Here is a 72089-nt window from a genome sequence, read left to right as displayed (position 1 = left end):
TGAGAGCTATGGTCTTCCCCCTTAAGTCGAGGGAGATCCGCAGCACAGGATTTTTGCATCCCTTCAACGCAAACGGTTGTTTTGGATGTCCTCATCTACCACTAGTGCATGGCACAGAGCCTTGCGACCGTTTCAATAGGTTTGTCGACAGCACCGACTACAAATTCACCATGGTGGAAACCACCGACTATGTAAACGCGCTCAGTGTTACGGGTTTGGCCTGGAAGAACCTTGTTGAAATCCGTGACCACTACAGGGTCTGGGGCAGCATGAAGGACTCCCTGGTCGAACTCGCCTTGGCCTCTCGGACGCAGACTGCGGTCGCCCTCATGAAGCTTGTTAGCACGCGCCTAGCGGCTACGGTCGCTCTCTCGCCGGAGTGGGCCACCGAAGTTGCCCTCACGACATGGGTCCACATCCCCATCTTTCACCGGCGACGAATGAATAGTGAAATGATACTTGGGGAGTGAGCTAGTGTGCTTGACATGCCGGCTGTGGACTGTAGCCAGCGCACCTTCTCGCAAAAGCCATAGGCGTACTATACATCGACGGTGCTCCAAGATATTTTGTGCTACATCTCACACGGTTGGTGATAATAAACTATGTGCGATCTACTTGATTTATCATCTTGATTTGAATTATGTAATGGGGTCACACCTACAAAGGATGGTGTTTGAATTGCTAAAACTTTTATCTGCAGTGAACATGCAACTATAGGTGTGTCGTCAAAAAAGGAATTATTCAGGGTTCGTTTGGACGTTTTTATACATTAACTTGGTTTTGTAGGCATTTCAGGTGCATAATTCTAATTTGAACTACATGCACATGCTCTAGTGCATATAAACTGGTTGCAAAATCAAATATGTGTCCTTGGTTGCATGCTTAGGTCCCATGCAAGAAATGGGAATGAATGTCCACACCCTGCCACTGTCACTCGGCCGCAAACATTGAGATACCTGGTTTTTAAATTCTAGTAAATCCAAAACTCGTCTGAAATTCATGAAACTTGGCATGCTATCATGGAGCGGCATCAACATGCCATGGTAAAAAAATTGTCTCATTTGGGGCAGGTTTGGGTATAAGCTTCTCACAAACCAGAGCTTCTCACAACAAGCATGATGGTTTTGGTAGGAAATATGCTACCTTTGGGGACGAAATGATATCCGTTGCCTCTTATTATTTTCAAAATTTTCGAGTGTAAACATAGAACAACATGAGTGTTGTGTTTAATTCTGGAATTTTTCGGGGTTCATTTGGACATTTTTATACATTAACTGGGCTTCACAGGCATTTTATGCGCATAATTCAAATTTGAACTACATGCACATTCTCCAAACCATATAAATTGGTTGAAAAATCAAGTTTGTGTCCTTGGTTGCTTAGGTCCCATGCTAGAAATGGGAAGGAATTTCAAACACCCTGCCACCTTCACTCGGCCAATAACATTGAGATACCTGGTTTTTAAATTCTAGTAAATCTAAAACTCGTATGAAATTCATGAAACTTGGCATGCTATCATGGAGCGACATCAACATGTCGTGGTAAAAAATTTGTCCCATTTGGGGAAGGTTTGGGTCTAAGCTTCTCACAAACCAGAGCTTCTCACAACAAGCGTGATGGTTTTGGTAGGGAACGTGCCATCTTTGGGGACGAAACGATATACGTTGCCTCTTATTGCTTTCAAAACAAATTGAGTGTCAACATAGAACAACAGGAGTGTTGTGTTTGGAATTTTTCGGGGTTCGTTTGGACATTTTTATACATTAACTGGGTTTTCCACGCATTTTATGTGCATAATTCAAATTTGAACTACATGCACATTCTCCAATGTATATAAATGGTTGAAAAATCAAATATGTGTCCTTGGCTGCATGCTTAGGTCCCATACAAGAAATGGGAATGAATTTCAAACATCCGGGCACTATTGATTGCCGGCAAAACATTGAGATACCTAGTTTTTAAATTCTAGTGATTCCAAAACTCGTCTGAAATTCATGGTACTTGGCATGCCATCATGGAGCGGCATCAACATGTCATGGTAAAATTTGTGTCCCATTTGGGGCAGGTTTGGGTATAAGCTTCTCACAAACCTTAGCTTCTCACAACAAGTGTGATGGTTTCGGTAGGGAACGTGCCACCTTTGGGGATGAAACGATATACGTTGCCTCTTATTGCTTTCAAAAAAATTTGAGTGTCAACATAGAACAACAGGAGTGTTGTGTTTGGAATTTTAGGGGTTCGTTCGAACATTTTTATACATTAACTGGGTTTTCCAGGCATTTTATGTGCATAATTCAAATTTGAACTACGTGCACATTTTGCAGTGCATATAAACTGGTTGAAAAATCAAATATGTGTCCTTGGTTCCATGCTTAGGTCCCATGCAAGAAATGGGAACGAATTTCAAACACTAGGGCACTGTTGATTGCCGGCAAAACATTGAGATACCTGGTTTTTAAATTCTAGTAAATCGAACACCCGTCTGAAATTCATGAAACTTGGCATGCTATCATGGAGCGGCATCAACATGTCGTGGTAAAAAATTTGTCCCATTAGGGGCAGGTTTGGGTATAAGATTCTCACAAACCTTAGCTTCTCACAGCAAGCGTGATGGTTACGGTAGGTTACGTGCCACCTTTGGGGACGAAACGATATCCATTACCTCTTATTGCTTTCAAAAAATTTCTAGTGTCAACATCGAACAACAGGAGTGTCGTGTTTCTTTTGAAATTTTTTGGGGTTCGTTTGGACATTTGTATACATTAACTCGGTTTTCTAGGCATTTCATACGCATAATTCAAATTTGAATACATGCACAAGCTTCAGTGCATATAAATTGGTTGAAAAATCAAATATGTGTCCTTCGAGGCATGCTTAGGTCCCATGCAAGAAATGGGAATGAATTTCAAACACCAGGGCACTGTTGATTGCCGGCAAAACGTTGAGATACATTGGTTTTAAATTCTAGTAAATCCAAAACTCGTCTGAAATCATGAAACTTGGCATGCTATAATGGAATGGCACCCAACTTGTTGTGGTATTTTTCATGTCCATTTTGAGGGAAGGCGCACTCGAATACTAGCCAACAAAGGCATTTTGAAAAAAATAGTTGCCACTGTAACATCTCAAACGTTTTGTATAATTTAAAGTGTGTGTGTTCTGTTAACCATTCACGTGATGCCACGCCTCACTCTTTTAATGACTAGGAGGTGCCGTTCAGACAAGTGCTTGAGTGCTTCACTAAACGGAAGGCGTGCAAGTTGTACTCCAATGTGGAGGCTCACTGGGAAGCGTGCGAGCTGTATGCCGCACAGGCTCACCGGGAAGCGAGCCCTTTGACTTCCATGGCCGCCCGCCTTGCTCGCATCCTCTACATTAATGGCACCCAAGCCGCGGTTTAATACGGTTTTTAAATGTAAAACACTCATCGCAAACGTTTTAGTTAGAACACTCATATGCAAAACCGACAATTTCCGCAAGAAGCCAAGCGAAAATGTGCCTAGCAAGATTTGTGCAGCTCTTGATCGCAAACATTTTAGTTAGAACACATGTATGCAAACCGACAGCTTCCCCGAGAAGCCAAGAGAAAATGTGACGAGCAGGATTTCTGTAGCTCTTGATCGCAAACGTTTTAGATAGAACACCCATATGCAAAGTGAGAGTTGTGGTCTTCCCCCGTAAGTCGAGGGAAAATCCGCAGCGCGGGATTTGTGCATCCCTTCAACGCAAACAGTTGTTTTGGATGTCCTCATCTACCACTAATTCATGGCCACAGAGCCTTGCGACCATTTCAACAGGTTTGTCGACAGCACCGACTACAAGTTCGCCACGATGGAAACCACCGACGATGTAAACGCGCTCAGTGTTACGGTGATGAGGACATCAATACCATTGTTACACCCACAGCCCCTGCTGCTATACATACTGGACCAATTACTAGAGCTCGCGGACGCCAATTGAATTATCAGGTACTTTCGTTTCTTGGTAACGATACTAATGTTCCTGAGAATATGATGTTGCCTAAATTGGATACATTTGTTTTGCTTACAAATGAAGGGCCTAGCTTGGACAAGAAAGATGAAACTTGGAGCAAGTTCAAGCATGGAGATGATGGCATGCGCAAGGGGAACAAGAACGGCGTTACAAGTGATGATTCCAGGACTTTGAAGCCACCATAATGAGTGCATGAAGCCTTGGACGAAATATACAAGATTCCACTTCATAAATTTCGTCCAGAGGCTATTCTAGGTGCCGCGTCACCTTATTTTTGGGCGAGGCCCATGTAATTTCGAAATACTTGATTATAGGCAGTTTTAGACTCCGTATGTGTGGGGAAACAAGAGTTAGGATTGGTTTCAGACCCCTCCTCCAATGGCCACAAAATTCCCCCCTCTCTCCTCCATATATACAGTCCATAGGGCATCATTTAGACTTTAGGTTTTGTTTAGATTAAAAGTTTGTCATAGCTGCAACTTCGCGTACTTCGTTTGTGTTCAACGACCAGACCAAGACGTCACAGAACCCCAGCTTGATCAATAAAGCTTTCCTCTTATATTAACAATATCCAGATTGCAATCTTAGTTTCTTGCTTGTTCTTCATTTGCCTGCAGGAAACAGACCTTCATGATCAGGTTGATCGTGCCCCGGCGTGGTCAATAACCTCTCGGAGTTGGTTTAGCGATTGATATCGAAACATCGGGACACCTTTGCCTCTATCAAGTGGTATCAGAGTTCCATGTTGCTCGGTGAGATTTTACAGTTTTTCGTAGTTTAGATCGAGTATGTTCTTCATACCTACAGTCCACGAAAAAGCCAAAAAAAATTAGGGTTAGTTCATCATATCTGAACCAGACTGAGCCTTTGCATAGTCTTTTGTATTTTGCTTTGTTGAATTTGCGGTTGCATCATCGTGCCAATTTGCTGGTCTTAGCGTCTAGTTTCCCTTACAGTTTTGAGTTCTGTTCACAAGTTGTCACGCCGCCGCTGCACCATCGTCATCGCTGCTGCCATCTGCCACCACCGCTTATCTGCCACCAATCTGTATCCATATACCACCACCAATCTGTATCCATATACCACCACCGCTACCATATACCACCACCGCTGTCATATCTTACCATCATATATCCACCACCAATCTGAGTTCTTCTCATATTAGGTTTGTTTTCGAGATCCATCTATTTTCCGATTCGTGTTTCCTTGCTTGAGTAGGTTTCGGAAAAAAAATAAAAAAAGAGTCTGGAGACCCCCGGGCAATTTTTAGGCCAAAATTTCGGCGACCAAAAATATTTTTGCCTATCCTATTTTTAGGTCCCAGGGAGCATTTTGAGACACTCGCCATCATAGTGATTTTTTGTCGCACTTTTTCGTCGTCGCTGCCCTGATTTCCGAAAAAAAAGTCAAAAAAGAATTTGTGCCCATCCTGTCAGTTTGGCCTGGTAAGAGTTTTGAGACACTCGCCATTATAGTGATTTTTCACAAAAAAAGAGGAGCGCCAAAAAAATAGAGCGAAAAAATTCCAGAGTGTGATTTTCCCTTGTTTACGTGCACCGCCGTGATTTTGTTAGTGTTCTAGGCTCACATCTCTAGCACGGTCTAGCCTAGGACCAGCACAGTACCGTCGTTGAGCATTTATTCAACTTTGCATCTCTGAATTGATTATTGCTAATCTTTTTGCTACCATATTATAAGCCTTCCTAGCTCCACATAAATCTACGTCGTGCGTTTGACTCTCCCTAGTAATCGCTCTATCCAAGCTTTGAGAGTTTTGACTACATCGGTTGTCGATCACCGCCTGCTGCTGGGTAAGAACTGATAAGAATTTGAGATTTGCTTGACGGATTTGTGACACCCACCACCACCACTTATTAGTAGTCTATAGGATCATATTCTTGTGTGTTTCTATTGCTGCTAACCATGGCAGGATCACAAGCCGACGATATTGACTGGGAGAACTTGACGAACAAAGAGCTTCATGATAAGTTTGAGCAAATGATGAGTGGACAGGTGCAAGATGTGCTAAATAGATTTGAAGAGGCCATGGAGAAGATAGATGGCATGGAGAAGATGTTTGAAACAAAGCTCGATAACAAGTTTACTGAATTGCTTTCGCGTTTTCCACCACCACCGCCGGCTGCACCTGTCACACCTCTACAACAACAACAACAACAACAACAACAACAACAACAACGTCGCCTTCCAAATCAAGTGGGACGAGCACAGCGCGTTCTCATTGACCCTGGGCAAAATTCTGGTGCCGCTGTTGATGCTTCTATAGCTCCTGCTGCTACTGCAGAGGTGGAGGACCATTACGAGGATGAGGTTGATCAAAATCAGAACACGTGCAACCACCAGTGCCACCACCACCAGGTTGTCCTCAGGTATATCATCGCAGCGGTAGGGCTGCACCACCACCTGAGGTACAAGATCATGACCTTTTTCCTAAACTGAAATTGAATATTCCACCATTTGAGGGTAGATATGTTCCTGATATATAGCTTACTTGGTAGTTAGAAACTGGACAACGTTTTACATGTTTACAATATCCCGAGGAGAGACGTGTTCCTGCTGTTGTTTGTGCTTTCACTAGTTTTGCATGTGTTTGGTGATCTGAACATTGTAGATTGTATCCTATTCCAGCTACTTGGGCTGCTTTGAAAACTGCTATGCGTACTCGTTGGGTTCCACCATATTATCAACGTGAATTACTTCAAAAATTGCAGCGCTTAAGACAAGGAAAAAATTCTATAGAAGAATATTATCAGGAATTACAAACTGGCATGATTAGATGTGGTATTGTTGAGGAGAATGAAGCTATGCTTGCACGTTTTATGGGTGGATTAAATAGAGAGATTCAGACCATTCTAGAGTATAAGGAGTATAATAATATAACTCATTTATTCCATCTTGCTTGTAAAGCTGAACGTGAAGTGCAGGATCGACAGGCATTGGCGCGGACTAACTTTTTGCAGGTCGACCTTCATCATGGACACCACATGCATTCTCTACTTCCACACATTCTACTGCACCGACACCTCCATCAGCTGTTACCTCCAGCCGTGATACAAGGAAGCAGGCACAGCCACCATATCTTCCAAGAGCACACCTATCAGGCCTGCACAGAGTTCTTCTTCTTCCATGGCATCAACAGGGCACACAAGTGATATTATTTGTCGTCGTTGTAAGGGAAGAGGACATTTGGCGAGAGAATGCAAATCTTAGCGTGTGATGATTGCTACTGAGGATGGTGGGTATGAGTTCGCTAGTGACTATGATGATGAGACTTTGGCTCTTATTACACGTGAAGAACACGGTGGAGATGATTCTAATCATGAGACGCAATACATGGCTCCTGAAGATGCTGACAGGAATGAATGTTTAGTTGCTCAACGTGTTTTGAGTGTGCAGATCACACAAGCTGAGCAAAATCAGAGCCATAATTTGTTCCATGCAAAGGGAGTTGTGAAGGAACGTTCTGTTTGCGTCATCATAGATGGAGGGAGCTGCAACAACTTGGCTAGCATGGAGATGGTGGAGAAGCTATCTCTCACCACAAGACCACATCCACATCCTTACTACATCCAATGGTGTAGCGACCAGACCTCAAACGGTCCAATCTCTGTGCTCCGGTGTCATCCCTGGATCAGTAATGCTGACACCACACAGTACTTGAAGGGTTTATAACAGAGTAGCAATCACACACTTATTACATCGAGTGTCTCAATAGAGAACTTATTACAATAAATATGGCTTAAGGCCATCTAATAACGATAACAGCGGAAAGCTTGGAAGATAAGTGAGTCCATCAACTCCAACGGCATCATTGAGTATAGAACCACAGCCTAAAACTCCTTAATCGTCGTCTGAAAAGTCTGCAACATTAACATTGAGCCCGAAAATGGATCAGCTAATGGAATATGCTGGCAAGGTAACACATAGAGAATAATGGAAAGACACAGCTATTCTACATGCATATTTGGCTAGTGGAAAAGCTCTATGGTTACAGTTTTGCGTAAAGCCAATTTTTCCCTACTGCAAAGGAATAAATTTTATTTAACTATTATGGTGGTTGTTGAACATTGAGAATGGTTGACAGCATCCTCAATCCCAATTAAGTAACATCATTAAACAAACCCATCAAATTAAATTTTATAGTAACATGTTGAGATTCACATGATAATCCAGGTACTAGATACTCAAGATGTCCATAACCGGGGACACGACTAACCATGATTAGTTTATACACTCTGCAGAGGTTTGCACACTTTTCCCCACAAGACTCGATCGCCTACGTTTGGTTTCTCGCACTACACGATGTTTGAGAAACGGATGACCAAGACATAGTCTTTCAGAAGAACTAGCACCTTACGATGGGTAGACCGTACCACCTACATCCCCTACATCTGCTAGTCTACCACTGTAAGAGTTCGCACGACTTAGTCAACTATGCTAGAGCCCAAAATAGCTTGTGGCTCCACACGGAAGTTTCTAGCATGAAAAATCTCATGATCCCTTTGAGCCTGGGTGGCGGTCCAAAAGAAAACAGGCAATACTGGAATACCCAGGTACCTCAATCCACCCAGATGTGTGTTTAGGTTGCCTCCTTAAATAAACCATTAATTAACAAAGCTCACATCTGTCATGGATACACTCACCCAATCCACGTCTACTAGCATAGCATAGCAATAATAAGCAAACGTAGAGTAACTCCCAAAGGTTTGATAATAAACAGGTAATAGATACTACCTCAACTACTTCCCAAACCCACAATTTAATTAGATCCTAACCATGCAATGTGTAAGGGTTGATCTAATGCAATAGAACTGGGTAGTAGAAGGTATGATCAAAGTGTTACTTGCCTTGCTGATGATCCGGGAAACCTAGCGATTCGAAGTAACAAGCGGCGCACTCCGGGTACTCTATCGCAAACAAACAAGCATACAATAAGTACTCAACTAATGCACAGGTAAAACTCAAATAAGAGATCTAACCAGAAGGTTCAACTTAAGAACTTCGATTGGCAAAAAGAATCAAATCGAACGAAGCAACGAAAAACAAACGGCAAAAGAAACAGGCTTCATTTACTATTCTGGATCTAAGGCAATTTTTACAGAAGTAAAAACTTGTTTAAGTTGGTTAAACGGAAAGAGGGTTTCGAGACGAAACTCCAGGCGCTTGAATCGCCTGATTCCGATAAACGAGCGAAAAGATAAACTAAAACGAAAATCGGATCAGAAATCGCGATCAGAAAAATCGCGGATTTAATCCGAGAAAAAGAAAAACGATGAACAGTTTAACGAACGAACGTTCATTAACTGGATCTAAATGATGAACACGTTCGTTAAAACGCACGAATCAAGCGAACGCTCGCTAAATAGAATAAACCGAAATAAAACTGATCTGATAAAAAAACGAATCTAAAAAAACCGCGGCTTTAAAAAAAACGGGCGGTTTTCTAAAGAAAACCGCCGGCGACGGCGGCTACCTTGGGCGGCGGGTCCGGCAAGGCGGCGGGGCGGCTCCGGCGAGCGAGTGGGGCGGCTCCGGCGAGCGAGCGGGGCGGCGGCGGCGTGGCGAGGCGGCGGGGCGGCGGCGCGGGCGGCGGCGGCGCGGGCGGGCGGCAGCGCGGATCGAGCGCTAGGGTTTGGAGCGGCTCGGGCTGGGCTGGCTCGGGCCCCGGGCGGCGGCTTATAAGGGTTGCCCCGGGCGGAGTCCCGCTCGGGTACGGCCCGGAGTCGGTTCGCGTTTTTTTTAAATAATAACGCGCAGAAAAACAAATAAAAGAAATACTAAACGGACTCCAAAAATCCCGAAATAAATTTTCCCCGACTTCTAAAATCAAGCCGGACAAAGTGAACATTTATTTGGGGCCTAAATGCAATTTTGAAAAACGTGCATTTTCCTAAATTCAAATAAAATAGCGAAAAATTCCGGGATAAAATCTTATTTGATTTTTTTATTAAACCCTCAATTTTTCTATATTTTGGGAAAGTCATTTTATTCCCCCTCTCTCATATTTTTGTAACAGAAATTATTGAAGATAAAATAAATAAAATCAAATGATCCTATTTTCAAAATTTGAGACAACTCAATTATGAAAATAACGAAATCCCCAACTCTCTCCGAGGGTGCTTGAGTTGCGAAAAATTTCTAGGATCAACCAAAATGCAATAAATATGATATGCAATGATGATCTAGTGTATAACATTCCAAATTGAAAATTTGGGATGTTACAAACCTACCCCCCTTAAGATGAATCTCGCCCTCGAGATTCGGGTTGGCTAGAAAATAGGTGAGGGTGGTCCTTCAGCAAATCTTTCTCTCGCTCCCAGGTGGCTTCATCCTTCGTGTGGTGGCTCCACTGAACTTTGCAAAACTTGATAACCTTGCTGCGGGTTACTCGGCTGGCATACTCAAGAATCTTGACGGGTTTCTCCTCGTAGGTCAAATCACTGTCCAACTGAATCGCTTCCAATGGCACTGTATCTCTTAGTGGTATATCAGCCATCTCTGCATGGCACCTCTTCAACTGGGAAACGTGGAATACATCATGAACTCCTGACAATCCTTCGGGCAATTCCAACTTGTAGGCCACTTCTCCCATACGTTCCAAAACTCGATATGGTCCTACAAAACGTGGCACTAACTTTCCCTTAACTCCAAAACGCTTAATTCCTCGTAGTGGAGATACTCGAAGATAAACTCGGTCTCCGACTTCGTAAACTGTCTCCTTGCATTTAGAATATGCGTAGCTCTTCTGCCTGGACAGGGCTACCTTGAGCCTATCGTGAATCAACTTCGCCTTATGTTCAGACTCCTTAATCAAATCAGGTCCAAAAAACTGGAGGTCTCCAACTTCGTCCCACGACAACGGTGTCCTGCACCTCCTTCCGTACAAGGCTTCGAAAGGGGCCATCTTCAAACTGGATTGATAGCTGTTGTTGTAAGAGAATTCTGCATATAGCAAATTCTCGTCCCAACTAGATCTGTAATCTAGCGCACAAGCTCTTAGCATATCCTCCAAGATCTGGTTGACTCTCTCAGTCTGTCCATCTGTCTGCGGGTGGAAAGCTGTGCTAAACTCTAGTCTGGTTCCCAAAGTCGCATGCAACTGATTCCAGAACTTTGAAGTAAACTGGGTTCCTCTATCTGATACAATGCTCCTTGGAACTCCATGCAGACATACGATCCTGGTCATGTATATCTTTGCCAACTTTGCACTGGTATAGGTAGTCTTCATTGGAATGAAATTAGCTACTTTTGTCAAACGATCGACTACAACCCATATCGAGTCATAGCCTGAACGTGTTCTGGGCAATCTTGTAATAAAATCCATGCCTAATATCACATCCAATCCTTGGGATTCCAATACTATTAGGTCCGAGGGAAAAACATAGTTACCAATCCTTAATGGTAACCGATCACACCATAGACTAGCCATATATTTTGCTCTAGGTGAGGTTACTAACATGGGTGACCTAAGGGCTTGGGTTGGTAGTTTATACTTATCCACAAATCCCCTTGATATGTATGAATGTGATGCACCAGTATCGAAAAGAACGAGTGCAGTAAATGACTTAACCAAAAACTTACCGATTACTGCATCCGGCTGCTCTTCAACCTCCTCCATGTTAATGTGGTTCTCCTGTCCCCTGTTGAAAGGGTTCGGCTTCTTCCCAAAGCTTCCATTGCCATTTCCATTCTGTGATTCAGGACATTCATTGGCATAATGTCCAGTCTTCTGGCACGTAAAACAAGTGACTTGGCTCAGGTCTTTCTTGGCTGGGGTTGATGGGTTGGTGCGGTTCTGGCCGTTGCTTCCTCCATTCCCATTACCATTCTTGGGGCCATTGTGATTGTGCGAGCTACCTCCTCCATGGGTATGCTGAAAATGTCCTCCCGGTCTAGGGGTAAAACGTGGCTTCTGCTGAGCTCCTGAATTGTACTTTCCTTGTGCATATTTCTCTTGCGATTTTCAATTTGCTGCTGCTTCCCTTCAATCATAAGAGCACGATCTACCAACTCCTGGTAGTTGTTGAAGGTTGCTACCATCAACTGCATGCTCAACTCATCACTCAGTCCTTCCAGAAACTTCTCCTGCTTTGCTGCATCCGTAGCAACGTCATCTGGGGCATAACGTGCTAATTTACTAAAGTCCTCCACATACTGGCCAACTGTCCGTCCTTCTTGGCGCAAGTTGTGAAACTCTCGCTTCTTCATGGCCATAGCTCCTGCTGAAACATGGGCAGTTCGAAAAGCCTGCTGAAATAGGTCCCATGTGATAGTATCGACAGGGAAAGTGGTTGTGAAATTCTCCCACCATGATGTTGCGGGTCCTTCAAGCTGATGTGCGGCAAACTTCACCTTCTCCGCATCAGTGCATCCTGCTGTGGTCAACTCTCTAGCTGTCTTGCGGAGCCAATCATCTGCTACGATCGGCTCGGTGCTACTGGAAAACACCGGCGGATTTAGCCTAAGAAAACGGGCTAAGTGATCAACAGGTGGTGGTGGTGGTGGGTTGTTGTTGTTGTTCCCCTTATTCTGATTCTGGACTAGCAACTGCATCAATGTGTTCTGCTGCTGGATCAACTGGGTGAGCTCCGGTGGAAAGGTAAATCCGGGGTCACGTCTCGGAGGCATCTGAGGGTTTAGAAAAGATGAGATTTAAGAATAGAGGGGGTCTAAAGAGAAAACACTACCCATATGCACATGAGGCAAAAGCAAACAATTCACTTCATTCAATCAAACAAGGGCATACAATCGATCTAACTATCGCAAAAGTGCTCGGACTATAACATTTACATGGTGGACTACTACTACTGATGAGGTGGTCTACTAGAAATATTCTTTGGTTGCAGACTCCATGATATCTGCTCCAGCTTCATCAACATAGTCATCATCGCTATCATCTGGATCCGAGTCGGTGTCATCGATGATGATGTAGTCTTCCGGGCGAATCTCCTTGGGTTCTTCGTCTTCTTCTACCGGTGTAGGGACTCCCATAAATTTCCGATCTTCTTGATCAGATCATCATTCTTCCCCACTAATACTTCGATTTCCTCTTCATAATCTTCACGTGTAGCCTTGAGTTCTTCCTCCAGTTCCTTGATTCTTGTCCTTGCCTTCTTTAGGTCTATCATGTCGGCGCACATCTGGTTCTCCTGACGTTGAATGTGCTAGTTTAACTCTTGGATAAAAGCTGCAATTGATCTATCCTTTCTGGTGCCGATCATCTCCCAGTGCTCATCTCGGCGCCCACAAATCTGGTAGATAGTATCCTTGAGATCATTTCGGTAGACTTCTCCAATGCGTCCCATGGCGATGTGAGCTACCATGCTCTTTCCTAGACTCCAAGTTGGTGCATCAAAAGAAAACTCTATGGGCTCAGTGACTGGCATGAACGTCCTTCCTGGAACTTGAACTTGAATCATCCAGCGCTCTTCTTCAGGTAAAGTGGCGTTGTAGGTTCCGGTGAAGCTTGGTACTCCTATGTTCAGGTATCTAGTGACTTCCTTCAAGTGACGTCCAAAGGGTGTATCTTCATCCGGTTGCGTGAACTTGTTCCTTGCATCCGCCATCCTAAAGAGTAGAAAAGATGAGAGGTCAGAAGAGAAGAGAGTGAGTAGTGACCTAGGTCTTTAGCTTAGTGGTCGTGTCCTACAGTCAGCGTGTGCTCTGATATCATCTTGTAGCGACCAGACCTCAAACGGTCCAATCTCTGTGCTCCGGTGTCATCCCTGGATCAGTAATGCTGACACCACACAGTACTTGAAGGGTTTATAACAGAGTAGCAATCACACACTTATTACATCGAGTGTCTCAATAGAGAACTTATTACAATAAATATGGCTTAAGGCCATCTAATAACGATAACAGCGGAAAGCTTGGAAGATAAGTGAGTCCATCAACTCCAACGGCATCACTGAGTATAGAACCACGGCCTAAATCTCCTTAATCGTCGTCTGAAAAGTCTGCAACATTAACGTTGCAGCCCGAAAACGGGTCAGCACATGGAATATGCTGGCAAGGTAACACATGGAGAATAATGGAAAGACACAGCTATTCTACATGCATATTTGGCTAGTGAAAAAGCTCTATGGTTACAGTTTTGCGTAAAGCCAATTTTTCCCTGCTGCAAAGGAATAAATTTTATTTAACTATTATGGTGGTTGTTGAACATTGAGAATGGTTGACAGCATCCTCAATCCCAATTAAGTAACATCATTAAACAAACCCATCAAATTAAATTTTATAGTAACATGTTGAGATTCACATGATAATCCAGATACTAGATACTCAAGATGTCCATAACCGGGGACACGGCTAACCATGATTAGTTTATACACTCTGCAGAGGTTTGCGCACTTTTCCCCACAAGACTCGATCGCCTACGTTTGGTTTCTCGCACTACACGGTGTTTGAGAAACGGATGACCGAGACATAGTCTTTCAGAAGCACTAGCACCTTACGATGATCCTATTTTCAAAATTTGAGACAACTCAATTATGAAAATAACGAAATCCCCAACTCTCTCCGAGGGTCCTTGAGTTGTGAAAAATTTCTAGGATCAACCAAAATGCAATAAATATGATATGCAATGATGATCTAGTGTATAACATTCCAAATTGAAATTTTGGGATGTTACAAATGGTTCAACAACAGCAGCAAGGTTAAGGTAACACGTATTGTTCGTGTGCATTTTAGTATCTCTACATATGTTGATTATGTTGATTGTGATGTGGTACCCATGCAAGCATGTTCCTTATTACTTGGTAGACCACGGTAATTTGATAAAAATTCTGTACACCATGGTAGAAATAATCAGTATACTCTTGTTCATAAGGATAGCCATATTACTTTGCTTCCTATGGCTCCTGAATCCATTTTGAAATATGATATTAATAGAGCTAATAAAGCAAAACATGAGAAAAATAAGAGTGAAAATCAGATTGTGGCAAAACAATTTAAGCAACAAATGAAACCTAATAATAAACCATCTACTGTTACTTCTGAAATTAAATTGAAAAGTGTATGTTTACTTGCCACAAAATCTGATATTGATGAGCTAGATTTCAGCAAGTCTGTTTGCTATGCTTTTGTGTGCAAAGCAGCATTTTTCGAAGTAAGAATCCGGCCGTTCTTTTGGTCCTCCAATCTTTTGTTGGCGTCGATGAAATCTTTTTTGTTTTTTCTTTAGGGGTTTTTGTTGTTCTTGCAACCGACCCAGTCCGAGCGTAATCGCAACACAACACACCCAAGCGCAACTGTAGGACATATAATGTGACCGCAACCGGGGGCCGAGACGGGAGGAGTTGTCGGCGCCGATGAAATCGGATTCCTTTTTTTGTTATGTATTTTTTGCAGCTGCAACCATCCCACCCTGAGCGCAATTGCAACTCAACACACCCAAGCGCAACTATAAGCCATATAATGTGACCGCAACCGGGCATCGGGGCGGAGGTTTGTGGGCGTTGATGAAATCGGTTCCATTTTTTGGTAGATTTTTTTTGTTGTAGTTGCAACCGCCCTACACGAGCGCAACTGTAACTCAGCAACCACAGGACATATAAGGCGAATGCAACCGGGGTCGGGGCGGAGGGCTTTTGTCGTCGCCGATGAAATCGGTTCCATTTTTTAGTTTTTTTCTTTTAGTTGCAACCGCCCTAAGCAGAGCGCAATCACAACTTAGCACACCCAAGTGCAACCAGACGTCGGGGTGGAGGGTTTGTCGGCGCCAATGAAATTAGTTCCATTTTTTTGTTAGTTTTTTTTGTTGTAGTTGCAAGCGCCCATCCCGAGCACAATCGCATCTACTAAGCCCAACCGCAAGACATATATAAGGCGACCACAACTGGTGGGTCGGGGGAGGGCTGTCGGCGCCAATACAATAGGTTTCCATTTTTTGTTAGTTTTTTTATTGTAGTTGCAACCGGCCCAACCTAAGTGCAATCGCAACTCAACACACCCAAGTGCAACCCACGGTCGGGGCGGAGGGATGTCGGCGCCGATGAAATCGGTTCCATTTTTTTGTTCACAATTACTTCCTTGTAAATACAAGAAACTTTGGTTTCCCCGATAAAATACAAGCAACTGTGGGTCCCGCATGCCACTTGCAACATGACCATCTACTCGCAATTGGCTGGTGTTTGCTCGATGCCACTTGCAACTTGAATGTGGATTCGAAACATGTATGTTGTTTTTGTCTCGTAATTGTCCCAGTTGCAAGTCCACCATCAACTCGCAACTGTGAGGGCCCGAATGCCCCAGTTGCAACTCAACCATCGACTCGCAACTCGGGGGGGAGGGGTGTTTTACTTGATGCCACTTCCAACTCGACCATCGACTCGCAGCTGGTCTATTTTTTTGGCTTTTCTTTTTTGCCATAATTGCCCCAGTTGCAAGTCCACCCATCGACTCGTAACTGTGAGGGCCCGAATGCCCCAATTGCAACTCGACCATCGACTCGCAACTCGAGGGGATGTTTACTCGATGCCACTTGCAACTCGACCTTGGACTCGCAACTGGTCTGTTTTTTTGTCTTCTTTTTTGCCATAATTGCCCCAATTGCAAGTCCACCGTCAACTCACAACTACGAGGCCCCGAATGCCCCAGTTGCAACTCGACCATCGACTCGCAACTCATGGTGTGTTTACTCAATGCCACTTCGCAACTCGACCTTGGACTGGCAACTGGTCTGTTTTTGTTGTGTGTTCACAATTACTTTCCTTGTAAATACAAGCAATTTTTTGGTTTCACCAACAAAATACAAGGACCAGTGGGCCCCGCATTCCCTAGTTGCAACTCACCCATCGACTTGCAATTGGGGTGTCTACTCGGTGCCACTTACAACTCGACCGTTGTGTGTTCACAATTACTTTCCTTGTAAATACAAGCAATTTTTTGTTTCACCAACAAAATACAAGGACCAGTGGGCCCCGCATGCCCTAGTTGCATCTCGCCCATCGACTTGCAATTGGGGTGTCTACTCGGTGCCACTTACAACTCGACCTTGGACTCGCAACTGGTATGATTTTTTGTCTTTTCTTTTATTGCCATAATTGCCCCAGTTGCAAGTCCATCATCGACTCGCAACTGTAGGGCCCACACGACACTTGCAACTCGACCATTGACTCGCAACTCGGGGGGTGTTTACTCAATGCCACTTGCAACTCGACCTTGGACTTGCAACTGGTCTGTTTTTTGTCTTTCTTTTTTGCCATAATTGCCCCAATTGCAAGTCCACCATCAACTCACAGCCGCAAGGCCCCAAATGCTCCACTTCGCAACTCGACCATCGAGTTGTTGTTGTTGTTGTTGTTTGTTCTTTGTTGTTCACAATTACTTTCGTTGTAAATACAAGCAATTTTTTGGTTTCACCGACGAAATACAAGGACCAGTGGGGCCCGCATGCCCTAGTGGCAACTCGACCATCGACTTGCAATTGGGGTGTCTACTCGGTGCCACTTACAACTCGACCTTGGACTCGCAACTGGTATGATTTTTTGTCTTTTCTTTTACTGCCATATTGCCTCAGTTGCAAGTCCATCATTGATTCGCAACTGTAGGGCCCACACAACACTTGCAACTCGACCATCGACTCGCAACTCAGGGGGGGTGTACTCGATGCCACTTGCAACTCGACCTTGGACTCACAACTAGTCTTTTTTTGTCTTTCTTTTTTGCCATAATTGCCCCAATTGCAGGTCCACCATCAACTCGCAGCTGCAAGGCCCCAAATGCCCCAGTTGCAACTCGACCATCGACTCGCAACTCGGGGGGGGGGGGGGTTTACTCAATGCCACTTCGCAACTCGACCTTGGACTTGCAACTGGTCTATTTTTGTTGTGTGTTGTTGTTGTTACTGTTGTTGTTTGTTGTTTTTGTTTGTTCACAATTACTTTCCTTGTAAATACAAGCAACTTTTTGGTTTCACCGATGAAATACAAGGAACTGTGGGCCCCGCATGCCCCAGTTGCGACTCGACCATCGACTTGCAACTGGGGGGTGTTTACTCGGTGCCACTTTGCAACTCGACCATGAACTCGCAAGTGGCCTGTTTTGTTGTCTTTCTTTTTTGCCATAATTGCCCCAGTTGCAAGTCTACCATCGACTCGCAACTGTGAGGGACCGAATGCCCCCGTTGGAACTCGACCCCCGACCCGCAACTTCGGGGGGGGGGGGGTGTTTACTTGATGCCACTTGCAACTAGACCATCGACTCATAATTGGTCAATTTTTTGTCTTCTTGTTTGCCATGGTTGCCCTAATTGGAACTCTAGCATCGACTCGCAACTGCGAGGGCCCGAATGCCCCAGTTGCAACTCGACCATCGACTCGCAACTCGGGGCGGTGTTTACTCGATGCCACTTGCAACTCGACCTTGGACTCGCAACTGGTCTGTTTGTTATCATAATTGCCCCAGTTGCAAGTCCACCATCGACTCGCAACTATGACGGACCGAATGCCCTAGTTGCAACTCGACCCCAGACCCGCAACTCGGGGGGGTGTTTACTTGGTGCCACTTGCAACTAGACCATCGACTCGCAACTAGTTTGTTTTTTCTTCTTTTTTGCCATGATTGCCCCAATTGCAAGTCCACCATCGACTCGCAACTGCGAGGGGCCTGAATGCCCCAGTTGCAACTCGACCATCGACTCGCAACTCGGGGCGGTGTTTACTCGATGCCACTTGCAAGTCGACCTTGGACTCGCAACCGGGGTCGGCGGAGGGCTGTCAGCGCCGATGAAATCGGTTCCTTTTTTTATTATGTTAGGTTTTTTGTTGTTGTAGTTGCAACCACTCCAACCCGAGCGCGTTCGCAACTCAACACACCCAAGCGCAACCGGGCGTCGGGGAGGGGGTTGTCGGTGCCGATGAAATCGGTTCCATTTTTTGATAGGGTTTATTGTTGTAGTTGCAACCGCCCCATCCCGAGTGCAATCGCAACTCAACACACACAAGCGCAACTGCAAGCCATATAATGTGACCGCAACCAGGGTTGGCGGTTGGATGTTTTTTTAGCATCACATAGATGGGTTTTCTATCATTTCCCCTCACGGTGGGTACATACAAGCAATTTTTTCATTTTGGCTAATTTTTTGTGTTTTTTTTTGGAACGCACGACCCAACTCCGGCATTTCCCACATGAAAATACATAATGTTCTTGAATAACACTCCAAGGTGCACATTGCATTGTGTTTTTTCCTATATATATATGTGTACACACACACACACACACACATATATATATACATATATATATATAGACACACACACACACTTGATCCCAGTTTCGCACTGTTGAACGCTTATAGTTGTATCTTCGTCGGTCATACATAATGTTTCCAAAAAAAATATCACTCCAATGTCTTAGCTTTTCATCTTATATCATTTTATTTTGGTTTACTCTTTGTTTCCATTTTAAAATTTATTTACGATATTTTTTTTAGCCTTGAATGAAAAATCAACTATAAAGGCCTTGGCTTAGTGAACAAAAATATTAAGCAAAACTATTTTAATTTGTGATCTCAGAGCTTTAATTATTCAATGTTTCCTATTTTTTGTTAGTGACACACACATGCAAATGTTCATGTGTTTGTTGATCGTGCATGAAACTCGTCGGCTTGTGGCCAGCACATTTGCCTTGACGTTGTGCAGCCCGAGTAAATTGACAGGAAGGACAAGTGAAAGGGAAGACAAGGCCAGCCCAAAAAAATAAAAAAATAAAAAAGACAAGCAGGCCGGACAGGGAAACGAACTGGACCTTGGCATGCAATGTGACGTCAGGTGACATCAGGTGACTGAGACATAACTATGTCTCAGTCAGCTGAGTTCCAGGCGATCCCTTAAAAAGAACATAAGGTTTTCATTTCACCTCTCTTTCATCTAACCTTTTTTACAGAAATTGTATTTTCCAAACGTTTTCACCTTGTGGCGCCCGCTCATTTTTCGCAAAAAAAGGTGGAGCTATGGGATTCGATCCTTGCACCTGCTGCGTGCAGGCTCCTCCCGATAACCAACGTAAGTTACATTTTCCTTTATCATACGACCGCTCCTTTGCATTACAGCAAAAAAAACTAGAAATAAATTTGATGTTTGTGTGTGGGGTGTCTTTGGACTCATACCTGAGTCTCTTGTAACTAAGTTGAGGCCCATCAACCAGCTCACCTAAATTACTTTTGTTGTTTTACCCTTTAATTTTATACCTAAGTTCTTATGGAAAATTAAGAGGATTGAGATGGGAGCACGCAATGCTTGCTCCCATTATGGTAGCATGTTTATCTTCATTTCAAGACCAGGAGCACGCAACCAATGCATGTCATCGGGCTCCTGGACTTGATAACTTAGGTACAAAGACCACGATAACTTTGATCCGTGGATCAAAATTATTGAAAACATACCATTGATAAATTTTTTGTAAATAGCACGATAATGTACATTCCCGAACTTGATAACTTAGGTATCAACACCGCGATAATTTTGACCCGTGGAAAAAAGTTGTTGAAAACATAATCCGGTAACATCTGTGTAAATAACATGGTAATATAAGCTCCCGGACCTGATAACTTAGGTACAAACACCACGATAACTTTGACCCGTGAAAAAAAGTTGGTGAAAACATACATTAATAACTTTTTTTGTGTAAATAGTATAATAATATAGGCTTCTGGTCCTGATAACTTGGGTACAGACACCACGATAACTTTGACCCATGAAAAAAATTCTTGAAAACATACCACTGATAACTTCTCGTGTAAATAACGTGTTAATATACACTTCCGTACATGATAACTTAAGTACAAACATCATGATACTTTGACTCATGTAAAAAAATTGTTGAAAAAACATACCATTGATAACTTCCCGTGTGAATAACATGTTAATATACACTTTCAGATATGATAACTTAAGTACAAACATCACAATAACTTTGACTCATGTAAAAAAAGTTGTTTGCAAACATACTCCAATAACATCTGTATAAATAACATGATAATATAGGCTGCCCGGACCCGATAACTTAGGTAAAAACACCACGATAACTTTGATCCGTGAAAAAAAGTTGTTGAAAATATACTTTGATAACCTTTTGTGTAAATAGCATGATAATATAGACTTCCGGTCCTGATAACTTGGATACAAACACCACGATAACTTTGACTCATAAAAAAACTTGTCTAAAACATACTCCGATGGGATCTATGTAAATAACATGGTAATATTCGTATAAAGAGTTGATAACTTATTTAGCCCAGGCATGATAACTTTTGACCCAGAAAAAAGTATTCAAAATATGCCAACATGGTATCTAGTTTCGAAGGTCTCACCATGGCGGATTTTTTTTTTGTGAAAACAAATTTTTGATCGAACAGACGGTTTGAACTACAAAATATTCTGAAATTTCAAAATAAAGAGAATATACGATGACATTAGTTTTTCTGCACTCTTAGTGCATTTGCACGTGAGAGAAAGTAGAAAGAAATCAATTTTATGCCTGGAATTTACCTATGCAAACATCGTGGTAACTTATATAGCACAGACGTGATAACTTGTATACCCTAGGTGTGGTAACTTTTTAGCCGAAAAAAGTCGTCGAAACATATCAACATGGGATCTAGTTTCGTAGGTCTTGTCGAGACGATTTTTTATGTGAAAACTGTTTTTTAATCCGAACGACGGTTTGAGCTACAAAACATTTTGAATTTTGAGTTTTAGTGGAATCTTTTATGACATCATCAATTTTGTTTTTATGTGCATGCACTTGTTTACGAGGCTGAATTCCTTCCTAATGAAAAAGCATTTAACGCATCTTACATGCTGTTTTGTTAGCGAGCTTGCATGCAATCACACCCCTGTGGGATCGTTCAGATCTATACCTATAATCCGAACGTTTGGAATATATAACAGTCTATATATAACAGTCTTTTTATGTATGTCTCACTCTTTGCTTCTCTTTGATTATTTTCTCTCATCTCTGATTTTTCTCTCATACATTCTCCCTAAAATAGAATCAATTGTCTCGTGTTTTATTAACTTATCAAAAAACACATTTTATTTGATAAGTAATTAAATTCTTACCAAGTAAGTGCTTAACAATAAAATGGCAGGTAAATCATGGCGATTGCATACAAAACTTGCTAAATTTTAGCGCATCAATATAATAATAGACAATCTATATATTCTAAAAAATTGTCATATTCCCGTTGCAACGCATGGGCAATTGTCTAGTAATGTCTAACAAAATGATTTTTCCAGAAGAAGAAGAAACTAACATCACATAATTTCAAAAAGAAGCCAATGCCATCCCCAGATAGTATAGCAGGATAAACTGACTCTCTCTATGTACTGTGATGTACCAGCCATTGTCCTCTGATCTTAGCAACCAAATCAGAGCAGGGCCCTCCGAACGACATGAACGTGTGTTCTCCACTCCCGGCTTGGCCTGCAAATTACCAGTGCAAACAATTAAACATTTTTTATGTACTGCACAGAAATTATGTTCTGCTAACATACAGTGAAATTAGAACAAGGCATAGCTGCACAAATTGCCCAACTACTTCTTTCCAACGCTTCACTAACCCGTAATCCACACTTGTAAGTCGCTGATGGGCTGATGCTCGCCATTTCATGACAAATTTGTACAAATCAGTGTACTCACACCTCTACTGTAACGAAGAATATCATGGCTGTATACAAGTATCCGTCCCGAAAGCCGGCAGATCCATTGGCGCTGCACTTTCATCCGCCTCCTCCTTTCAAGTGGGTCTGGTGCAGACAGGAAACAATCAGACAAAAAATGAAGAAGGATCGAGGACCGACGAATAGCAGATCAACAAAAAAATTCCTACTGACAGGCTGCATTACGAATTCCGCTGGCAATGAAGCGCCGATCTAATCAGTGAATACGTCAACAAAATCGATAGGTTTGGCGCATACCTTTTCTCTGGTTGCATCAGGAACTCCATGAGCTAGATCTCGGGATGCTCCTTCGCACGCCGGCAGGGATCCTTGGCACGGCGACCTCGCTTGTGGCGGGGGCGGGGAATGGATCGAATGCAGCCGAATAGCAGCCAATCCACGCGCTGCTCCGACGGCAGACGGAAACTGTTTTTCCTGTTCCACGGATCAGGACGGCGGCGGGCGTCCCGAGCCACGGATCAACTCCGACGGGGTACTCTTTCCCATCATTATCTGGTCTCTCGTATATCGCTGCGCCATTAAATGCGCCGCATCTCAAGAAGTGAACGAGCCGCCCTGATAGCGAGCACATGTGTGCTCGTGTGCAAAAACACCGCGTCCATTTACGGTAATCTTTTGAGAGCAGTGGTTCTTGTCACAGGTGTGCCGTAATAGACGACACGCATTATATTACAGACACGTATACACCGAAAGGTTTGTTCTTCGTCCATCATAGGAACTTGTGAAGTAAAGTGGCAGAGAAAAGAAGAACGTTCGACGACGACGGACTCAACTTCGAAAGGTTTCACGATGGAACAAGGTACACTCGGATCATGAATAGAAAATCTCTCGTATGTTTTGTTGAATCATTTGTATTGCAGACATTCCGCACTTAAAGAAATTTTGCTTACAGGACCTCCCTTCTTGGACTTGTTTGCACAAATGGGTTGGCAGTCCAACCATCTCCAACTTGTTTCCACAAATGTGCCAGACAGTCCAACCATCTTCAAGCACCTCCTATGCAGCGCACTTATTTGGCCTGGGGGTCGCATACAACCTCTGATGAAGATGACGGAAAAAAACTGTTTGATTCAACGGGATATGTAACTTTCATGTTGGGCACCTTTTCATTTGAGGCCATCTTAAAGATGTTTTGTGCAAGCCAAAACCTGGTGTAACACAAATCATTACACAATCACAGGATGAGTTGAAGACTGGACAGTCCTAGCTAGATGGGTAATGCTCAGTAGATAATTTTACTTGCCCAGCCACTGCCAGCCGGTTCCATATTTTAACTTCTCAGCGTGCTTGCAGCTTATTGGACACCAGCCGCGTTCATGCTTGAACAGACATATATATTGCAGTTAATTATTCTAGACCTCCTGTATTTTACAAATATAGGGTATAAAAAATATTAGCCACGTCTTCATGTTTAAAGCAGCGATTATCTTCTTACTGACCAGACATGAGGTGGGATCTTGTAAAAACAACAGCTTTGCTCTGCACATATCACACGTTATGGTGTATTTATTCTGCGTTTCCTGTGTTTACAAAGAGCATATCAAAATATTGCTGGCAGCTTACTGTTCAAAGCAGTGATTTTATTCGTCAGGGAACCACTTTAATCATCTATTCCTCTTCACTATTTGGATGGTACAAAACCTTAATGCAGAGGCTTATGACGCTTCTATAGCTTCTATTTCGGCAAATGAAATCAGGGTTTTTATTGCCGCCTGCAAGTGTTTCAGCTTTTATATTTTGAAATGCTAAAAAAAAACTGACGTCAGATTTTTAGGCATAGCAAATCAAACGTTTTTCATGGCAAATTATGTTTGCCGAGGGTGGTAAGTTTAGTTGCCATCCTTGCGCCAACGTAAATTGCCAAAAAAAACATTTGATCTGCCGTGCCTAAAAATCTGATGTTCCATGGATATTCGGGTCCCTTATATTTGCATAATCTGGAGCTGAACTGGAAGATATAGCAGTTTCCTGGCCTAAGTCCTGCTTGTCATCTAATATCCTACTTGCTTCCCCAATTGCAAGGATTAGCTCAAGTTGCTTTTCTTGTTGTTCCTGCAAGATATATTAACGGGAGACTTCAACAAAAGGTGAAAAATAAATATAACTCCATACAGGGGAATGCATGAAGAATGAAAAAGCACCCGAGAAAACATTACAGTCCTTAAGAGTTAGTGTCGCATGCGATGACTGGTACCGGTCCTAAGACAGATGAACTTCATTGCTACCAGTCTTAAGACCGATGAACGTGACAATGTTTGGGTACATCTCAGAGGAGCGAGGATTGGCTGCCCATGGTGTCGGCAATGAGAGAAGGTTGGGGACGAGGATTGGATTTTTACTAATTATTTTCCTTCAACAGATAATCTGTATGACAACGTTAGCTATGGTTATCCCTCAGATAGTGGTATGGGCAGTGATATGGACGCCACTTGTTTTCTTTAGCCATTTGTTAAATCTTACCTGTCTAAGGTATATTTCGATTCTGTTATTACTTGTATCTTGATCACAAGACCTTTGTATGTGTTCATTAGTTAAATTTGACTCGTTGGAGTCGTTGTGTATATATTAACTTCTTCTACGCCCCGGCCATTCGAACCACGATCGAACTCGCTCATTAAGAAAGTGACCACGTCCCAACCCGCAGTTTCCACCTGATGGTAAAAGACTCTTGCACATATATGTAACCATGTCCTTACTATCCTAACCCACAAGTTTCTTCAACCAGTAAAATTGACTAGTAAATTATAAAGAAATATAAGAGCGTTTAGTGATCTTTTGGAGCTTTTTTGGAGTTTTTTAACGAGCGAGTTGACTAGTAAATTATAAAGAAATATAATAGCGTTTACTGATCACTTTACTAGTCAATTTAACCGTGCTATATATAGTACTCCCTCCGTAAAGAAATAGGTACTTTTGGAGCTTTTTTGGCTTTTGATGAATCAATATAACCTATTTGAGCTCCAAAAACCATAAAAGCTCCAAAAGCACCTATTTAGGATCTTTTATGGCTTTTTGGCCAAAGTGGAAAAGCTGTAAAAGCAGAAGCAAAAGCCCAAACAACACATATTTACTACTACATGTTATCTGAAATTTTATTAACAATGTCCATGCATTTACCCAAAAAGGCTTTCACCTCGCTTTATATATAAAGCAACGATCAACAACCCGGTACAAACGCACGCCACCACAAGACACGTACACACCCAAGACATGATACATACACGTTGAGCGCAGCCACACCACCCCTAGCACTACAAGAGCAACCAGGGGCTTCAACCATGAATACGCCACCGCGAAGAGATGAAGCCGTGTACGACGAACCGTGGGCTCAAAGGCGACGACTTCAAGAAGGTTATGACACCGGAGCGCCGCCACCGCCCAATCCGAGGATCAAAGTTTCCCCTGGAGCAACACGAGGGCAATGAGAGCCGGTACGATGCCTTCAAGAAGGGAACAAGCTTCGCCGCCGCCGGTCAGTTCAAAGATAGAACAGGTTTTCACCCTGGCCAACACTCACCACCATCGAACGCCACAACCCAGCCACCACAACACGGCCATGGCCACCGGGCAACACCAAGCCACGGGCTGTGCCCATGAGCACCGCGCTACCACCACCAGGGCCGCCGCCCCGGCATCCAAAACCTTGACACCACCTCACCCGAGACCCGCCGCTACCCCAACCAAAGAGACGAGCGGAAAGGCCCCGCCTTTCGCACCCCTGGGCGGCCCCCGGCGTTGAGACCCTATAGGCCGGCCAAAACTAGCCTCCGTCTACCCGTCCTGCAGCACCGGGCGCAAGACGAGCTCGGTCCTGCAGCCGGGCACAAGACGAGCTCGGTCCTGCAGCACCGGGCGCGAGACGAGAGATGGACCGCAGCTGGGAGAAGGCCAACCCTTCGACGAAAGTAGCGCCCGAACAATGAGAAGAGATAGCGAAGGCCGACACAAGCCGCCTACGGACGAGTCGACGCCAGCACAAGCCAGCCGCCGCCGCAGCCGACCTGCAAAGCTGCCGTGGAGCCACCCACGGCCGGAGCAGCAGCAGCCACACCGGGCCACTGCCCAACCCGCGCCGCCCGGCGAGCTCCAAGCGTTGGAGCCGTCGGGCACGCACCGCCACCACGCCGCTGCTACCCCCACCCAACAGTGAAGAGGAAACAACCGACCGTGACCCAAGCCATGCGCAGCCGTGGCACCAGGGAGACCGCCGACAGTGCCAAACGTTGCCCGCCTCCGCCCCAGTCCACCCCACCACCGCCGCCACCACACCGCGGCCCCTACCTACATCAGGGAGAAGCCAGCCATGGTCGATGCCGCCCACAGCCCCCGCCGAAAGACGAGCCACCGGCACCGGATCTGGCCCGTGCCGCCCCACGCGCCGCCACCTGATGGGGAGGACACACCGCAGCCGCCGCGCACCGTCCAGGCCCCAGGGCGCCGTCATGCCGCTGCCCCGCACTCCCAGCGCCACGCCGTCGGGCCCGCAGCCACCCGACGCCCCCGCGCTGTCCCTCGCCAGCCGCTGACCATGCCGAGGGGAAGAAGCTCCCCGCCGCCACCTACGCCAGCCGGGCTTTGCCTGACGACGCCTAACGGCAGCGGTAGGGGAGAGAGGCCGAGAGGAGGGGACAGTGCGGAAGCGGCCAGATTTGCCCCTGAGGACGATTGCGGGAGCGGCTCGGGGGGAGGGGGGGTGCACCAGCCTCTACCATGTCCATGCATCTATGGTAAAGAAGTTACTAACTGTACTACATGTTATACTACTGATTGTTTTCCCAGGAATGTGCAGTAAAGTGGTTAGCATTTTTACTATGTGTTGCATGGGGTGTTATGACAAACTTCATGGCCAGACATGTGTAGTACAAAAGTGCATCTATAGTAAAGAGGTTACTAATTTTACTACAGGTTCACTACCGATTTTCTGGATATGTCTAGTGGATAGGCCATGACAATTGTCAATTGCGTGTATAGGACATGACAATTTGGCTTGTGCGGTTCTGCTACTAGAGCATTGCGGTTCGGATGCATTTTTTTTGTTTATTTTAGGTTGTGTTCTGTGATTTGGACGGCTGTGTGTATATGTGTACTATCGTCTATTTTGTTTTTGAAGTTTAGTACTATTTCATGTGAGATTATGGTTCAGTGTAAAATACTCCGTGGTTCACTTGGTAAACGACCAAAAGAAGAAAAAGTATCTCAAAGAAGTTTACTCCTTTTTAGATGTAGTTCACTAGTTATATACCCCCGCGGTTCACTTTCGCAAGTTCGATTCTTTCTAGATGTAGTTCACTAGATTCTGCCCCCGCGGTACACTTTCCACTTTCGAGAGTGATGCTGTTCACTTGCGCCTAACTTGAAGTGCGAAAAAAATTTAGGGAAACAAGAAAAAGAGTAATGTGGTTCACTTTTTGATAGTGTTGTGGTTCACTTGACCTCGTCTTTGCGGTCCACTTTCGTTCATAAAAAGGTCAGAAAAGTGACAGCAAAAACTCATGTGGTTCACTTTAGATAGTGTCGCGGTTCACTTTCGGTAGTTTCGCAGTTCACTTTCAGTACTGTTGCGATTCACTTACTCCCAAAAATGTGAAGTGCAGAAAATTGTTATGAAAACGACAAAAAAAAAGTAATGCGGTTCACTTACGCCTGATGTGAAGCGCACTCCACCTCCTCCGGGGAAATTTACATCTGACAAAAGAAATCATGCAGTTCGCTTCCCCGTCTGATGCAATGTGGCTTTCAGTCTTAATCAGTGCATTCTTCTGTCTGACGCGGTCCACGCGTCGGTTTTGGTGTCGTGAAAAGCAGAGCATCCGCATTTCGGTAATTTCAAAACTGCTCTTAAACCGTAAGCAATTAGAGTGTTCTACATCGAAAAGTTGCGCCTCGTTGATATCTTTTCAAGGGCATATCATTTGCATCATTCCGATGAGCGGTTTGGTAAAATTACGAAAAAACGTTCGCCATCACTCGTTAGTTGCCGCACCATTTCCAAAATTAATTTTAAACCAGGAATCTCAAAACATGTTCTACATATCAAAGTTGTGGCTCTTCTATAACTTTCCAACGGCGTATCACACGCCTCGTTTCGACAAATGGTTAAAAAACTTCCGCGAAAACCGTATCGAAAAAATCCCAAATTTTAAAAGAGTTTTCGTGTTTGGGTAAATTTGAAATTGCTCTTAAACCGTAAGGAATTAGAGAGAGTATTCTATATGAAAAAGTTGCGCCTTGACGATATCTTCCCAACGGCATATCATTTGCATCGTTCCGACGAGCCGTTGGGGAAAAAACGCGAAAAGACGCTCGCTGTCACTCGTCGGGCACCGCACCGTTTTCGAAACTGCTCTTAAACCGTGAAGAATCTCGAAAAGTGTTCAACATGGCGAAGTTGCACCTAATCCATAGCTTTCCAACGGTATATCACACGCCTCATTCCGACAAACAGTTTAAAAATTAAATAAAAAACAGTATCGAAAAACCGCGTGCAGTTTTTTGCGACGAGAAGTTCATTCGTCTCAGTATTGCAGTACTCTTACTTAAAAAATGTCGTGCACTTGCGTTGAGCATGCAGTTCGAAAGTGTTAGCACAATATATAAACAAATGTTTCCTACCACCAGTGGTAGTTACCTTCACGTTAGTTTTGTATGTTGTATGTAGTATCTGTCAAAACCGAGTATATACCTGTAATATGTACTCCCTCCATCCGAAAATACTTGTCATCAAAATGGATAAAAAGAGATGTATCTAGAACTAAAATACATCTAGATACATCTCCTTTTATCCATTTTGGTGACAAGTATTTCCGGGCGAAGGGAGTAGTATATAAGAACATTTGGATAGTATATATACTATTCTTTAGGTAGTATGCACTGTTTTTTTAGTACATTGTTTTATATCTACAAATACGAAGGTATTCTCAAAATATACAAAAAACTATGGATTTACATACAATTTTTTCGTCTATCTTCCTTTGAAATATTTTAGATATAGTATATGAACATATTTAAAATGATAAAGTTGTATATAGTAGCACATGATAGTATATGGGACATGTGGGGTAACTACCCCGGGTGGCCTACGCTCCGGCCTAATTAGGGGGCGGGTCGCACCGCAGAAGTAGATCTCTCCACCGCTGCTAAATAGTTGAGGGTAAAGGTGTTTAAAGAGAATAGTAACGGGATTTAATTTGGTTACTATCAATGCTCGCGTGTTCCACGACGTCCCGCTTCTAAGGCCGCTAATCATTGTTAGTAATGGGTATATGAATAGATGGTAATGCCCATATACACTAGCCACTAGTGTATAGTAACTGCATTACTATTTCGGGTTCGGGTCCTTGGTGTTACGGTTGGCAGTGCCTAGTAATTACATTACTATATGGTATAATTCATTTTTTTTCTTTAGCAACTAAGATGGAAATGAAAGCCGTGTAGAAATTAGGGTCGAATTACCCTAGGGCCTAATTGCCTTCACAGAAATCACAAGATTATTTTAGGTTTACTATGGACCTTGCTTTGGTTTACTATATTTGCACAAAATTGCTCTCGGTAATTGACATCGTACTATTGATATGTTTGCAATTACTACCTATAGTACATAGTAGCAACTAATAGCCATAGGCTCCTTACCTGACCTTAATACAATTACCATCAAATATGTTTCTCCATTGGAAAATACCATAAATTAAATTAGCATGTACCATGTACACAGGTCAAAATGTAGTAATGGTTTCATCCTGTTACTATTTTTTGCAAGAACCTTTACTGAAATTAGTACATATGCATAGGAACCAGTAAAGGCTTTAATCACGTTACCACATAAGCTAGCTTTTTTACCATGCTTAGCGACAAGTGCCACGGGGCAGATGTGCAAAGTGTGGCAGCCGGTAACGAGAATTATCTGTGCGCTTTTACCATGGTTAGTTATAAGAGCGGCTAGTGCGGTTGAACGGTGTGCAATTAGCATCCGGAGCGTACGATTAGAGTTTCTGCGCGCACCCTCACTTTCGCGTCATATAGGACAAATGTTTCCTATCACTAGTGGTAGTTATCCTCAAATGCACTACTAGGAAAAAGTTTATACATGGAGGCTTATCAGTAGCGCGCGTTAAAATGAAGCGCTGCTGCTACTTAACAGTAGCGCGTGGTCAGTAAGGGCGCTACTGTTATCTACATAGCGGTAGCGTGGTTGCAGGAAAACACGCTACAACTATAATTGCCACACTGTTGCCGACAGGCTAGGTATAGTAGTAGCGACCTTCCAAAACACGCGCTACTGCTAAGTATATAGTAGTAGCGCGTTTTCAGGGGAGAGTGCTGCTGCTAAGTTTGAAGCTGCCACATGGCGGGGCCCACATAGCAGGAGCGCGTGTTGCAGGAGCACGCTACTGCTACGATTTTAGCAGCGGCACGTTTTCCCAACCCTCGCTGCTGCTAAGGCACAGCAGCCACCTTTTCCTACCCCCTCCTCCTCCCCCATCCTCTCTTTCTTTTACTTTCCCCTAGCTCCCACCTCCTCTCTCCCTCGCTTTGCTTCTTTCTCACTACTTCTCCCCCCCCCCTCCATTACTCTTTCTTCTATGGGACGCCAGCAAAGACGAATATTTCTATATGAGAGCCGCGCTGATCATGACGGTGCACGACTATCTCAGTTACGGATATGCCGCAGGCCAGTTGTGCCACGAATATTGCGGATGCACACGGTGCATGGGTGATACGACGTCTCAACAGCTAACGTCAACGAAAGATGGCGGGTCTAGAAAAATCATGTACATGGGGCATTGAAAATGGCTCGAGAAGGACGACCCGTGGAGAAATCATGGAGATCTATTCAATGGTGAGGCTGAGCATCGAGAACCTCCACCTAAGCGGAGCTGCGCCGAAATCGATGAGCTGTTGAAAACTGGGAACAGTGCCCCGCGCCGGGAAAGACGATGAAAAAGGTGCCGGAGCCGCTGCTGAAGGTATGGAAGACGAGGTCTGTTTTCTGGGACTTGGAGTACTGGCACAAACTCGACACGCCTCATTGCCTTGATCAAATGCATATCACGAAGCATGTCCTTCAGAGCTTGCTTGCGACACTGATGAACATGCCGGATAAAACCAAGGATAGGCCGAAGGCAAGAAGAGACTTGCAAGATTTGAAAATCAGGACAGATCTGTACATAACGCCCCGTAAAAAGTCAGAGAAGACAAAGACGGAGACGGAGACGGAGGCGCGGGAGAAGAAGGGCAAAAAAGTGAAGGAACAGGATTATTGCCCCTCTTCTTGCTTCACCTTAAGTCCGGCTGAGATCGATCAATTCTTTAAGTGCCATACCGGAATCAATGTTAGTTCAGGTTACTGTGGGAAGATAAGCAGATTTCTAGACACCAAGAAGAAAAAGTTCAGCGGGATAAAGTCCCATGACTGTCATGTGATGATGACGCAGATACTACACCTGTTGCCTTTAGAGGGATAATGGACAAACACGTCCGTGACACGCTTATTGGTCTCTGCAACTTTTTCGACGTCATCTCTCGAAAGTCGATCAGTGTGAAGCAGCTCCGAAGGCTACAGGAAGAGATCTTTGTGATACTAAATGAGCTTGAGATTTACTTCCCGCCCGCATTCTTTGACGTAATGGTGCATATGTGTGTCCACATTGTGTACGACATAATAGACCTGGAGCCATCATTCCTGCATAACATGATGCCGTTCGAGAGGATGAATGGGGTCATCAAAGGATTCGTTCGTAACATGTCCCGACCAGATGGAAGCATCGTCCAGGGCTATCTGACACAAGAGTGCATCTTTTTCTGTGAGAATTATCTATATGGCGGAGGCCGGCCTGGTGTTGGTTTGCCCGTTAAGAAGCACCTTGGGAGGCTCGAAGGTCACTCCAACGGTCGCAGGGAACTGCATGTGGGTTACTCGGATCGATGCAACAACTTTGACATAGCAAAGTTAGTAGTGCTACATCACCTAGGCGTGATAGATCCTTTCGTGACACTGCACAAGGAAACCATCGCAAAGAAGTATCGTGGCCGGGGGCTATGCAGGATGAACGCCGAAGTTACTAGAGAGCACAACTCCACTTTCCTGCATTGGTTCAAAGAGCATATTCTTACTAATCCCCCGGAAGAGGGCTCTACGGACGGCTTGCTTATATACGCCTTAGCACATGGCCCCGCGGCCAACCTCGCAATCTATCAGGAATATGATATCAACGGATACACGTTCTACACGGAGGCCAAAGATATAAACAGTGATTTTCAAAACTCAGAGGTGACGATGGAATGCATGACCGGCGACAACGCAACAACTGAAAGATTCTATAGAAGGGTCGAGGAGATCTGGGAGCTTGACTACTCTGGACTGCACAGTGCAGTGATGTTCCGTGTCAGATGGGCTAAGAATGTCGAAAGAGAAAACCGGTATTTCACTACCATGTCTATACCCGACGCCAAGAGCGCTACTGTGAACGCCATCGTAAAAAACGAGTCATGAGTACACGCTAAGCACGTGACACATTGCTTCTTCATAACCGACTCGAGGAATCCCAGCCGTGTTGTCGTGAGAAGAGGCAAAAGAAACGTCATTGAAATGGATAGAGTCGCCAACGAGGAAGACTACGACCAGTACGGCAACTCGATGAGGGAAGATGACGATGAAGCATACGTCAAAAGAAAAATCAATACTACATTACCAAGAAAGATCATACTCCATGGAAAAGGAAAAGTCACAACAAGGGGCTCAATTATTCGTCAACATACAAGAAGGGAAAGAAGCTCACTCAAAAACAAAAACGTAGATGCTAAGAAACCATGCATCATTTATATATATATATATATGGATTTTCTATAAGTGCTTGCCATAGAACTAGTTAAGGGTTTCAACGATGCAAAAGTTCTCAAAAATTATGAAAAAAATATTGAACTAATATACCTATAATATAACATGATCCAACGGAGGGATTTAAAATATACGATTGTATGTGTCCTGGGCAAAAAAAACAAATAGTTCAGTATATATTTATGTCGCAGTGAGCTGAAATGCTTATTATTTTTGCCGAGGACACATAGATGCATATTTTGACAATCCCTCCATTGGACCATCTTATTACATTAGAGAGATGCTCCCATATTTATTTCATATTTTTTGATAACTTTTAAACCGTTAAAAGTTTAGCGACGCTTAACTAGTTCTGTGGCAAGTTATGGTAGACACAATTTTACCTATGTGTGTCTGTGTATTTATTTTGTATACGCACTTAATCGTTATCGACGAGATGATGTGTAATAAATATCGTCTTAGTCATATACATTATTGTATCCCCTTCCCACCATGCATATGGTTCCGGCTAGCTTAGTCGTCTTTCAGAGGAGAAAAAGAAAAGGTAAACAAAGGAAAGAAAACAACATGAAAAAGGAATAGAATAGTGAATGAAAAGAAATAGAAAAAGGAGAAAGAAAAAAAGAAATGAAAAGGAAAAGAAAATGAAAATGATACAAAATAATGAAAAAGGAGCTATAGCTACTTAAAATAGCAGTAGCGCGGTTTTGTAACCCGCGCTATAGCTACTTAGGATAGCAGTAGCGTGGTTCCGTAACACATGCTATAGCTACCTAAGATAGCTATAGCGCTGGTTACGAAACCGCACTACTGCTATTTTGACATAACCCCCTGCGCGAGCTTCCTCCTCTGCTTCTTTCCTCCATCCCATTCCCCATTTTCGCGCTTCCTCCTCTGCTTCTTTCCTCCATCCCATTCCCCATTTGATCCCTCTCCTCTGACGCCGCGTAGTCGCCCTCTGCGCGCCCTCCGTCGTCGCCCGTGCCCCGTCCGTCGCCGCCCGTGTCATCGGCGCTCGCTCCTCCACCCGCACCCGTCTCCCCCAAGCTCCACCTCGCAGCCGACGCCTCACCTAGCCCCTTGTAAGTCCTCCGCCCCTTCTCTCTCTCTGTCTCTCTGCCTAAGGGTTCTAGGGTTCTAGGGTTTATGTAGTTAGGTTCATGCAGTTAGGTTTTGTAGTTAGGTTCTAGGGTTCATGAAATAGCTAGGTTTAATTTACAATTGAAAAACTGTAGCTTTTGTGAATTCAAAATTCAGAAAATGACGTTGTGAATTAAAAATTCAGAAAATTGTGAATTCAAATTTCAGAAAATGTGTTGATGAAATAGCTAGATTCTGATGTTCCCACTGTTCATGGTTGTATGCATTTTGTGAATTCTGAATCCAAAATATTCATAGAAGTTTTATGTCAAAAAATAGGTAAAATTGTCCATATTATAAAATAGGACATAAATCAAGTCAATTTTTTATGTGTATACTTTCTGTATCAAATTAGGACAGAAATACTATTCTAGAAATTTTTATTGGTATTTAGCTAGGTATCAAATTAGGACAAAAATATTATTCTAGGAATTTTTATTGGTGGAGGTTCTAGTAGGCTCGATAGGTGTTTTAGGTGTAGTTAACAGAATTTAGGCGTTTTAGGTGTAGTTAACAGAATTCTAGGTATTTTAGGTGTTTTGGGTGTAGTTAACAGAATTCTAGGTATTTAATTTCTTTTAGTTAAAGCAATTGTTGCTATTTAAAGAAAAAACAGAATTGATTGACACTAGTTTCAAATATTGTGAAGAAAAAGGACTTCTTGCATTTTTTCTTCAAGTTCTATATTTTTCTTCCTGTTATATGCAAATTTAAAGTGGACATGTGATTTAGACATGTGATATTTGGAATTTGGACATGTGATATTTGGAAAATAATGGTTATGTGCAGGGTAAATGATTCGAGTGGCTTATGTTTCGCCGGAATGTTGATTTATTTGCGTCCCGGTAAATTTCAGACGCCTGATATGTCCACTTTTTAGCAAAGGTCATGCCAAAATTTCCAAAAATTTCCGTGAATTTTGGCATGACTTGTACTAGAAAGTAGGCATATCGAGTGCTGAGACGGGAATGAAACGACATTCCGGCAACCATAGACTTTTTTTATGTCATTACTCATTTTATTATAGTTTAAGAATTAAACGAGGGGACTTAATCGTAGGAAACATGTCGAACAACGAAGAAACCGGGCCTTCTGACCACGATGCAGACGAGATGGATTATGAGGGTGAACATAACTACCTCGACTTTTTGGCTACTAAGCATAGTCAAGGTTTGCAGGGCGGCCTCGATGATGGTACTGACGCCGACATCGACATCGATGGCACTAGCACCGATGGCGGCGCCGAGACCAGTGGGGAAGGTACCGGCGCCGAAGCCGCTAACGAAAAGAAGAAGCAGAGGATACGAAAACCTAACAAACTCGGCATCGAACGACTGCTGATCACAAAGATGGCCCCTGGCAAGTTTGAGCCATTAGAGCCGGATGAACCTCGCAAGTGCTACGGGAACCAACTCGGATGCATCCTACAGGAAACCGCAAGCATCAACGATGATGACTTAAGGGGTAAAAAACATTTGAAGCGGTTGCTCCTAACGAAGCTGCACAAGAGATTCCAGTTCCCCGACCGGGATGACCGCATAGAACACCCGTGGGATGATCCGAAGATGAAAAAGATTAACAATCACGCCATGGGCATGTTCAGCAATGATTTGGCCTCCTAAAAAGGGAGGGTGAAACGAGCTATTGATGCTAAAGAACCCCTGTCCAAAATTCTGGAGGACAATTCAACACCTACGGAAGAGATCCAAAAGTTCAAGGACACTTGCACTACCGCCGCAGTCAAGTCTAAGGCTGAGAAATTCAAGGGGCTTCAGCAAAGTAACACGGGGAACCAATTGAAGGAAATATGCCCTAGAGGCAATAATAAAGTTATTATTTATTTCCTTATATCATGATAAATGTTTATTATTCATGCTAGAATTGTATTAACCGGAAACATAATACATGTGTGAATACATAGACAAACTTAGTGTCACTAGTGTGCCTCTACTTGACTAGCTCGTTAATCAAAGATGGTTATGTTTCCTAACCATGAACAAAGAGTTGTTATTTTATTAACGAGGTCACATCATTAGTTGAATGATCTGATTGACATGACCCATTCCATTAGCTTAGCACCCGATCGTTTAGTATGTTGCTATTGCTTTCTTCATAACTTATACATGTTCCTATGACTATGAGATTATGCAACTCCCGTTTACCGGAGGAACACTTTGGGTGCTACCAAACGTCACAACGTAACTGGGTGATTATAAAGGAGCATTACAGGTGTCTCCAAAGGTACATATTGGGTTGGCGTATTTCGAGATTAGGATTTGTCACTCCGATTGTCGGAGAGGTATCTCTGAGCCCTCTCGGTAATGCACATCACATAAGCCTTGCAAGCATTACAACTAAAATGTTAGTTGTGAGATGATGTATTACGGAACGAGTAAAGAGACTTGCTAGGTATTGGATACCGACGATCGAATCTCGGGCAAGTAACATACCGATGACAAAGGGAACAACGTATGTTGTTATGCGGTCTGACCGATAAAGATCTTCGTAGAATATGTAGGAGCCAATATGGGCATCCAGGTCCCGCTATTGGTTATTGACCGGAGATGTGTCTCAGTCATGTCTGCATTGTTCTCGAACCGTAGGGTCCGCACGCTTAACGTTACGATGACAGTTATTATGAGTTTATGCATTTTGATGTACCGAAGTTAGTTCGGAGTCTCGGATGTGATCACGGACATGACAAGGAGTCTCGAAATGGTCGAGACATAAAGATTGATATATTGGAAGCCTATGTTTGGATATCGGAAGTGTTCCGGGTGAAATCGAGATTTTATTGGAGTACCGGGAGGTTACCGGAACCCCCCGGGAGCTATATGGGCCTTAGTGGGCTTTAGTGGAAAGGAGAAAAGGGGCAGCCCAAGGTGGGCCGCGCGCCTCCCCCCTCCCCTAGTCCTATTAGGACAAGGAGAGGTGGCCGGCCCCCCTCTCTCTCTTTCCCCCTCGGGGAATCCTATTCCAACTAGGATTGGGGGGGGAGTCCTACTCCCGGTAGGAGTAGGACTCCTCCTGCACCCTCCTCCTGGCCGGCCGCCCCCTCCCCCTTAGATCCTTTATATACGGGGGCAGGGGGGCACCTCTAGACACACAAGTTGATCCTTGAGATCGTTCCTTAGCCGTGTGCGGTGTCCCCTGCCACCATATTCCACCTCGATCATATTGTAGCGGTGCTTAGGCGAAGCCCTGCGACAGTAGAACATCAAGATCGTCACCACGCTGTCGTGCTGACGGAACCCCTCCCCGACGCTTTGCTGGATCGGAGCTCGGGGATCGTCATCGAGCTGTACGTGTGCTAAGAACTCGGAGGTGCCGGAGTAACGGTGCTTGGGTCGGTCGGATCGGGAAGACGTACGACTACTTCCTCTACGTTGCGTCAATGCTTCCGCAGTCGGTCTGCGTGGGTACGTAGACAACACTCTCCCCTCTCGTTGCTATGCATCACCATGATCTTGCGTGTGCGTAGGAAAAATTTTGAAATTACTGCGTTCCCCAACACCAATGCCTCGTAAGTCGTGGGTACCTTGGCAAAAGGCCCATATGGGATAAGAAGGATGAGGAACGTGAAGCCGTGGGGATCCCAGGCCCCTTCGCGAAGTTCACCGCCTCCTTGGAACGTGACTTCATCAGGGGGTACAAGTGGGACAAGGAAAAGAAGGTTTTTTACACGGACCCGATCACAAGGAAATTGATTAGAATACTGGTAATTATTCTTTACCACCTTACATTTATTTAGCTTCTGATCAAGTCGACTACACATTCGTAAACGATTCACGTTCCTTTTGCAGGAGAAGCAATACAGACTTATAGCCGAAAGCGAGTCTTCGTCGATGAGGCCCAAGTGGGACACCCCTCTCAACTCGGCTTTGAACAAACTGAAGGGACCCCCTTTGGACCAGCAGCCGCAATATGGACGTGTGCACGGTGCCAGAGACAACGCCACGTGGAAGGTCTTTTACAACGAGGGCCCGGAGGCCAAGAAACAGAAAAGGAAGTTCAGTTAGACGGACATCGACGAGAAGGTGAAGCTTGCGTTTGAAAAAAAAAAGAAGCTGGGGACGCAAAAAAAAGTTGTAGCTGCCTGTAGAAATGATTTTGATACTAACTTGATCCCGGCTGTCATCAACTGGACGAAGGAAAGTCCAGACAAGACGGCAGATGATTTTCCCATGCCCAGCTTCGTCGGGAGCAACTCGGTGAACATCAAAACCGCACCATCACCTGCTCACGCAACCGCGCCTGCTCCCGCACCCGCGCCCGCACCCACACCCACACCCGCTCATAGCAGTCCATCCTCTGTCTCTGGCACGCTAGACGGGCCTTCGTCTTTGGTTGAGCTCGACGCCCTCACGGTAATTACACGTCGCACCAACAGAATATTCTGTTTGCGTTGCCTTTCGGATGTTTTACGCCGCAGACATGTCTTTCCAGGCCGACGAAACCCCGTGCACCGTACTCTACGTGATCAAAGGCTAGAAGGTGGACATGGGAAAGGCGGTGATAACGAAGCCCTTGGAACTCACATTCCATGGCCAACCGATCCCCGGTGGCCACTTCAGGGTTACCTTGTCGAGTGTGAAATCGGGACACGAGCATTTGCCTCCTCCAGTACGGCTCGGGGGAGAGGAGGACGAGACCCCGACGCGGCTTGGAAACTGCAAGGTTTGGATGCTGCTATGGCCGAAGAATCTTCTTCGTCTGGAGGCGGCCGAGAGCACACCAATAACCACATATTAGCAAGTAGGTATGAACACCACCACCCCGCCTACGCAATTACCAGCGCCTGTAGTGCCGGATGAGAGTAGCGGACGACGCGAGGAAGGGGGTCCAATAGCGGACCCCGTAAAACAAAGAATGGATGATGAGATGGACGAGGATGACCCTCTTCGGTTCCTCAATACAGGCGCCTATGACGGCAACGTAGAAATGATGAGTCAGCCATATGATGACTCGGGCTATCAGCATGCCGATGAGGAGATGGATGATGTGCCCGGGCATGAACGTCCTAGGGTTGATTGCAAGAAATCTCTCTTCATGCAATCCTCACAGGACACGCCTGAAGATGCCGCCTCAACGTAGGCTCAACTAGCCGAGGGTCATATAGTGCTTAGCCCGACAACACTGGTGGAGGGGTTAAGGAAGGGTCTGGAAGGTCAGCCCAAGAAAAAGGAGAGGAAGAGAGAGCCGAAGAAAGGCTTTGCTGCCTACAAACAAGCCAGAGCACATAGCAGCCAGACAGCGGATTTTGCAGAGTGTGTACCCGTCAAAGGTGCGGCCATGTTCCATGTCGCGGGCGAGCAGATCCTACCGCCGAAACCGCTGGCGGCCATATCAGGAGATCTCAGGACACTGCACGACCATGTGCTGTCGACTGAGATAAGCCTACTAGCCTCGAAGGATCCAGGATATCCGCTATACGCGGTTCGTGTGCCTGAGGGGAAGTTCTAAGTCGACACACGACCCACGGAGGTGGTTCTTCCTGCGGTTTGAGCATATCTTCGAGATGTTTCTGACAAGGCGGCTCGATTTTACAATCGTCCGCCTTTTTGTGCTACATATGAACTCCGTCATCACGAGAGAACAAGTCTCGCAAATCTGTATGGCGTATCCAAACTAGATGCACGAGTTCTTGAGTCTCGGCGACTATGAGTGTAAAACTGCTAGGGAGTACCTCGAAAACTTCATGATAAGGAATAAGGACCAAGAAATTGTCGTCCTGCATTATCATCCAAAGTAAGTCAGTGCCGGACAACCCTTTCGTACATTTCAATCATTCCTTCTCGCTCATATGGAAAATAATTTGAGGTGTTTTTTTCCCTGCAGCAACGGACGCGCCATCTTTATCGTTCTTTACCCGCGAGTCTTTCACGCCGTGTATTTCGAACCTACCAGAAACTACGAGAAGGACTACACCCACGTAATGAATATTCTAGATGATGCTCTCCACGGCTTTAGCTTGAGGGGTGGCCACCTGCAAATCAGGAAACAAAGGAACCGCAGGTCGGGTTTCTCACATAAAACTAACTTCTGCTGCATCCATGTCCTGAAACCAAGCAGGAACGATGGATTCTACCTCCTCCATCTCATGATGGAGTTCAGAAGGGATCACCAACAGCTTCGCACGACAACCAAAAGCGATGATCATATCCACAAGTGAGTAGAATCCCAAGGAGAAGCGGATTATAAACTTAAAGATGACTTCTTTCGCATCCAGAGGGACATTGCGAAGATCATCATGAAAGAAATCGTCGAAGAGAAGGGATGTTCCACCACGGCCCTATATCACAAGCTGACGTCCGAACTCGCATAGGCAAGCAACGTCAGGACCTCACGCCGCTCAAGAAGCTAGGGTGCATCCTCGATGATATGGATGGATGGAACTTGTAGTAATTTACAATGCCGATGATGATGATATGTGTCGATTGAACTTGTATACTTTCTGTAGCGATGAAACTTTGCGATGTCCGCGGTCCCTGCCGAACTTGTGTAATGCTACTTTGTTAGTTTGGGTACGATGATCTGCGTACCTCTAGTTAATTAGTTTGCGTACGATGAAACTGCATTGATTATTTATGTTTACTATATGCTGCATCTATTTGCCAACCCTTTCTTTTCGTGTTGCTCAAATATATTTTGATGCATATAATTGTACATTCTCCTGATGAAGATGCATCTCTAACAGGTACCTAGATCCTTGATGGCGAAAAAGCAGTGCTATGTCGTGTACATAGGGAAGGTTCCGAGAGTGTACGACGAGTGGCCCGAGTGTCAGGCGCAAGTGGAGCGATTCTCGGGCGCCAGCCATAAAGGGTTCAAAAGCAGACAAGAAGCAGAAGATAGTTACTTGAGGTTCTCGTACATATATATTTGTTTGTTTGTTTGTTGCAGGCTGTTGAAGAATTGTGGTGTGATACCTACCATACCACTCACATGGCGTGTATGTTGCGACGTGCACGTTGTGTTTGGTGGGACCGCTCCCGAGGTGTTACAATGACTACAGTCATATTCCTTGCAATAACTTTCACTTCTCTCTTGGAATTGTAGCTCATAGGTACTCCCCATTCGCGACTCATACACGGATCATCCTTGCAAGCTTCTTTCTCCTGACTTGCCATCAAACTATGTGTCTATAATTTAGATCATCCACTTTGCTGCCTGATGAACCTTCCTCGTCCATTGATCTGTCCTGATCTCGTAACGTCCCCACGGTCAGCGCGAGCTATCAAGGTATTTTACTTTTACGTCACAGCAGTACTAGAGAGAGTACGTGGAATTTGTGGTTGAGGGGACATCACGTGAGGAAACCAAGGGGTCTTGGACAAAGAACACAAAAGACACAATATATACCCAGGTTCAGGCGTCCAAGATGGATAAAAGCCGTACTTCCTGCCTTGCTTCTCCTTTATATATGGAAATCTTCCACGTGGTGTAGGCTAAACTAGGCGAAAGGAGCAGATCCCCTTATATGGTGCCCCTTATATAGCTCCGGTTATGGTAGACTCCATGTCAGTGCACGATGGCATACAGGAATAGGAGTCAGGTGTGGTGTTGGTTTACAACACGTAACATTCTATCGTACAATGTTTTCCTTATCCTTAGTGTAGTCCGATCAAAAGTCTGACGTGCTGTCCTTGGGCCTTGGGGGGGGGGGGGGGGGGGCATTGGAGTGTGATGAGGGCTAGGCCATGGATAATTTGACTTATCATCGACGAATAGTGATAGTAATAATAAACTATGTTGAAATGAGTATGGAATGGTCTAAAAAGCAAGTTTGCATACTTGTCTGTAAAAAGTTGATAAGAGATGTCACCTGCATCGCGTACAGAACCTTTTGTATCGAACCAATTTCTTTCTCGAGAAGATTTCCTTGCGCTGCTAGTATTCGAGTGGCTTCTGAATTCTTTTCAGCTAATGTTGCTGTCTGCAAGAACATAAAACATTAAGTAATGAAGCCAAATATATGCAGACAAAAATCAAGCACATGTCGCGAAAAATCAAGATAAATTGAAAATTATCCGCCCTCCAAAATCTTACTAGGCCTGGAGGGAGGTGGGATTCCTTGAACTGATCTCTGGTCGCATTTAGTGGACTAGGTATTACTAATGCATTAAAGGTAGTAGCCATGCTTAAAGGGAGTATGTATCTACATGTTCAGAAAGGTGCTATACATCCGTATCTAGACAAATCTAAGACAAGAATTTTGGGACGGAGGGAGTATATGTGACTGTAGGCAGTACAACACTATCTCAGTAAGAGCAGTATTATGTGGTAACAAAATTCTGAACAGTACATTTTGACAATTAACAAGCTGAAGAAGTAACAAATCGCCAATGGTATGCTCAACTGTTGCTAGATGCAATTATTGAAAGAACCAGTCAAGAGGACTTAGTGTCCAGTGATGATAATTGCTCAAATTTCCAGGATGCAGTGTACGAGTGTACAATCTTGATAAAAAGAAAGCACCAGGCACATTAACTGACTATACTAACTATGAATAGTCATACAAAGATTTTAATGCACAATTTGCATATATAGACTGAACAATTCACAGGGAAATGCTATCACGACCGAGTTTGGTAATGTTCACTAACTAATCTGTAATGATCATATTTGGCAGCATTATATTTACACTCATACTAAAATCGAAGCAAAATTTTCATGGATAATTTCCGTACCTCACTGATAGGATCCGTCACCGTCCTCCGCAGCACCCTAAACCTGACGCCGAGCTTCTCCACTGTTCTCGACAGCACTACAACGGCCGCCAACACACCCCGCACGCTCTCCTCCACCTTCTCGACCCTCCCCACCAAATCCACACCACCTGTGGCCGATGCGCTGCCGCCCGCGCCCACCCGGCAAAGTCGCTCCCATTGCTTCCGCCGGACCAGCACCCCGACCGCCACCGCCCCCACCAAGAGAACGTACTGCAAGACGAACATCCTCCCACTCGCTAGAGCAGCGAATGGCTTGACTGAGCCGCCCCGCGTGACGATAAGGCGGACGGCGCAAACCGCAGAGCAGATGGCGGGCGGCGCGAGGCAGAGCAACTCCGCGCCAGAGAGGAGCGCGTCGAGGGTGGAGCCAGGGGGCTCGGCGCCTCCGCGAATGGATTCGCCTGCGAGAACGAGGAAAACTTTTAGCTCGAACTGAGGCGGGGCATGTGACCCACCGGGTGAGGTGTGGTGTGGTGTGCGGGTTACCGAACGCGCGGGCGCGAAGCGGCGTCGGCCATCGGGGTACGGGAGCTGGCGAGAGGCAAGGTGGTGGCGGGGAAGGAGAGCAAGTGTGACGGAGGTGGGTGGCGAGCGGGAACTGGAACGCGCGGAGCGGCGGGAGGTGAGTGCGGTGCGGCATCAGCAGGGCGACTCTGTCGGGGAGGTCGTGCCTGTGTGGCCGTCGCCAACGGTGCGGCTGGGAACGATCAGGGGCAAAGAGACCCATCTAAGTAAAATGAAGCTCGCGGCTAGATGATTTGGTCCAGGGGTATATACACTAGAAGCAAATGAAAACAGTGTTTTTTTTTTGAAGTTTTGGTCTCATTCAACTATAATCCTCATGTTTTTTTGTCATGTATGTATCATTCTAGTCCATGAGAACTACATGGAACCTTAGTTTTGTAGCACTAAAAAAGGAATACGTAGGTTGTTAGACTTTTAATCCCGTAGGATCTACTTAACAGATCGTAAGCCAGGCGTTAGATCACCTAATAGCACAGACCAGAGAGATGGATTAGGTTCTTACCATCAATGGAAGCAACCATTGGTGTCGACGATGCGAGGTCCCGTGCCTGCTCGATGCAGGCTTGATGCAGGCTCGGTGAAGATGCTTGCTGCAAGTAGCGGCGTCCCTCCGAGCGCCACCGGCACTGCCCTGGGACAAGGGCAGAGCTTGGAGATGATCTTCCCGTCGTGCAGCGCTCCCCCAGATCGGTTAGGGTTTTGGGATGTGGGGAGCAGGAGTAAAACGTACGAGAACTAGTCTGACGTAGGTGACGGCTGCTCCCCCATCTTTTATGTGCGCTGGCGGCAGGGACCAAATCCATAGTTGGTTAGGGTGCCCCCGATCAGGGCGCATAAGTTGAGATCGAGGGGTACGAACGTTGGTTCGTGACCTCCCTGTTTCTCTATTTAACGTAACTTGTTTCTGGTCTTTTATTTTCGTTTTGGCCCATTGGCCCTCTAGATCAATACCAACATTCTCCCCCTTGATCGTTAGGCTCAATGACTTTTTTCCATTCTCCATAAGAATAATATACCAGAGTAAGGTGTTACAACAGCCGATGAAAAATCATTGAACCTCAATATTCATAGCACACATCCTATTTCGAAAAGAAAACATTTTACTTATTGGGAGTGGTTTATATTAGCGGTCCCATAATTCCAGAATCAAGAGGCTTCCAATAATCCCATGCCGGCTACATGCTCACGAAATATATTGGGTGGTAAGCCTTTAGTAAGCAGATCCGCAAGCATACGTGTCGTACTGATATGCTTAACATTAGTTTGATCCTGGATTCTATGTTGAACAACACGGTACTTTAGGTCAATGTGTCTGGCAGCAGCACTTGACTTGTTGTTATTCGCATAGAAAACTGCGGGTTCATTATCGCAATACAATGTCAGTGGTTTGGAAATGCTGTCAACCACTTTAAGTCCGGGAAGGAAATTCTTTAGGAATAAAGTCTGCCCGGTGGCCTCAAAACATGCCAGATATTCTGCCATCATCGTAGATGAGGCAGCTATCTTTTGCTTGGAGCTTTTCCACGATATGGCTCCTCCAGCGAGTGTGAATATATAACCTGATGTGGATTTCATACTATCCACACACACCCGGCAAGATTAGAGTCTGAATAACCAATAACTTCCAAGTTATCGGACTTTCTATATGTAAGCATGAAATTTTTAGTACCTTGCATATAACACAAGACTTTCTTTGCGGCCTTCCAGTGGTCCGGTCCTGGATTAGATTGAAATCTGCCAAGCATCCCAGTTACAAAAGCTAAGTCAGGGCGTGTACATACTTGAGCATACATGATGCTTCCGACAGCTGAAGCATAAGGAACCGACTTCATCTAATCAGTTTCATTTTGGTTCCTCGGACACTGCCTTGATGACAAGGACACTCTCTTCTTCGAGGATCGTATTGTTGTACCCAAAGGTGACCTCCGTAAAGTGATCATGAACGAGGCTCACAATTCTCTCCTCTCCATCCACCCTGGGAGCACGAAGATATATCAGGACCTCAAGCAGGCTTATTGGTGGACTCGAATGAAGCGCGAGATTGCTCAATTCGTGAATGAATGTGATGTCTGCAGAAGAGTGAAGGCAGAACACCAAAGGCCAGTTGGTCTCCTCCAACCTCTTGCCATTCCAGAATGGAAGTTTGACCACATTGAAATGGACTTCGTGACTGGGTTTCCAAAGTCCAAGCGTGGCAATGATGCTATATTCGTTGTCATCGACAAACTCACCAAAGTGGCTCATTTTCTGCCTATCAAAGAGTCGATCACTGCAGCTCAATTGGCGGAACTCTATACCTCTCGAATTGTCTCTCTGCACGGTATTCCACAAGTGATCTCTTCAGACCGTGGCAGCATCTTTACATCCAAGTTTTGGGATTCTTTTCAGAAGGCCATGAGCACCAACATCCGCTTCAGCACAGCTTTCCATCCCCAAACTAGCGGTCAAGTCGAGCGTGTCAACCAGATTCTTGAAGATATGCTCAGGTCTTGTGTGATCTCCTTCGGCATGAAGTGGGAGGATTGTCTTCCTTATGCTGAATTCTCCTACAACAACAGTTTTCAAGCAAGTTCAGGCAAGGCCCCATTTGAAATTCTGTATGGCAGGAAGTGCCGTACCCCTCTCAACTGGTCTGAAACCGGTGAACGTCAGCTTTTGGGAAATGACTTAACCACAGAGGCAGAGGAGATGTGCAAAGTTATTCGAGATAATCTCAAAGCAGCCCAATCCCACCAGAAGAGCTACTATGACAGTCAGCACCGTGATTTGGCTTTCGAGATCGGAGATCATGTTTATCTCCGCGTCTCTCCTATGAAAGGTACTCGTCGCTTCGGTATCAAAGGGAAGCTTGCCCCCAGATACGTGGGACCTTTCAAGATTGTCAGCAAGAGAGGCGACCTCGCCTATCAACTCGAGCTTCCTTCAAACTTTGCAAATGTTCATGACCGCACCGTCAACTTCGAGGACATTGAACTCCAAGAAGATCTCTCTTATCATGAGCACCCAGTTGCTATTCTTGAAGATACTGAACGCAAGACTCGCAACAAGTCAATCAAATTTCTCAAAGTCAAGTGGTCACACCATTCCGACCGTGAAGCTACCTGGGAACGCGAGGATCACCTCCGTTCTGAGTACCCGGCGTTCTTTCAGTCCTAGATCTCGGGACGAGATCCTTTCGTAGTGGTGGAGTGTTGTAACACCCCGGATGTAACTTTCCCAATTTGTACTCCAACTCTTGTCCGTTTCCGGCGTTAAGTTATTTTTGAAGAAAATATGCCCTAGAGGCAATAATAAAGTTATTATTTATTTCCTTATATCATGATAAATGTTTATTATTCATGCTAGAATTGTATTAACTGGAAACATAATACATGTGTGAATACATAGACAAACAGAGTGTCACTAGTATGCCTCTACTTGACTAGCTCGTTAATCAAAGATGGTTATGTTTCCTAACCATGAACAAAGAGTTGTTATTTGATTAACGGGATCACATCATTAGGTGAATGATCTGATTGACATGACCCATTCCATTAGCTTAGCACCCGATCGTTTAGTATGATGCTATTGCTTTCTTCATGACTTATACATGTTCCTATGACTATGAGATTATGCAACTCCCGTTTGCCGGAGGAACACTTTGTGTGCTACCAAACGTCACAACGTAAATGGGTGATTATAAAGGTGCTCTACAGGTGTCTCCAAAGGTACATGTTGGGTTGGCGTATTTCGAGATTAGGATTTGTCACTCTGATTGTCGGAGAGGTATCTCTGGGCCCTCTTGGTAATACACAGCACATAAGCCTTGCAAGCAATGCAACTAATGAGTTAGTTGCGAGATGATGTATTACAGAATGAGTAAAGAGACTTGCCGGTAACGATATTGAACTAGGTATTGGAATACCGACGATCGAATCTCGGGCAAGTAACATACCGATGACAAAGGGAACAACGTATGTTGTTATGCGGTCTGACCGATAAAGATCTTCGTAGAATATGTAGGAGCCAATATGAGCATCCAGGTTCCGCTATTGATTATTGACCAAAGACGTGTCTCGGTCATGTCTACATTGTTCTCGAACCCGTAGGGTCCGCACGCTTAAGGTTACGATGACAGTTATATTTATGAGTTTATGCATTTTGATGTACCGAAGGTTGTTCGGAGTCCCGGATGTGATCACGGACATGACGAGGAGTCTCGAAATGGTCGAGACATAAAGATTGATATATTGGACGACTATATTCGGACACCAGAAGTGTTCCGGGGAAGTTTTGGATAAAACCGGAGCACCGGGGGGTTACCGGAACCCCCCGGGGGGTTAATAGGCCTCATGGGCCTAAAGTGGAGAAGAGGAGGGGCTGCCAGGGCAGGCCGCGCGCCCCCTCTCCCCCTAGTCCGAATTGGACAAGGAGGGAGGGGCGGCGCCCCCTTTTCCTTCTCTCCTTCCCCCTCTCCTACTTGGACAAGGAAAGGGAGGGGAGTCCTACTCCCGGTAGGAGTAGGACTCCTCCTGCGCGCCTCCTACTAGGGCCGGCCGCACCCCCCCTTGGATCCTTTATATACGGAGGCAAGGGGCACCCCTAGAGACACAAGTTGATCCACGTGATCATACTCTTAGCCGTGTGTGGTGCCCTCTTCCACCATAGTCCTCGATAATATTGTAGCGGTGCTTAGGCGAAGCCCTGCGATGGTAGTGCATCAAGATCGTCACCACGCCGTCGTGCTGACGGAACTCTTCCCCGACACTTTGCTGGATCGGAGTCCGGGGATCGTCATCGAGCTGAACGTGTGCTAGAACTCGGAGGTGCCGTAGTTTCGGTGCTTGATCGGTCGGGCCGTGAAGACGTACGACTACATCAACCAAACGCTTCCGTTGTCGATCTACAAGGGTACGTAGATCACACTCTCCCCTCTCGTTGCTATGCATCACCATGATCTTGCGTGTGCGTAGGAATTTTTTTGAAATTACTACGTTCCCCAACAGTGGCATCCGAGCCTAGGTTTTATATGTTGATGTTATATGCACGAGTAGAACACAAGTGAGTTGTGGGTGATATAAGTCATACTACTTACCAGCATGTCATACTTTGGTTCGGCGGTATTGTTGGACGAAGCGGCCCGGACCGACATTACGCGTACGCTTACGCGAGACCGGTTCTCCCGACGTGCTTTGCACATAGGGGGCTTGCGGGTGACAGTTTCTCCAACTTTAGTTGAACCGAGTGTGGCTACGCCCGGTCCTTGCGAAGGTTAAAATAGCACCAACTTGACAAACTATCGTTGTGGTTTTGATGCGTAGGTAAGATTGGTTCTTGCTTAAGCCCGTAGCAGCCACGTAAAACTTGCAACAACGAAGTAGAGGACGTCTAACTTGTTTTTGCAGGGCATGTTGTGATGTGATATGGTCAAGACATGATGCTAAATTTTATTGTATGAGATGATCATGTTTTGTAACCGAGTTATCGGCAACCGGCAGGAGCCATATGGTTGTCGCTTTATTGTATGCAATGCAATCGCCCTGTAATGCTTTACTTTATCACTAAGCGGTAGCGATAGTCGTAGAAGCATAAGATTGGCGAGACGACAACGATGCTACGATGGAGATCAAGGTGTCGCGCCGGTGACGATGGTGATCACGACGGTGCTTCAAGGATGGAGATCACAAGCACAAGATGATGGCCATATCATATCACTTATATTGATTGCATGTGATGTTTATCTTTTATGCATCTTATCTTGCTTTGATTGACGGTAGCATTATAAGATGATCTCTCACTAAATTTCAAGATAAAAGACCGTTGCCAAAGTTCGTCGTGCCCAGACACCACGTGATGATCGGGTGTGATAAGCTCTACGTCCATCTACAACGGGTGCAAGCCAGTTTTGTACACGCAGAATACTCAGGTTAAACTTGACGAGCCTAGCATATGCAGATATGGCCTCGGAACACTGAGATCGAAAGATCGAGCGTGAATCATATAGTAGATATGATCAACATAGCGATGTTCACCATTGAAAACTACTCCATTTCACGTGATGATCGGTTATGGTTTAGTTGATTTGGATCACGTGATCACTTAGATGATTAGAGGGATGTCTATCTAAGTGGGAGTTCTTGAGTAATATGATTAATTGAACTTAAATTTATCATGAACTTAGTACCTGATAGTATCTTGCTTGTTTATGCTTGATTGTAGATAGATGGCTCGTGCTGTTGTTCCATTGAATTTTAATGCGTTCCTTGAGAAAGCAAAGTTGAAAGATGATGGTAGCAATTACACGGACTGGGTCCGTAACTTGAGGATTATCCTCATTGCTGCACAGAAGAATTACGTCCTGGAAGCACCGCTGGGTGCCAGGCCTGCTGCTGGAGCAACACCAGATGTTATGAACGTCTGGCAGAGCAAAGCTGATGACTACTCGATAGTTCAGTGTGCCATGCTTTACGGCTTAGAATCGGGACTTCAACGACGTTTTGAACGTCATGGAGCATATGAGAAGGAGTTGAAGTTAATATTTCAAGCAAATGCCCGGATTGAGAGATATGAAGTCTCCAATAAGTTCTATAGCTGCAAGATGGAGGAGAACAGTTCTGTCAGTGAGCATATACTCAAAATGTCTGGGTATAATAATCACTTTATTCAGATGGGAGTTAATCTTCCAGATGATTGCGTCATTGACAGAATTCTCCAATCACTGCCACCAAGCTACAAGAGCTTTGTGATGAACTATAATATGCAAGGGATGAATAAGACTATTCCCGAGCTCTTCGCAATGCTGAAAGCTGCGGAGGTAGAAATCAAGAAGGAGCATCAAGTGTTGATGGTCAACAAGACCACTAGTTTCAAGAAAAAGGGCAAAGGGAAGAAGAAGGGAAACTTCAAGAAGAAAAGCAAGCAAGTTGCTGATCAGGAGAAGAAACCCAAGTCTGGACCTAAGCCTGAAATTGAGTGCTTCTACTGCAAGCAGACTGGTCACTGGAAGCGGAACTGCCCCAAGTATTTGGCAGATAAGAAGGATGGCAAGGTGAACAAAGGTATATGTGATATACATGTTATTGATGTGTACCTTACTAGAGCTTGCAGTAGCACCTAGGTATTTGATACTGGTTCTGTTGCTAATATTTGCAACTCGAAACAGGGACTACGGATTAAGCAAACACTGGCAAAGGACAAGGTGACGATGCACGTGGGAAATGGTTCTAAAGTCGATGTGATCGCGGTCGGCACGCTACCTCTACATCTACCTTCAGGATTAATATTAGACCTAAATAATTGTTATTTGGTGCCAGCGTTGAGCATGAACATTATATCTGGATCTTGTTTAATGCGAGACGGTTACTCATTTAAATCAGAGAATAATGGTTGTTCTATTTATATGAGTAATATCTTTTATGGTCATGCACCTTTGAAGAGTGGTCTATTTTTGATGAATCTCGATAGTAGTAACACACATATTCATAATGTTGAAGCCAAAAGATGCAGAGTTGATAATGATAGTGCAACTTATTTGTGGCACTACCGTTTAGGTCATATCGGTGTAAAGCGCATGAAGAAACTCCATACCGATGGACTTTTGGAACCTCTTGATTATGAATCACTTGGTACTTGCGAACCGTGCCTTATGGGCAAGATGACTAAAACACCGTTCTCCGGTACAATGGAGAGAGCAACAGATTTGTTGGAAATCATACATACAGATGTATGTGGTCCGATGAATGTTGAGGCTCGTGGCGGATATCATTATTTTCTCACCTTCACAGATGATTTAAGCAGATATGGGTATATCTACTTAATGAAGTATAAGTCTGAAACATTTGAAAAGTTCAAAGAATTTCAGAGTGAAGTTGAAAATCATCGTAACAAGAAAATAAAGTTTCTGCGATCTGATCGTGGAGGAGAATATTTGAGCTACGAGTTTGGTCTACATCTGAAACAATGCGGAATAGTTTCGCAACTCACGCCACCCGGAACACCTCAGCGTAATGGTGTGTCCGAACGTCGTAATCGTACTTTACTTGATATGGTGCGATCTATGATGTCTCTTACAAATTTACCGCTATCATTTTGGGGTTATGCTTTAGAGACCGCCGCATTCACGTTAAATAGGGCACGATCAAAATCCATTGAGACGACACCTTATGAACTATGGTTTGGCAAGAAACCAAAGTTGTCGTTTCTTAAAGTTTCGGGCTGCGTTGCTTATGTGAAAAAGCTTCAACCTGATAAGCTCGAACCCAAATCGGAGAAATGTGTCTTCATAGGATACCCAAAGGAGACTGTTGGGTACACCTTCTATCACAGATCCGAAGGCAAGACATTCGTTGCTAAGAATGGATCCTTTCTAGAGAAGGAGTTTCTCTCGAAAGAAGTGAGTGGGAGGAAAGTAGAACTTGACGAGGTAACTGTACCTGCTCCCTTATTGGAAAGTAGTGCATCACAGAAAACTGTTTCTATGACACCTACACCACTTAGTGAGGAAGCTAATGATGATGATCATGAAACTTCAGAACAAGATACTACTGAACCTCGTAGATCAACCAGAGTGAGATCCGCGCCAGAGTGGTACGGTAATCCTATTCTGGAAGTCATGCTACTAGATCATGATGAACCTACGAACTATGAAGAAGCGATGGTGAGCCCAGATTCCGCAAAATGGCTTGAAGCCATGAAATTTGAGATGGGATCCATGTATGAGAACAAAGTATGGACTTTGGTTGACTTGCCCGATGATTGGCAAGCAATTGAGAATAAATGGATCTTCAAGAAGAAGACTGACGCTGACGGTAATATTACTGTCTACAAAGCTCGACTTGTCGCAAAAGGTTTTCGACAAGTTCAAGGGATTGACTACGATGAGACCTTCTCACCCGTAGTGATGCTTAAGTCTGTCCGAATCATGTTAGCAATCGCCGCATTTTATGATTATGAAATTTGGCAGATGGATGTCAAAACTGCATTCCTGAATGGATTTCTGGAAGAAGAGTTGTATATGATGCAACCAGAAGGTTTTGTCGATCCAAAGGGAGCTAACAAAGTGTGCAAGCTCCAGCGATCCATTTATGGACTGGTGCAAGCCTCTCGGAGTTGGAATAAACGCTTTGATAGTGTGATCAAAGCATTTGGTTTTATACAGACTTTTGGAGAAGCCTGTATTTACAAGAAAGTGAGTGGGAGCTCTGTAGCATTTCCGATATTATATGTGGATGACATATTACTAATTCGAAATGATATAGAATTTCTGGATAGCATAAAGGGATACTTGAATAAGAGTTTTTCAATGAAAGACCTCGGTGAAGCTGCTTACATATTAGGCATTAAGATCTATAGAGATAGATCAAGACGCTTAATTGGACTTTCACAAAGCACATACCTTGACAAAGTTTTGAAGAAGTTCAAAATGGATCAAGCAAAGAAAGGGTTCTTGCCTGTGTTACAAGGTGTGAAGTTGAGTAAGACTCAATGCCCGACCACTGCAGAAGATAGGGAGAAAATGAAAAATGTTCCCTATGCTTCAGCCATAGGCTCTATCATGTATGCAATGCTGTGTACCAGACCTGATGTGTGCCTTGCTATAAGTCTAGCAGGGAGGTACCAAAGTGATCCAGGAGTGGATCACTGGACAGCGGTCAAGAACATCCTGAAATACCTGAAAAGGACTAAGGATATGTTTCTCATATATGAAGGTGACAAAGAGCTCATCGTAAAAGGTTACGTTGATGCAAGCTTTGACACTGATCCAGACGATTCTAAATCGCAAACCGGATACGTGTTTACATTAAACGGTGGAGCTGTCAGTTGGTGCAGTTCTAAACAAAGCGTTGTAGCGGGATCTACATGTGAAGCGGAGTACATAGCTGCTTCGGAAGCAGCAAATGAAGGAGTATGGATGAAGGAGTTCATATCTGATCTAGGTGTCATACCTAGTGCATCGGGTCCAATAAAAATCTTTTGTGACAATATTGGTGCAATTGCCTTGGCAAAGGAATCCAGATTTCACAAGAGAACCAAGCACATCAAGAGACGCTTCAATTCCATCCGGGATCTAGTCCAGGTGGGAGACATAGAGATTTGCAAGATACATACGGATCTGAATGTTGCAGACCCGTTAACTAAGCCTCTTCCACGAGCAAAACATGATCAGCACCAAAGCTCCATGGGTGTTAGAATCATTACCGTGTTATCTAGATTATTGACTCTAGTGCAAGTGGGAGACTGAAGGAAATATGCCCTAGAGGCAATAATAAAGTTATTATTTATTTCCTTATATCATGATAAATGTTCATTATTCATGCTAGAATTGTATTAACCGGAAACATAATACATGTGTGAATACATAGACAAACAGAGTGTCACTAGTATGCCTCTACTTGACTAGCTCGTTAATCAAAGATGGTTATGTTTCCTAACCATGAACAAAGAGTTGTTATTTGATTAACGGGATCACATGATTAGGTGAATGATCTGATTGACATGACCCATTCCATTAGCTTAGCACCCGATCGTTTAGTATGTTGCTATTGCTTTCTTCATGACTTATACATGTTCCTATGACTATGAGATTATGCAACTCCCGTTTGCCGGAGGAACACTTTGTGTGCTACCAAACGTCACAACATAAATGGGTGATTATAAAGGTGCTCTATAGGTGTCTCCAAAGGTACATGTTGGGTTGGCGTATTTCGAGATTAGGATTTGTCACTCCGATTGTCGGAGAGGTATCTCTGGGCCCTCTCGGTAATACACATCACATAAGCCTTGCAAGCAATGCAACTAATTAGTTAGTTGCAAGATGATGTATTACAGAACGAGTAAAGAGACTTGCCGGTAACGAGATTGAACTAGGTATTGGAATACCGACGATCGAATCTCGGGCAAGTAACATACCGATGACAAAGGGAACAACGTATGTTGTTATGCGGTCTGACCGATAAAGATCTTCGTAGAATATGTAGGAGCCAATATGAGCATCCAGGTTCCGCTATTGGTTATTGACCGGAGACGTGTCTCGGTCATGTCTACATTGTTCTTGAACCCGTAGGGTCCGCACGCTTAAGGTTACGATGATAGTTATATTATGAGTTTATGCATTTTGATGTACCGAAGGTTGTTCGGAGTCCCGGATATGATCACGGACATGACGAGGAGTCTCGAAATGGTCGAGACATAAAGATTGATATATTGGACGACTATATTCGGACACCGGAAGTGTTCCGGGGAAGTTTTGGATAAAACCGGAGCACCGGGGGGTTACCGGAACCCCCCGGGGGGTTAATGGGCCTAAAGTGGAGAAGAGGAGGGGCTGCCAGGGCAGGCCACGCGCCCCCTCTCCCCCTAGTCCGAATTGGACAAGGAGGGAGGGGCGGCGCCCCCCCTTTTCCTTCTCTCCTTCCCCCTCTCCTACTTGGACAAGGAAAGGGAGGGGAGTCCTACTCCCGGTAGGAGTAGGACTCCTCCTGCGCACCTCCTACTAGGGCCGGCCGCACCCCCCCCTTGGATCCTTTATATACGGAGGCAAGGGGCACCCGTAGAGACACAAGTTGATCCACGTGATCATACTCTTAGCCGTGTGCGGTGCCCCCTTCCACCATAGTCCTCGATAATATTGTAGCGGTGCTTAGGCGAAGCCCTGCGACGGTAGTGCATCAAGATCGTCACCACCCCGTTGTGCTGATGGGACTCTTCCCCGACACTTTGCTGGATCGGAGTCCGGGGATCGTCATCGAGCTGAACGTGTGCTAGAACTCGGAGGTGCCGTAGTTTCGGTGCTTGATCGGTCGGTTCGTGAAGACGTATGACTACATCAACCAAACGCTTCCGTTGTCGATCTACAAGGGTACATAGATCACACTCTCCACTCTCGTTGCTATGCATCACCATGATCTTGCGTGTGCGTAGGAATTTTTTTGAAATTACTACGTTCCCCAACAATTTTATTTCCTCGGGTTCGGGTTTTTGCCTCCGTGTGTTGTTATCGTTGTCATGCATCTCATATCATGTCATCATGTGCATTGCATTTGCATACGTGTTCATATCATGCATTCGAGCATTTTCCCCGTTGTCCGTTTTGCATTCCGGCGCTTCGTTCTCCTCCGGTGGTCATTTCTACCTTTTCTTTCATGTGTGGGTATTAAACATTTCCGGATTGGACCGAGACTTGCCAAGCGGCCTTGGTTTACTACCGGTAGACCGCCTGTCAAGTTTCGTACCATTTGGACTTCGTTTGATACTCCAACGGTTAGCGAAGGGACCGAAAAGGCCTCATGTGTGTTGCAGCCCAACACCCCTCCAATTTGGCCCAAAACCCACCTAAACCCTCTCCATCGTCTAGAGCGTTCGATCACGATCGCGTGGCCGAAAACCGCACCTCATTTGGACTCTCCTAGCTCCCTCTACCTATAAATATAGCCTCCTCCCCAAAAATTTCGGATCAAGTCGACCCTAACCCTAGCTCCCCGCTCCTCTCCGCGCGCCGGACGTGTCCGCCGGCGCCGGACAACGTCTGCCGCTGCCCGCGCCCTCTCAGCGATCGCCACGTGGCGGCTCCGCCGCCTCCCACCGCGCCGGCCCGCGGGGCCTGACCGCGGCCCTCCCGGCCCGAGTCTCCGCCGCCGCTTCGCCCGCCTTCCCGCCGCCCGAGCGCCGCCCGCGCTGCTCCCGCCACCACCGCGCGCCCTCGTCACCGCCACCACGCGCCCTCGCCGGTGCCCCCGCATCCGCGCGCTGGCCGAGCTCGTCGCCGGCCGCCGCGGCTCCACCGCCCCGCCGACGCCGCCCTCCGCCGCCGCCTCGCCGTCCCCTCCCTCCTCCGGCCAGATCCGGTCGAGGAGTGACCGGATCCGGCGACCTCGACCTCGCCGGCCGCCGTCTTCGAACTCCGGCGAGCAGCGCCGCCGCCTCGTTTTGTGTGCCCGGGTCAAACCCTAGATCCGGAGGTGTTTTTTTTCTTCTAAGCCCCTGTTTCCACAGATCCATATGCCCCTATTCATGGCCTCGTAACTTTGCATCCGTAGCTCTGTTTTGGGCATATAGCATATCAAAATGTTCATCTCAGAGAGTACATCATTTCATTCCATTGCATCATTTTCATTTGAATTCATCTTGATGCCCGAAATGCTGTTAGAAGAGGGCTACTTGAGATAATTGTCAGATCTGTTACTTCATTTAGCTTTTTGTCATTTCTGCCATGATTATTGTGTGCATGCTATGCCCATGAGTTCTACATATGTTTTGTTAAAGGTCTTGTCATCTTTCCAGAGGTGCAACCCATGTATTTTTGTGATGTGTGTGGTGTCTAGCACAAGCTTGCAAAGTGGTGCACTTGTTAATTCTGATTTCAGGGACTTAGCATTTCCACTAAGTCCTTGAGCTGTTTATCTTATGATGCCATATGTTCATGTTGATTCCTAGTGATCCGTGCCTCTTTTGAGGATGATCAGTAAGGATGTTTTGTTAATCTTGTAGTGCTCTATCCATCCATGTCTTTGGTTGTAATTATGGAGCACCCTAGCTTGAGTCAATCGAGCTCTACTTTTGCTACTTTGTGAATCTGGGCAGATTGTCAGGTTGTTTGCAATTTTGCCGATGATGTTGTAGTTGATCCGTGCATGATATGTTATTGTTCTTGCCATGTCTAGCTTGCATTTTGTATATTCTTGATGGGTGTATTCTTAGTTGGTCATGACTTGCTCCGTGTTGAGTGCATCGAGCTCGTAAACATGCCTACTTGAGTTATGTTTCAGCATGTGCCAGTTTTCACAAAGTCTGAAAACTGATTATGTTTTTGCCATGTTCACATGCTTGCAATTGTATTTTCTGGTCCCTTTTTGGCTCAAGGTCACTAAGGGACTTTCGTTAAGCTCTTTGAGTAGCTCCATGCCATGCTTTACTTTGCCATGTTCAGGTCCTGTAGCATGTAGTTTTGTTGCTCCAAAGAGTGCTACCTGATCTGAAATTCCAGACAAGTGTTAATTTCACTAAGTCTGAGATCTGTTTGCCATATGCATTTTTGCCATGCTTGTTTGAACCTGTTAATGGACGAATTGGCCGTAGCTCAGTGCTAGACTTTTGTTAAGCATCTTGAATGAATCCCTGCCATGTATTTTTTTGTCATGTTTGAGTGCTGTAGCATGTTCATCTCATTGCATTTAGAAGGCTACTTGCTGTAAATCGCAGACCGGTGTCATTTTTGAATCGCTTGCCATTTTCAAACCGTAACTCCGATTCCGGCGTTCTTTATATCGTTTTCAAGCGTTTTCATCTCATCTTTCCAGTGGCACCCTTGGAGTTCCATGTTGAGGCCAGGTTCATGCATCCATTGTCAAATCTTGCATATGCATCCTGCATCGCATCCCGCATAGCATACCATCATTGCATCATATTGTTTGAGTCTTGCACGTGGTTGATTGTGTCCTTGTTGCTTGTTTGTCTTGTTTGGGTAGAGCCGGGAGACGAGTTCTCTAACGAGGAGCCCGTTGAGTTTTCTTTCGAGGATCCAATCAACTCTGACAACTATGCAGGCAAGATGATCATACCCTCGAAATCACTACTATCTTTGCTATGCTAGTTTGCTCGCTCTTTTGCTATGCCAATGCTACGATGCCTACCATTTGCTTTCAAGCCTCCCAAATTTCCATGTCAAACCTCTAACCCACCATGTCCTAGCAAACCGTTGATTGGCTATGTTACCGCTTTGCTCAGCCCCTCTTATAGCGTTGCTAGTTGCAGGTGAAGATTGGAGGCCGTTCCTTGTTGGAACATTTATTTTACTTGTTGGGATATCATTATATTGCCATGTTATCTTTATGCATCTATACACTTGGTAAAGGGTGGAAGGCTCGGCCTCTCACCTAGTGTTTTGTTCCACTCTTGCCGCCCTAGTTTCCGTCATATCGGTGTTATGTTCCCGGATTTTGCGTTCCTTACACTTGGTAAAATGAATCAACTGAGTGTGTTACCGTGATGGCCTCTTCTCGGCGGAGTCCGGGAAGTGGACACGGTGTTGGAGTAATGTTTGCGCAGGTTGTCCTCTAGTTTCTCGCTCGCGCTTTGCCTCCTCTTCTCGCTCTCTTTTGCGTTCAGAATAGCCACCATATTTGCTAGTCGCTTGCTGCAGCTCCCCATATACTTTTACCTTGCCTTACCTATAAGCTTAAATAGTCTTGATCGCGAGGGTGCGATATTGCTGAGTCCCTGTGGCTCACAGATTACTATTACACCAGATGCAGGGCCTAATGATTCCGCTCCAAGTGACGCGCTTGAGCTCAAGTGGGAGTTCGACGAAGACTCTCAACGTTACTATGTCTCCTTTCCTGATGATCAGTAGTGGTGCCCAGTTGGGGGTGATCGGGACCGTGTCGCATGTTGGGTTCTCTTTTATTTTGGCGCCGTAGTCGGGCCATGAGTGTTTGGATGCTGTAATGTTAATTATGTACTTGATTGACGTGGCGAGTGTAAGCCAACTATGTTATCTCCCCTTTTATTACATCTATATTACATGTGATGTTGTGAAGATTGCCTAACTTGCGACATATGCCTTCAATGCGATTATGCCTCTAAGTCATGCCTCGACACGTGGGAGATATAGTCGCATCGAGGGTGTTACACATTATGCTGAGGATCCTCGTCGGATTGAGGATCCACTTCAGGTTCGGGATCACCAGTAGGTGTCTCGTGCATATTAGGCATAGGGATAAAGTTCAGTTGGATAGTCGGGGTTGGAACATACACCCGCTTCTCCTCAAGATCAATCGCCCTAACCTCAATGATTTCATTATCCTCAAAAAACACCGCTTGCCTAGTTTCCACAAACTTGGTGGTATGACCTGGGCAATAAAAGCGATAACCTTTTCCTCTATGAGGGTACCCAATGAAAAAACAACTGACTGTCTTTGGGTCCAACTTCTTAATATGTGGATTGAATACTTTAGCTTCAGCTGAGCAGCCCCACACACGCAAGTAATTCAAGCTCGGTTTCTTTCCCGCCCACATCTCATAAGGTTTGCTCGGTGCTGACTTAGTTGGAGCAAGATTCAGGATGTGTGCATCTGTTTTCAATGCCTCCATCCAAAGACTTACTAGTAAGTTTGCATGACTAAGCATGTGTGACGCCCCGAGACCGTTGCGCCAGATGTCTTCCAGTTATTCGCTGTTGTTGCCTTGTCATGTGCTTGCGTGTCGCATCTTGCCATGTCATCATGTGCATTGCATCATCATGTTTTCAAAACTTGCTTCCGTCCCGGTCTCCCCATTCCTTCTGTTGTCCATTTTGAGCCCAGACACACTCGCACGCGCCCACGGCATGTCCGAAATATTATTTTATAAGTGGCCGGAAAATGTTCTCAGAATGGGTTGAAAGTTGGCATGCAGTGTTGTTATGTTGTTAGTAGGTCGCCTGCCAAGTTTCATCGCATTCAGAATCTGTTTGATGCCCCAACGGATAACTATAGTAGCACCGCTGCCGGTCTAACATCGGACGTTTTCGGTCTCCAAAAACTGCTGCCGGGCCCTCTCAATCTCTTCTCTCCTCTCAGCCTCGCCACAGCCCACCTAGTCCATCCACCTACCCCTCTTCGGGTCCGGAGCCGTCCGATGCGATCGCACGGTCCGAAAAACCCGCTTTGCTCAGTGCGCAAACCCCCTCGCGTGCGTGTCCGAAACTCACCCGAACCCGACCCGGACAGTCGTCACCGTTGGATTCAGTTCATCCTCAAACATCTACAAAACATCTCCGTTTTTCTTTTTGGACTTCCTACCTAATTGTGTCCCGACCATCTGATTACGATTGGAGGGACGAGGTAGCCCCTACCAAAAAATCCTTATGCCATATATAAACAGATCAACCATAATTTCTAGGGGAGATGTCCCGTCCATCCGCGCCGCTACCTGATGCCTCCCTCCTCCTTTCTTTCCGTGCCAAGCCAATCAGATCCACCTTCTCCTCCACGAAGCACTCCACTCCTCCCCTCGATCCCACCAAGTTGCTGCCGAGGCCCTGAACAGGAGCGCTCGACCTCGTCTCCCTGCGCTGTCGTTCGCCACGCCGGCGACCTTGCCCGGTGCTCAAGCACCACCGCGCCACCCCTTTCCCTTCCCTTCCTTCACCTGCCTTCTTCTTGTTCTCCTCTGCTTCCCTCTACCGCTCTCATCTCTCTCTCTCTCGTGTTATCAGGAAGATGACCATGGCGCCCAAGCCCTGCCCCGTCCACCTCGTCCTGCAGATTCCGACCGGATGGAACTCCCCTGTGCCTCAAGACCGACCCCGCGTCGCCCGTGCACCGGCGTCTTCTGCAACTCACGGCGTCGAGCCAGCCGTCCCGTGGTGGCCGACCGCCTCGACCTCCTCTACAAGGACCAGCCGGGCTCCTCCTCTGATTCTTCCACGAGGTGCCCGAACCAAGCCGCCGCCGGACGTCTCCAAGTCCGTCGCCCCGCCTCTACTTCCATGCTCCAGATCGAAGGAGCAAGCTGCCATGAACCCCGCCGCTGTCAAGCCCCGTCGCCACTCGAGAGTCGTCGCCCTGCCAAGTGCTACCTCTTGAGCACTGCGTTGGATTTCCCCGAAGAGGAAGGGATGATGCAACAAAGTAGCATAAGTATTTCCCTTAGTTTTTGAGAACCAAGGTATCAATCCAGTAGGAGGCTACGTGCGAGTCCCTCGTACCTACACAAAAACAATAGCTCAACACAACCAACGCGCTTAGGGGTTGTCAATCCCTTCACGGCCACTTACGAAAGTGAGATCTGATAGAGATGATAAATAATATTTTTGGTATTTTTGGTATAGAGATGCAAAGTAAAAGGCAAAGTAAAAGCAAAGCAATAATAAAGTGATGAAGATTGATATGATGAGAAAGAGACCCGGGGGCCATACGTTTCACTAGTGGCTTCTCTCAAGAGCATAAGTATTCTACGGTGGGTGAACAAATTACTGTTGAGCAATTGACAGAATTGAGCATAGTTATGAGAATATCTAGGTATGATCATGTATATAGGCATCACGTCCTAGACAAGTAGACCGACTCCTGCCTGCATCTACTACTATTACTCCACTCATCGACCAATATATATCCAGCATGCATCTAGAGTATTAAGTTAAAAACAGAGTAACGCCTTAAGCAAGATGACATGATGTAGAGGGATAGTTTCATGCAATATGATAAAAAAACATCTTGTTATCCTCGATGGCAACGATACAATACGTGCCTTGCTTCCCCTTCTGTCACTGGGAAAGGACACTACAAGATCGAACCCAAAGCTAAGCACTTCTCCCATGGCAAGAAAAACCAATCTAGTAGGCCAAACCAAACTGATAATTCGAAGAGACTTGCAAAGATAACCAATCATACATAAAAGAATTCAGAGAAGATTCAAATATTATTCATAGATAGACTTGATCATAAACCCACAATTCATCAGTCTCAACAAACACACCGCAAAAAGAAGATTACATCGAATAGATCTCCACGAGAGAGGGGGAGAACATTGCATTGAGATCCAAAAAGAGAGAAGAAGCCATCTAGCTACTAACTATGGACCCGTAGGTCTGAAGTAAACTACTCACACTTCATCGAAGGGGCTTGGATGATGATTTAGAAGCCCTCCGTGATCGATGCCCCCTCTGGCGGAGCTCCGGAACAGGCCCCAAGATGGGATCTCGTGGATACAGAAAGTTGCGGCGGTGGAATTAGGTTTTTGGCTCCGTCCCCGGTCGTTTGGGGGTATGTAGGTATATATAGGAGGAAGAAGTACGTCGGTGGAGCTTCGAGGGGCCCATGAGGCAGGGGGCGCCCTAGGGGGGCGCCCTCCACCCTCGTGACCGCCTCGTGGCTTTCTTGACGGAGGGTCCAAGTCTCCTGGATCTTATCTGATGAGAAATTCACGTTTCCGAAGGTTTCATTCCGTTTGGACTCCGTTTGATATTCCTTTTCTTCGAAACCCTAAAACAGGCAAAAAACAACAATTCTGGGCTGGGCCTCCGGTTAATAGGTTAGTCCCAAAAAATAATATAAAAGTGGATAATAAAGCCCAATAATGTCTAAAACATTAGATAATATAGCATGGAGCAATCAAAAATTATAGATACCTTGGAGACGTATCAAGCACCCCCAAGCTTAATTCCTGCTCGTCCTCGAATAGGTAAATGATAAAAAGAGAATTTTTGATGCGGAGTGCTACTTGGCATAATTTTAAATGTAATTCTTCTTAATTGTGGTATGAATATTCAGATCCGAAAGATTCAAGACAAAAGTTCATATTGACATAAAAATGATAATACTTCAAGCATACTAACTAAGCAATTATGTCTTCTCAAATTAACATGGCCAAAGAAAGTTCATCCCTACAAAATCATATAGTTTAGTCATGTTTCATTTTCGTCACACAAGAATGCTCTCATCATGCACAACCCCGATGACAAGCCAAGCAATTGTTTCATACTTTAGTAATCTCAAACCTATAAACTTTCACGCAATATATGAGCGCGAGCCATGGACATAGCACTATGGGTGGAATAGAATATAATGAGGGGGTTATGTGGATAAGACAAAAAGGGAGAAAGTCTCACATCAACGAGGCTAATAAATGGGCTATGGAGATGCCCACCGATTGATGTTAATGCAAGGAGTAGTGATTGCCATGCAACGGATGCACTAGAGCTATAAATGTATGAAAGCTCAACAAAAGAAACTAGTGGGTGTGCATCCAACTTGCTTGCTCATGAAGACCTAGGGCACTTGAGGAGGCCCATTGTTGGAATATACAAGCCAAGTTCTATAATGAAAAATTCCCACTAGTATATGAAAATGATAACATGAGAGACTCTCTACTATGAAGATCATGGTGCTACTTTGAAGCACAAGTGTGGTAAAAGGATGGTAACATTGTCCCTTCTCTCTTTTTTTCCTCTCATTTTTTGGGCATTTTCTCTTTTTTTATATGGCCTTTCTCTCTCTTTTTTTATTTGTTCCTCACTTGGGACAATGCTCTAATAATGATGATCATCACACTTCTATTTATTTACAACTCAATGATTACAACTCGATACTAGAACAAAGATGACTCTATATGAATGCCTCCGGCGGTGTACCGGGATATGCAATGAACCAAGAGTGACATGTATGAAATAATTATGAACGGTGGCTTTGCCACAAATACTATGTCAACTACATGATCATGCTAAGCAATATGGCAATGATGAATGTGTCATGATGAACGGAATGATGGAAAGTTGCATGGCAATATATCTCAGAATGGCTATGGAAATGCCATAATAGGTAGGTTGGTGGCTGTTTTGAGGAACATATAAGGAGGTTTATGTGTGAAAGAGCATATCATATCATGGGGTTTGGATGCACCGGCGAAGTTTGCGCCAACTCTCAATGTGAGAAAGGGCAATGCACGGTACCGAAGAGGCTAGCAAGGATGGAAGGGTGAGAGTGCGTATAATCCATGGACTCAACATTAGTCATAAAGAACTCACATACTTATTGCAAAAATCTACAAGTCATCAAAAACCTCGGCACTAAGCGCATGCTCCTAGGGGGATAGATTGGTAGGAAAAGACCATCGCTCGTCCCCGACCGCCACTCATAAGGAAGACAATCAAATAACACCTCATGTTTCAAATTTGTTGCATAACATTTACCATACATGCATGCTACGGGACTTGCAAACCTCAACACAAGTATTTCTCAATTTCACAACTACTCAACTAGCATGAATTTGATATTATTACCTTCATATCTCAAAACAATCATCAAGCACCAAACTTTTCTTAGTATTCAACACTCTCATAAGAAAGTTTTGTTATTAATCTTGCATACCCAGCATATTAGGATTTTAAGCAAATTACCATGCTATTAAGACTCTCAAAATAATCTAAGTGAAGCATGAGAGATCAATAGTTTCTATAAAGCAAATCCACCACCGTGCTCTAAAAGATATAAGTGAAGCACTAGAGCAAAACTATAAAGCTCAAATGATGTAAGTGAAGCACATAGAGTACTCTATCAAATTCCAAATCATGTATGGCTCTCTCAAAAGGTGTGTACAGAAAGGATGATTGTGGTAGACTAACAAGCAAAGACTCAAATCATAAAAGACGCTCCAAGCAAAACACATATCATGTGGTGAATAAAAATATAGCTCCAAGTAAAGTTACCGATAGAAGTAGATGAAAGAGGGGATGCCTTCCGGGGCATCCCCAAGCTTTAGCTTTTAGGTGTCATTAGATTATCTTGGGGGTGCCATGGGCATCCCCAATCTTAGGATCTTGCCACTCCTTGTTCCATAATCCATCAAATCTTTACCCAAAACTTGAAAACTTCACAACACAAAACTTAAAGTAGAAAATCTCGTGAGCTCCGTAAGCGAAAGAAAACAAAAGACCACTTCAAGGTACTGTAATGAACTCATTATTTATTTATATTGGTGTTAAACCTACTGTATTCCAACTTATCTATGGATTATAAACTATTTTACTAGCCATAGATTCATCAAAGTAAGCAAACAACACACGAAAAACAGAATCTATCAAAAACAGAACAGTTGTAGTAATATGTAGCTAGCTCAAGATCTGGAACCCCAAAAATACTAAAATAAATTGCTGGACGTGAGGAATTTATCTATTAATAATCTTCAAAAAGAATTAACTAAATATCACTTTCCAAATAAAAATGACAGCAGTTCTCGTGAGCGCTAAAGTTTCTATTTTTTACAGCAAGTTCAACAAGACTTTCCCCAAGTCTTCCCAATGGTTCTACTTGGTACAAACACTAATTAAACACAAAAAACACAACCAAAAAAGAGGATAAATAATTTATTTATTACTAAACAGGAGCAAAAATCAAGGAATAAAAAAAATTGGGTTGCCTCCCAACAAGCGCTATCGTTTAACGCCCCTAGCTAGGCATAACAAGTAAGAATAGATCTAGGTATTGCCATCTTTGGTAGGCAATCCATAAGTGGCTCTCATGATAGATTCATAAAGTAATTTTATTTTATTTTTATGAAAGTGTTCCATGCCCTTTTTTAATGTAAATTTAAATCTAATATTCCCTTCCTTCATATCAATAATTGCACCAACTGTTCTAAGGAAAGGTCTACCGAGAATAATAGGGCAAGAAGGATTGCAATCTATATCAAGAACGATAAAATCTACAGGAACATAATTCCTATTTGCAACAATAATAACATCATTAATTCTTCCCATAGGTTTCTTAATAGTGGAATCCGCAAGATGCAAGTTTAGAGAGCAATCATCAAAATCACGGAAATCTAGCAAATCACACAAAGTTTTGGGAATAGTAGAGACACTAGCACCCAAATCACACAAAGCATAAAACTCATAATTTTTAATTTTAATTTTAATAGTAGGTTCCCACTCATCATAAAGTTTTCTAGGGATAGAAACTTCCAATTCAATTTTTTCTTCATAAGATTACATCAAGGCATCAACGATATGTTTAGTAAACGCTTTATTTTCACTATAAGCATGAGGAGATTTTAGCAAGGATTGCAACAAGGAAATACAATTAATCAAAGAGAAATTTTCATAGTTAAATTCCTTGAAATCCATAATAGTGGGTTTAGCAACATCTAGGGTTTTAATTTCTTCAATCCCACTTTTATCAAATTTAGCATCAAGATCAACAAATTCCGAATTCTTAGAACGCCTTCTAGGTATGGATCATATTCAGTCCCATCATTATCAAGATTCATATTGCAAAACAAAGATTTAATAGGGGACACATCAATAACTTTTAGATCTTCATCATTATTTTCATAGAAACTAGAAGAACACGCTTTTATAAAGACATCTTTCTTAGCACGCATCCTAGCGGTTCTTTCTTTGCACTCGTCAATGGAAATTCTCATGGCTTTGAGAGACTCATTGATATCATGCTTAGGTGGAATAGATCTAAGTTTCAAAGAATCAACATCAAGAGCAATTCTATCAACGTTCCTAGCCAAATCATCAATCTTAAGCAATTTTTCTTCAATCATAGCATTGAAATTCTTTTGCAAAGAAATAAATTCTTTAATATTAGATTCAAAATCAGAGGGCATCTTCTTATAATTTCCATAAGAATTTTTGTAGGAATTACCATAATTATTAGAGGGATTACTAGGATAAGGCTTAGGATTGAAATTTCCTCTATACGCGTTGTTACCAAAATTGTTCCTACCAACAAAATTCACATCCATAGATTCATTATTATTATCAATCAAAATAGACAAGGGCACATCATTAGGATCAGAAGAAACACTCTTATTAGCAAATAATTTCATAAGTTCATCCATCTTTCCACTCAAAACATTAATTTCTTCTATCGCATGCACCTTTTTAGTAGATCTTTCAGTATGCCATTGAGAATAATTAACCATAATATTATATAGGTGTTTAGTAGTTTCTCCTAAAGTGATTTCCATAAAAGTGCCTCCCGCGGCCAAATCTAAAAGATTTCTAGAAGCAAAATTCAATCCGGCATAAATTTTTTGTATAATCATCCACAAATTCAAACCATGAGTAGGGCAATTACGTATCATTAATTTCATTCTCCCCCAAGCTTGTGCAACATGTTCATGATCAAGTTGTTTAAAATTCATAATATCGTTTCTAAGAGAGGTGATCTTAGCGGGAGGAAAATACTTAGAGATAAAAGCATCTTTGCACTTGTTCCATGAATCAATACTATTTTTAGGCAAAGATGAAAACAAGGTTTAGCATGATCTCTAAGCGAAAAAGGAAATAGTTTCAATTTAACAATATCATTATCGACATCTTTCTTCTTTTGTATGTCACACAAATCAACGAAGCTATTAAGACGGGTAGCGACATCTTCACTAGGAAGGCCGGAGAACGGATCTTTCATGACAAGATTCAACAAAGCAGTATTAATTTTACAAGATTCATCATCGGTAAGAGGAGCAATCGGAGTGCTAAGGAAATCATTGTTGTTGGTATTGGTGAAGTCACACAATTTAGTATTATTTTGAGCCATCACGACAAACAAGCAAACTAACACACGAGCAAACAAAAAGCAAACGGGCAAAAAGAGGCAAATAGAGAGAGAGGGAGGATAGAGAGAGAGATAGGGCGAATAAAATGGAAAGGGTGAAGTGGGGGAGAGGAAAATGAGAGGCAAATGAAAAATAATGTAATGGGGGAGATATGGATTGTGATGGGTACTTGGTATGTTGACTTTTGCGCAGACTCCCCGGCAACGGCGCCAGAAATTCTTCTTGCTACCTCTTGAGCACTGCGTTGGATTTCCCCGAAGAGGAAGGGATGATGCAGCAAAGTAGCGTAAGTATTTCCCTCAGTTTTTGAGAATCAAGGTATCAATCCAGTAGGAGGCTATGTGTGAGTCCCTCGTACCTACACAAAAACAATAGCTCAATGCAACCAACGCGCTTAGGGGTTTTCAATCCCTTCATGGTCACTTACGAAAGTGAGATCTGATAGAGATTGGCGGTGTCCTGGACTAGGGGGTACTCACCACGTCGTCTCCCAATCTATTAGATTGGGCCGAGGACCCCCGTGGCCGTATACTCATGGGCCAGTTCGGACAGCTGCCGCATACATGGAAGATTCGACAAGACTTGGTGATCAAGACAAGGACTCCTCCCCACCGGCGTATTCGGCTAGGACTCTTGTTATCCCTAGGCCTCTGGTGCATTATATAAACCGAGGCCAGGCTAGTCGGTAGATCATATACAACAATCATACCATAGGCTAGCTTCTAGGGTTTTAGCCTCTACGATCTCGTGGTAGATCAACTCTTGTAATACTCATATCATCAATATCAATCAAGCAGGACATAGGGTATTAGCTCCATCAAGAGGGTCCGAACCTGGGTAAAACATCGTGTCCCCTGCCTCCTGTTACCATCGATCCTAGACGCACAGTTCGGGACCCCCTACCCGAGATCCGCCGATTTTGACACTGACATTGGTGCTTTCATTGAGAGTTCCATTGTGTGATCGGCAAAAGGATCAATGGCTCGCCCGCAGGTCAACTGCAACGGCGGCATCTTCGTCGCCAGTTCGACTGGTCACCTTGGCTCGACCGAGGATCGTGCTCCATCTCCGATTATCATGTTCGGACGGGGGCCTTCTTCAACGTCAACTCCGATCTCTATCATGATCATAGAGGAGTCATCCATGGAGCCCGAGAGCTCAACATCAACATTGCCCTCGGGCGGCCGTGCTGTTTTTATGGACAACGAACTTGTATTCGCCATCACCACCTCCTCGAGCGTCGGTTTGACGATTGCTTCAGTGGAACAGTGCGGAATTACGTCTACAACAGCCATGCAAAATTTCGTCGAGTTCCGATGCAGGAATCTCCCACAATCTAATGATATACCGGAGCCCTGTCAAATCTGGACGGGAATCTGGACGAGTTTAGGGCATGGTCACCAGAGCCCAGCTCGAAGGTCTTTTGGAAGATCCAACCGTTCATCTACTGCGGAATTCCCATATCTACCACCACTCCAAATTTTAGCTCGATCCGACGGTTCAAACTCCGGGAACCTTCCGATGAGTGGACCATTTTTTGGATTTGTTTTCTGCGCGAATACGGATCCGACCCGAATTCATGTTTCTTTATGAATGTGATATTGGACAACCTTTTTAGAGGAATTCTCTTCTATGGTATTGTGCGTTGTTTTTAAACATGTGCCCGTGAATTTTTAAGCCTCCCCTGAGGTCATCTTCATCATCATGCTGGTGTAAGACCAGTCCGGCAATATTGCTCCAAGGCTGCCGACCTGTGCTAGACACGTCGTCACTTTGTTGAGCCGAGCTCAACTTCTTCGGATCATCATCTCGGCAAGCCGAACAAGAGTCCGGCATCGCGAAGATAAATCATCACCAACATCGCCGCCCCACAGATTACACGGAGCGGGCATACCGGCATCGCCGCACGGTCACTTCATCAAGCCGGCATCGACCACGTCACGACCTGCATCGGCAGGGCCGCACTATTGCCCTCTTCAAGCTGGTGTCCATCACGCCGACCTACTTCGACTCATCGGCTAACATCGAGGCTTTGACATCTCGGTTGGACCAGGGGCTTCTCCATCTCTTCATCAACCTACTCCGGAGACTTCGGCGTCACTAGCCGACCAACTCCGTCACGTTAGCTGGACCGAGGGCTTTGCCTCGACGAGCCAACCTTTGCCAGCATCGCCATACCGTCGCTTTATCGCCCATCAGGCAATGGGTGTGCGGATCGAGTCCCAATTTTCGGAATCACCTTTATTCGGATTGCTACAACAAATAAACCAGGTGCTATTAATCCTAGTATTTTTTGCTTGTTCGGGTTCATTTTTCCCAAGGAATTATTACTCTGGTTTGTTCATCATATGCACACAGGTCTATCAAATGATGGCTGCATTAACAAGGTCGCATGGTGGTTCGTTCAGTTTCCGTACATGGTCCGGCGAACGCCGCATCCGGAACTCGGACCGACCTGTGAATTCAGGCTTTGACACGCCTTTACCGCATCACGCCGACGCCCTGCATCGACATTGACTTCGGTGCCAGGCCATATTTCTTTTATTACTCACTTTGCATAAATTATTTATTATGCAACGATTTTTATTTATTCATTATTATTACTATTATCTCCGGTTTGCACTATTTTTTATGCACAGGAAAATGATCCGGGTTGGGCAGCATCGTCAACTCGGCGTACTGACATACCACGTCACCTCGGCGGGACGGGGGGCTTCGTCAACACTTCATTACCCCCATGCCAGGGACTTCGACATCACTCTGCTGGCCTGCATTGACCGTGCTATGTCACCACTTCGGAGTGCCGAGCTCTTTGCTCCGCCACCTTGGGACCGGCTTGGGAGATGGAACCTTGTCCCGCATCAAGCTCGGGCCACGTCATCAATACCGAACACATTAACCAGCTAAGTTGCCTTCATGCTCAAAGTTTTAAATTCTTAATTTGTGTTCGGTTCGACCAAGCATTATACCTTTTTGAAAAAAAGTTGCCTGTAGAGAATCTCCTTGTCAAAACTTTGTTTCTGACACACAAATTCAAATACCTCGTTTACTTGGGGGCTCCCTTGATGGAGCTTTTCCTGATGCATATGATTATACTTGTACAGCTTCATTCCTTGTTCGTGTATTACGCCACAATATGCGCCATATTGACCTAAGCGATTTGCAAGCTGGGTTGCCTGGCTCCTGTGCTTACCCCTACGTTCCCGATTGTTCGGCTAGGGAGTAAAGGGAGCACCTCTGCGATTGTCACGGCCAGGTCATCCGAGCTCTAACCTCAGACTGGGTGAAGCCGAAAGCTAGCGCTCTTATTGTTTTAAATCATGGTCGGCACACAATGGAACTCATGAGTACAAAAAATCTATTGCACAAGTCTCATAGTAATAATGAGCACCGAAGAAAGGTATCGGTGGGGGTACTATTTTCTTCAAAGATGCTTCTTACACTTTGTTAGTAATATAACATAAGTTCCCTGAGCGCGCTTTGTCTGTTACAGCCTTATGGCCTGATTGCCTGGTCATCGAAAACACCGTCGATACTCTCGACAGGCGGAGTACATGACACTTTTCGGCCCTTGGCCGAAGAGGGAGAAGCCGACGGTCGGTTAAGACGCGTTTAAAGTTCGGGTGAACACAAATATGATATAAGTACTTCGGTACATACAATCATTATACATAAAATTCTTACCCAAGTCACTTGGGGGCTCTTAAAATTTATATATGAGCTGTAAATGTGTTTTCTTCTTGGTCGTTGTCAAAACACGATAGAAGAACATTTTTTTTCTTCCTCTTCCAATTTTTGGATTGGCACCGAACACTTGATCTTGTTCGGACGTCATGTTTTTACTGACGTTTTTTGGTTTTCCAAGCTTTTTGGCACTTTTAAACTATTTGTGTGTTTCCAGCACAAGTCTCACAGTGCAATGCCGGACACCTTTATAGATTCGGCAAAAACATTCTCGGATCTCACTATATATACATTGGTTTCGAATTATGTCTTCGGTCAATAGTTGGGTTGCCCGGCTCCTGCGCTTCCCTCCTACTTTCCGCTTTGTTCGGCTAGGTGTGTGAAAGTGCAACTATCCCTAGGTGGTTTTGGTAATTCATAACAACATATAGCTCATTGAGCTAATGCTATTCCAAG

General features: G+C 44.6%; 1 protein-coding gene across 4 annotated transcripts; it reads right to left on the bottom strand.

The window, feature by feature from the left end:
* Nucleotides 1-22156: 22156 nt before the first annotated feature.
* Nucleotides 22157-44145, bottom strand: LOC125519887 (uncharacterized). Of its 4 annotated transcripts, none has more exons than XM_087538125.1 (7): nt 43890-44145; nt 43362-43804; nt 42497-42607; nt 23800-24749; nt 22935-23715; nt 22578-22763; nt 22157-22440 (listed from the first exon to the last, which is right to left on the bottom strand). In XM_087538125.1, the coding sequence occupies exons 1-4, from the start codon at nt 44128-44130 to the stop codon at nt 24585-24587; spliced, it is 960 nt and encodes a 319-aa protein (XP_087394251.1). In that variant the 5' UTR covers nt 44131-44145; the 3' UTR covers nt 22157-22440; nt 22578-22763; nt 22935-23715; nt 23800-24584. The 4 variants fall into 4 exon arrangements, with proteins under 4 accessions (XP_087394251.1, XP_048540623.1, XP_087394250.1 ...); XM_048684666.2 differs by having other exon boundaries at nt 22935-24058; nt 24137-24749; XM_087538124.1 differs by having other exon boundaries at nt 22935-24749.
* Nucleotides 44146-72089: the final 27944 nt, after the last annotated feature.

Source organism: Triticum urartu, chromosome 7A (assembly GCF_056163025.1).
Source record: "Triticum urartu cultivar PI428250 chromosome 7A, HENAU_Tu73, whole genome shotgun sequence".
Lineage (NCBI taxonomy): Eukaryota > Viridiplantae > Streptophyta > Magnoliopsida > Poales > Poaceae > Triticum > Triticum urartu.
The sequence above is the reverse complement of the archived record's forward strand: the minus strand, read 5'-3'. Positions and strand labels throughout refer to the sequence as shown.

Coding starts and splice junctions, on each gene's coding strand:
- LOC125519887 (XM_087538124.1), bottom strand. CDS start 44,130: ATGGGTCTCTTTGCCCCTGATCGTTCCCAGCCGCACCGTTGGCGACGG. Junction 43,805..43,889: donor GCTTCGCGCCCGCGCGTTCG/GTAACCCGCACA, acceptor TCGTTCTCGCAG/GCGAATCCATTCGCGGAGGC. Junction 24,750..42,496: donor AGGTTCTGTACGCGATGCAG/GTGACATCTCTT, acceptor TATATCTTGCAG/GAACAACAAGAAAAGCAACT.